This window comes from Lissotriton vulgaris, chromosome 3_1, assembly GCF_964263255.1.
Source record: "Lissotriton vulgaris chromosome 3_1, aLisVul1.2, whole genome shotgun sequence".
In the NCBI taxonomy this organism is placed as follows: Eukaryota; Metazoa; Chordata; class Amphibia; order Caudata; family Salamandridae; genus Lissotriton; species Lissotriton vulgaris.
Genome location: NC_141689.1, coordinates 1,542,462,805 through 1,542,523,752, shown reverse-complemented (window position 1 = coordinate 1,542,523,752; position 60,948 = coordinate 1,542,462,805). Strand labels below are relative to the sequence as shown.

The following is a 60,948-nucleotide window of genomic DNA, read 5'->3' as shown; positions in this document are numbered from 1 at the left end:
ACGTAAATAGAGGTCTTCAATCGCCAGAGTTTTTCGAGGCATCCCTGAAGGGGAATTTTCAAAACAACAATTTATTTTAGCCGATCAGAAAACTGTGCCCATATAGATACGGGGTCCCAGATCACATGCAAGTTTCACTTGACACATAGTGCCTTCGTGGTGCACTGTGGCCCAAGAGACTTTGTCTTTCTCGCATCCACGGCAGGAGCAAAGTAAAGTTTCATACTGTGCCAGCTGATATCATGCTTCACACCGCTTCTCTGCCAACATCCAATCAGAATGCTTGCTCCATAACAGAGACCCCTGTTGTATGTGGTGAGGCGCTGGCATCATACGACAGCCTGCTGGCATCACAGGCCAAAAGATTGGCATCACCTGTCATAGTGATGCTATCAGATGTATGCCAACGTAAGGTGCTGGCATAATACACCAGAATGGTTCCTATAATGCCAGGGTACTTTCATCATATGCCAGTGCGCTGACTTCATATGCCAAGGTGCTGGCGTCATTTATCAGAGTCCTACCATCATACGTGTTCCTACGTGCTGGCATCATATGTTATGGTGGTGCCTTTCATACCTGGGTGCTGCCCTGCTGTTGGGCTCCCCCTGTGATGGAGTGGCTGTAGTGCCAGTCCTGCAGATCATGTGCGAGTCTATGACTGTTTATACTCCATGCTCTACCTGCTGATATGCCAGGCAATGTGCCATGCTGGGGCAACTCATGTTTCAACCTTGAATTGCTAAATGCCAGGCTGAGACTGCTCATGTGCCAGGCTGAAGTCATTCGTTTGCCAGTCTTGGACGGCAGTTTGACAGATTGCACTTGCAAGCTGTGAAAACCCTCAGACCTCTCCTCTGTTATTCCCCCTTCTCTGTCCTCTTCTCCTTCTTGACTCTGTTGCCTTGTGTTCCTCTCTTTTAGCCCTGTCCACTCCCTTCCATGTTCTTATACAATGAAACAACTCGACTAATATTGCTTTCTCCCTTTTTCCAGAATCCACACGCCATCCTCAGGCTGTCCAGGCAGGTGCACACAGCGGCGTTGGAAGGTAAGTGTCTGTGTGCGCTCACTGCTCTTAGTTTGAGGTCCCGCTGTAATTTTTTGTGTGCAGTTAATGGCTCTGGTGTCCCCTCCCCTGGTCTGAGATCGCTCGCTATATCTTGGTTCCAGTTGCTGGTTCTGGAGTCACTCTCCCTGTTCTGATGCCACTCTTGTTGGGCCTGGACCGCTCTGTATCCCATGGGCCCAGTTACTGGTTCTGGTGTCACTCTCCCTGCTCTGATGCCGCTCAGTATACCCTGGGCCCACTTACTGGTTCTGATGCCACTCTTGATGGGCCTGGGCTGCTCTGTATCCCATGGGTCCAGTTACAGGTTCTGGTGTCACTCAACCTGACGTGGATTCCTTATGCCATGGTTCCAGTTACTGGTTTGAGTCTGCTATCAGTGTAGAACTCCAAGAGTCCTGGGTAGTGATTGTCCCATAAAAACAACATCTGGTTTTGGTCTGAATCATCTGGATCTGTGCCTGAAGCCAACCCAGAATGCTTGTAGTTCTGATCCTGTCTCTTCTTTTCCTTCAGTGTTGGAGGGGAGCCCCCTGGAGAAGGCGGTCACTAGCAGCTTTGCTTCCTTCATACATGGAGTCCAGACAGATCACCTGTCCCAAACCGTGCGGCGCCGAAGCAAGCGTATGATCCTGGACAGCATCGGCGTTGGACTGGTGGGAAGCACGACCCATGTGTTCAACATCGCCCTGGGATACTGCCAGGTAAGAGGAGACATTGAACACACTAAGCATTACACTCTGAAAAATACAACAATTAAAAACCCCTTTTAGTCTCAGAGTGTGACTGTATTTTTGCAATCCTTCCATGTAAAAAGTTACAAGCACCACAGCATGGAAAACACCAAAGAACACCAATGTAAAATCCATAAATTAAAGGCCTCTATTCCAGCAATGTCCACCATCTCCCTTTGATCCAGCCTGACACATGGGCCAAAGCAAGCACACCATTCGCCACCCAGGAATTAAAAACCTACTGGGCCATAATGTCCTTGAGACCCTATGAGTTAAAAGCAGACAGGTTCCAAGCTAAAAAGTGGGGGTTGGGGTAATTTTCATAGTCGTGCTATGCAAAGCTCTGTGAACGCTAAAAATCTCAGCGAGCAAGCTGAAATTCAGCGAACACGCGGAATTGCTTGTTTCACCCGTTCGCGATGCTCTTTTCCTGTTTGTGAATGCTGTTTGCATGCTCAGGGGGAAATATCTTGCGAATACGCATTTTGAAAGTGCGAACAAGCAAAAAATTCCACAAAGCAGTGGATCGCAGAATTTTGGCCAGTTTGTCATTCTCAGGGAATGCAAAATTACCCAAATTCCGTGAGCGGAACAGAATTTACCGCCCAGGCCTACCAAAAAAGCACACCAAGGACTACACGTCCATTACAACCCTGTACATCAGCAGAGTGAACCATCACCCAGGAGTCATGCCAGTTAAGATGAGTGTGGTAGCAAAATGAACAGCACATCTTGTAGCACACAAGCATTAAAACACCCTGCAATGACTCAAAAAGTTAGCATGGCCTTGAGCTACTCAAAAAGAAAAGGAAACATTGACTTAAAACATCTCATGATTCAAACCATCCCTTGATCAAAACCCCTTTGAGACATTAGTTGTTCAGTATCACCATGAGATTTTACCATGTTATTATCCAAATCTTGGATCTAACCAAGCAACACACCATGAACCCCTCACCCATTAAATAACTATTTAGAATGACAGAAGGACCATCTACCAAGAAGCATAGGTAAGAAGAGAGACAGACAAAGTCACAAAATCCACCATGATTAACTCATCCACCATGAAAAACTCAGATTTTAGGCAGTTCATATAGTGAGACACTAGCAGGACTGTGAGCATGGACTATGGTACCCAAATAAACCTTGGGACCTCTGATCCCCTGTACAACCGTCCTTCAGAAACACTACATCTACTCACTGAGACTCCGTACCTGCTCCTGCATTTCTTCTAATAGGCACCACCACATAGGTTGAATCATCCTGTGTATAGAGTTGAGTAATCCACATCCCCACAAGCTCTGTTGTTCCTCCACTAGGTGTCTAGGTACACTGTCCATTTCTAACTTTTAATTCTGTCTCTCGCAGGACATGTACTCCTTGTCTGCCATCAGCTCTGTGTATGGAAGGAAAGGATTGAGACTCCCACCTACGCTAACTGCATATGTCAATGGAGTAGCGGTAAGGATTTTGAAAGCTATCACTTTATCCATCAATCACAGACTAAGAGCGATGAGTTTGTGAATAGTTTAGTTAAATGTTGTCTCCGCCAATGTTAAATCTTGTCTGTTTCCTCTTCTGTAAAGAGTCTGTATTGGGCAATGGCACAGTCACTCAACAAAATATTAGAATATGGATCCTACACTTCTGTAAATTGTGTCCATAGGTTGATGACACTATTGCTCTGCTTATCTTCACTTCCTGACACACCCTTCTTTAAGTACCTTCTAATCCTCTACTCCTCCTTTAACAGAGTCACTCCATGGACTTCGATGACACTTGGCACCCTGCCACTCACCCGTCAGGTGCTGTGCTGCCAGCTCTAATGGCTGCCTCCCAGATGTTGCCAGTGGGTTTCCGACCCAGCGGCTCAGACTTCCTTTTGGCATTCAATGTTGGCATCGAGGTGCAAGGAAGACTCATGCGTTTCTCCAATGAAGCCAGCAATATCCCTAAAAGGTTTGTATGATGCCCACAAAAGGCAGAATTATTCTATGGCCAACACACAATACCCATAAATGGCTCCAGTGTTTTCAGAGCATGGCTAAGATGCTGAAAGAGAATAGAAATATTCCATGTGTCATATGTGAGATCCATACAGAGAGAGAATGTTATGTTGTGTGCCTGATGGGGGCAAAGGGCAGAAATATCTGCAAGAGGAATCTAATGCAAACAAAATCATGCATGTGGATAGCACACAATATAATGTAAACATGGTAACAATTATTTTTCCGTTCACTGTAACTAGATTATTTGTTTGTGTCAAATGCTTGATTAGATCCTAGCCTTTTTTTCTACGTTTCCTCGTACTACACGATAGCATTAATGTATGACATGCTTTAAGTATTTTACCATAATTCACACTTATTGATAGCGTTACCCCTCTTTTAATCTATTTTGGTATTATCCTTATTCCATGTCTGACACCGATCTTTTTATTTCCTTCAGGTTCCACCCTCCTTCTGTTGTTGGCACCATGGGCAGTGCTGCTGCTACAGCAAAGCTCCTTTCACTGAATGCAAAACAATGTGCCCATGCTTTGGCGATCGCTGCCTCTCTGGCGGGGGCACCTATGGCCAATGCTGCAACCCTTGCCAAGCCTCTCCATATTGGCAATGCGACCCGCTTTGGGATGGAAGCAGCACTTCTAGCCGCCCGTGGGATGGAAGCCAACCCACTTATCTTGGACGATGTGCCAGGCTGCTCAGGGTTCAGTGCTTTCTATGGTGACTACCAGCCCTCGTCCCTGGCAATGCCAGATCAAGATTACAGTTTTCTCTTGGAGAAGCAAGACATCGCCTTCAAGAGGTTTCCAGCTCACTTGGGCATGCACTGGGTGGCAGACGCTGCCATCTCAGTCAGAAACAGAGTCACCAACATAACGGGCTCCTTTAACCCTGCTTCCATCCGCGCTGTTCTTCTGAGGGTCCCAGTCTCCAAGTATATCAACAGGCCCTTCCCAGAGTCTGAGCACGAGGCGCGACACTCCTTCCAGTTCAACGCCTGCACAGCCCTTCTGGATGGCGAGGTGGGCATTTCTTCCTTCAGTGAGGACAGCCTTAGTAGACCAGATCTCATCAACCTGTTGAGGAAGGTGGTAGTGGAGCACCCTGAAGACAATGTAGCCAACTTTGACAAGATGTACGGGGAAGTGGTGCTGCTCCTGGAGAGTGGAGAGATTGTGACTGGCAGATGTGACACCTTCTATGGACACTGGAGGAAGCCTCTCAGCCAAGAATCATTGCATGAGAAGTTCCTCTCCAATGCTACCCATGTGCTCCACAAGGACCAGGCACAAGAAATTATTGAGGTGGTGAAGGGGATAGAAAGCCTTACAGACTGTTCACAACTGGCATCTTCCCTGCAGTAAACGTGTTAAACCAAAATTGAACCCTCTTAGAAAATGGGAGTAAAACTTTAAATGAACTACAGGTGCAATCATCTTTGCATTAACTAGCTTTACACAAGATTGAAAATCTACTCAAGGAGAGGGACATTATCAATTCATTCTATAAAACGACGAGAGTCAATTATGTCCTCTACTTTCATGATAGGTGATGTTATGTCTCACAGTACAGCGAGGTCCCCTTTTAACCCAATACAAATACAGATGCATCTGGCTGGCCAGAAGCAATATGCTTACGTTTCCTTGTAACTCATCAGTACTTTGTAAGGACTGTAAAATGAAATTTGTATTTATTGTTATTTAATATTTGTTAATTTATTGTTTAAAAAAATGTGACCTCATCTCACTGAAATACCATTTCCTTTTCCAACTATGTGATTCTCCCCTAGTGGCCAAAGATAGGACGAGCTGGAACTTCAATATTGGTCTAGTACTGAATTCTCCCTGTGCAGCGCTCTCTTACATGTACTTTTCTAAAAACACAGGACAAAATAGGTCACTGCAAGGACTTTCTATTTCAATCTCTCATATTCTTCAGTGAAATGTATTTGCGCTTTCTGTGGTTATTTCATTTTGAATAAAGTCTCTAAATTTATTGTACAGTGATTGTAATTTTTGATGTGTAAAGCTGCTGACATTTTAGATGCTACCTTACACGATGGCCACGGCTTGGTGACAGTGAGACTCGATTCTCTCACACACGGACCTTACATATGAAACTCTCCTTTTCAGCTGTTGTTCAACATGTTAAATGTAAATGTATTTATATAGCGCAAATCATTGACCCGGTATCTAAGCGCTTGCTTAGGGAACCCGTCCTGGTATTCCCCTGTGAGATAACCCCAGCAGGGTATCCACAAGGTGAAAGCCAGGCATCCCACCGCGAGGGGCCGTTGTGGAGATTAAGCAAGCTATTGCCCAGAGTCGCAGAGTGTGAACCCATGAATCAAGTAGGCACCGGAGCGAGAATTGTCGATTCCGTGGACATTTTAGGACTCAAGACCCCACCGAGCCGGGAATTGAACTCTGGTCCCGGGCAGACCTCTGCTTCCAGGTCTGCCTCCTCTAACCAGTGAGCCACACTTCTCCACTCCAGGTCTGCCTCCTCTAACCAGTGAGCCACACTTCTCCTGTTGACCCTCCTACTAGTGTTTCACAACCTTCCCTGTTTATAGAAACCTCCCTTGCATGCGCAACTACTCTTATAACAGCCGAAATATATGTATCTGAACAAGTACCAAAGATTGATCCAATCATGGCACACATTTTAAATGTCAAAATTTTACGGCTGTTGCCATACAGTTTGCACCACTGTGGAATTTCTAAATCCCTAGTGCTCACAAACCGGTGCCATGTGTGCTGGAAAGTGGAGCATATTGTTAATCAAACGTGGAAAATACACAGAAAATCAGACATTTTGCCAACCTATTCTGTGAGCCACTCTACTCAATCAAACTTACTGACCAATATTTAGAATTGCATATAGTAAACCTACTGATGATAAAGAGAGGTGGGAAGTGGGGCTTTTTGATCCTCTCCTACATGCATTCGTGATTGGATTGCCCTTTGTGCTGTATGCAATCTCCTATCTCTATTGAGCTTTGTCGGGTAAATATAGACACAGTTTGCATGCTAAACTGAATGTGATTCTAGCCACACAAACATTAGTCTTCATGTATGCAGATGATTTGTTAATTTATTTCTAATAAGTCAGCATCTCTAATACAACTTTACCTTAAGAAGCATAAAATCGTGGGTATTTGATTTACAGTTTGAGAAATTTGGAGATGAGTACTCTTTGGTGTTTCAGTTCATTGTGAATCTACTCACAATTATTGGAGAGCTTCTCAAGTTTTGTAATAAATACTTTAGTTTTAAAATATGTTGATATTTTATATGGACTGATGATGGGACTATATACTTACTGCCTCCTATAACAAAGGTTTGTTGTTTGTATTCTTCAGGCCATATGTTTGCCACTGAATTTCTTTAACTGTCTTTGCCTGTGGTTGTTACAGTTTAAAATTGTAGCTTTAACTTGCCCATGATTGCAGAATGTATCCAATTTTTTTGTTTAAACTTGTGGTTTTTCCTTTGACTGCTTCCATTTAACCTGTTGAATTGTGGGATTTGCAGTCCAAACTCTATAGTTTTTCCCTCTCATTCCCCATGACTATCAGTTTTTCCCTCCAAATTTCTCTTTTGCTCTGCGCTAAGACATGTATGTTAAGCAGAGCACCCCCAGCCCACCATTTTGTGTTAACAAGTCAGTGAAACCAGCCCTCCTCCCCAGCAACAGGGATATTCTATAACAGAGGGTGCTCTAAAACAGCAGTAATCTGCTGTGAGCTGTTTAAGCTGCGTTTTTTGGCCAGGAGAGGGAGTAAAGTTTTATTCAAACATTATTGTTAGAGGACAAGTCTGTTAGGCCCTTACCTGCAGAAGTCCAAAGTGTAGATTGAGACTGTCTCCTAGGAGATTTCTGAATAGAGCAGCAGTTTCCAACTCCCTGGCCAGCAAACCTTTGTCTGAGGTAGCTGGGACCTTTTATAGTCTGCTATTGTTTGATACATGTGTACACTGTTTGGTGTTTCTATTGGATTAGGGTTAGTGGCCTCATTGGTTGGGTATTTGAGGGCTCTGATTGGTTTCTGGGTCTGTGATTCAATCAATGTAGGGCTGGGACTAGGGCTAGGGTTAAGATTTCTATTGGCAGTAGGGACTAGGGCTACCTCTGTTATTGGTTGTTGGGAATAGGGTGGGACTAGGGCTAGGGTTAGGCCTTTAATTGGAAGTAGCGATTAAGGCTTCTGGTGTGAATGGTTGCTGGACTTGGGTTGGGTCTACTGGTAGGGCTAGGGTCTCTATTGGACGTACAGATCAGGGTTTTTGAAACTGATTGGCGCTTGGACTGGGGTAAGATTGGCTTCAATGTCCTGGTCTCCTACTGGTTCTAGATTTTAGGGGAAGTGTTGTGATTGGATGGTGTTAGGGCTAGGGTTCCCATTGGCTGAAGGGGTCACCTGATTACTAGGGCTATAAAAGCCCAGGCTTAGGGTGTCTCAGCTAGGGGTGGGCGGAATTTGCGTAATTGCGCTACGCAAATCTCAGCGAAAGAGTAAAAAATCTCAGCGAACACGCAGAAATTCCGCGAACATGCGGAATTGCTTGTTCGCAATGCTTTTTTCCTGTTCGCAATCACTGTTTGCGTGCTCAAGGGGAAATATCTTGCAACATGCATTTTGAGAAGGCGAACAAGCAAAAAATTGCGCGAAGTCGCAGAACGCAGAATTTTGGGCAATTTTGCGTTCTCCGTGGAATGCGAAATTACCCAAATTCTGCAAATTCCGTGAGTGGAACGGAATTTAACGCCCAGGCCTAGTCTCAGCCCAGGCGTAGATGCTAAGGGCAGAGTGGACCAGGGCAGTTGCCTGTTTGAGCCTGTTCGAGACTCCTTGGGACCAGAGCCAGAAATGCTGCCCATGTTCCCATTCAGTGATACCCACCCCCACACCATCCACATCCACAAACATAGAAATACACTCACACCAAATGTACACCACACACAACCCTATGCACAAATCAATGTACCAGCAAACACTACAAATCAACCAAACGACATCTATACACCCTTCTATGATAACTACCACACATACACACCAGCCTCCCATCATTTGTCCAACTAATACCCTCCTCTTCCCTCTACCATAATAACACTAACGCACAACACATACAATGCACACCACCCCACTTTTCAACTCTTGCAACAAACCAGTCTAAGACAAACACTCTTACCTCTACTTCCTTCCCTCCTACACACAATATACACTCTACTCATAAACACATACCACCCCCTCTACCTTACAGCCTCCTCTCACAAACAATACTATACAACCAAATCTATTGCAACAAATACACCAGCACCCTTTTCACTACTCCTCAAAACAAAACATATTAAGCACACCAGCACAACAAGATCATCAAAGCACAACACTGTACGAATGTGACTTAACACTCTAGTGGTTGGTGGGAGGAGATGGGGGAGGAACAGGAAGGGGAGGAGCCAGGGACGAGATAGAGGGGCAGTTAGAGTAGGGCCGGGGAAAGGAATGGTCACAAATAAAGTATTGCTGCTGACACCACCGAGGCCGGTGTCCTCATTGCCGTGAAGGACACGACAACTGGCGACGAGAGTGGGATGGGAGATTGCGCTAGGCAAGTGCGCTAATCCCCGAAAGCGGTGACTTGGTTCCTGAGGTGGTGCGCGCTTAAAGTTGCAGACCCAACGAGCGTGGACCACCCTGCGCGTGTGCTGGAGAAGAATCGGCGCCGGCAGTGCAGTGTCCCCAAAACGAAGCCCTGTGACCTGGAGGTTGGGCGAAGTGTGCCCTGGCAGCGTGGTTGGGCGCTAAAGTCTGGGTGCCCACCCCAGCTGTGCAAGCATGAAGGCGCCAACGTCGCGTGTGCCCTGAGCCTCACCGGATGCCTGTGGTGCTGCTGAGGGAGAATTGTGGTGAAAACGGGAGGCCACACCGGTTCCTAGTGCAGCGTGGATCCGGGAGCCAGCGCGTTGATCCTCAAAGCCGGTGAGTGCTTGTCTGCTGTCGGGGAGGCCGGGAGAGGAAGACCAAAGACCAAATCTCGAGTAAAACGAGATTTTGAGGTTGGCAGCCATCTTGGAGTCAGGCGCCTGCTTCCATCCCCTATCAGGAACATTAGGCGGCCATTTTAAAGTCAGGCAAGAGATAAAGTCAACAAGCATAAGCAAGTGCGGGAGCCACATTCAACAAGCATAAGCAAATGCAAATTCCAAATGCAATAATCACAGGCAAATGCAAAGTTTAAATACAACAAGCACTAGGAAAGGCAAATCCTGAACGCAACAAGCACGAGCAAATATAAATCGTGAAAGCAATAAGCACGAGTAGAGACAAGACCTGAAAGTAACAAGCATAAGCAAATGCAAGTCTCAAATGCAACAAGCACAAGCAAATTCAATTCTCAAATGCGACAAGCAAATGCAAGTCCCGAGTGTAACAAGCACGAGCAAGTGCAAGTCCCGAAATAAAGTTTAAGCACCAAGTGAAGATAAGTAACTGAAGCTAAAGGGAGAAAGAACATAAATGATCTAAAAAAATGAGTAAACAAGTGTCAGGGAAGCTTTCTCTCATCAACCACAGTGGCTAGTAACCTGCATAAGCCTTGAGAAAAAGAACAAGATGTCGACATCGCCAAGTACCAGTGCTGAGGAAGCATAAATCACCTGCAGCTGAGTGGCGACCATTTTGAACTCAGGCAATCCAAGCCTAACTCACTGAAGCCTACTGAGACCGACATAAAAGCTGGAACATCTTAATAAGGAAAGGTGAAACTGGCGGATAAAACAAAGTGGTCAGCTGTGAGTGAGTTTTCCCAAAATCAAAGGAAAACAACAATACTCAAGATCTCGACAGAAGAGGGCCAGCGAATAATACAGAAAGCAAAGTGAGCAGTCCTGTGACATTATCATACTAGAACTTTCCTCCATCATGTTGGTGGGAAAAGAAACACAAAAATCTAACCCCTGCATTGAAGTGCCACCCCCAGTGACACAGACCGGCATCCAGAGTTTGGGTCCTAAATGGAACCGGTGGCTGGCGTCACTGGATTAATTTCTTGCAACAACCGGTGAGCGAAGAGATGGAAATCGTCTGCTATTACTACTTCAGCTGGTGGATCATGAAGGCCGACGCCTAATCAGAAAATTTTCAGCAGAGGACACAGAGACATATGAAAACCTTAAGGAGACACTACGTGCCCATTTCAACACAAAGGAAGACGTGGATCATGAACGCATCATCTTCAACGCAGCACGGCAGGAACCAGGGAAATCATTCCCAAACTTCATTACAAGGTTGCAAAGTCTGGTACAATGCTGCCATTTCAACACATTCACAAATGAGGAAGCAATTCGACTCCAGGTAATTGAAGGCTGTTCAATACCTGACACAAAGCGCAAGATCCTTCAAAGGCAGTTCTCGCTAAAGGAGATCATCAGGAGGCCCGAAGCTGGAGAGCGGGTCAAAGCAAGAGAATTATCAAGAGAACTGCACCTTAATGCAAGAAAGGAAGATAAAAGATAGGAGATATCTCTCATATCTGTGAATAAAGCCCAATAAACAAACAAAACCAGACAGAGGGAGGGCAAAGGAAGATTAGAGATAAGACAGCAGGAAAGACAAAGTGACATGAAATACTCTGATTCAACCATACAAAAGACAGTGGAGTATGGCAAACAAAAGACCGGGATGATACAGGATTATGACAGCCTCACTGATGTAACCTCAAGGAGTCGTTCAACTTCAAGGAGTCATTCAACAAACGTTACAAACTATTCTAAAGAAGCATCAAGTGGGACAGACCACACAAATGGAACAGATGACAGCCTGCTCAACAAGTGTGAAGGAAAGACAAACTACAGAAGACTGGACCAGTCATGCCAACCCTGGCAACCGGTACATGAACACACCCGAGCAACTCACTGTTCATCAAATTTCGTAGACGAGTCCGAAGAAGCATCAAACAGTAGGATACATCACACCCATGGCACAGAAGTCAGTGCACCCAACAAGCGAGAAGAAGAAACAAACCACATAAGACGGGGTGATTAACTCAGACACCGGAAAGGGGTAGGCAAATACCCTCAAGACACCCGTGACAACAAGGAAATTGAGAGGAGACAATTAACATCATAAGAGAGAGGCAGAGACAAAATGCCCTGGGATCAAACAAAAGAAATAAAGGCGTGGCTATCAAACAATCTCTCCATGGCAATAACACAGAAGACCCTTCGAGATATGCACCCAAAGAAATGTCCCAAAGATAGCTCCGACTCCAAGAGCAGTTTGTTACAGCCTACCAGCTCAAGAAATTTACCAGTCAAGATACACCCAAAAGAACCTTCTCAAAGGAAACCAGTAAAAGACTCCTCCGATTCAGAAGATATCTCTGTACAATCACTCGGGTCAACAGAATCAAGGTCACAAAAACGCCCATGGCATTGATCACCCGAATGCACAAGGAAATCAGAGAACGTTCTCCCCGTCCAGAGCAACATATCTCATGCTGATGACTCAGAATATTCGATCACCCCGCCACGCAACATGTCCTGTCAGTCACAGTTATATGAAAACATAAATAATATACCGTCACCCCTGATGGGGTCAGCGAGGCTGACTCAAAGGGCTTGCAGAAGGAAAACGAATATATGGGACATTACCCATCATGTTAGGAAAGGACTATCTCATCACTCTGCAAGGAAGGCAAAATGTGTTGACAGAGATAGATCAATCCAAAAAAAAGAAAAAGGGGGATGAGAGAGGAACATGCACATGCCCGGATGGTCAAAGAGTTCAACATTCCAAGCATGTGGCAGAAGATCCCGACACGTGCCAGGCCTGACCCTCTCAAGGTCTCCGTCTCCTGGTTCCATTTGATACGTCGCCCTCCATTTACGGGTTGCAGCATATTACTTCCCACAAGTTTTTCCCTTTTCTTCATAAGGTTTCCTCCTAGTAGTACGCGAACTGGGTTATGGTCACTATGTGCGCTCTATGTTATACAGAAGGCCAGGAGGAGGCTCATAATAGCTCTAGAGACTAGGATAAAATCTATGAAACTCCCGACACTTCTACCTTTAAACGTGGGATCCTTTTGTATTGATAAGGGTGGTGCAATGCTCATAGTGAACAGGACATCTTGCTCGTCTAAAATATGGTTCAACTCATTTCCCTGTTTTGTATGTTCGAAATTGTGAGAAGTTGGCCTGATATATGATGTTTCCAGTCTGGAACCACCTTGTATCAGTCCAAACAATCCCTTATGGTGTCTGGTTGTAAGTCAACCTTATAGACAAGCTATCTTAATGGTAGCATAGAGTAAGCAGCCTTAAAGGCTAAACTCAAGAGGTCGTGTTAAGCGAGCTGTTTTACCAATCATAATCCTGTAATGTCAAATGAAAGGACACCACACAAGTATATATTATAAAAATATATGTGTTTATTTCTAGAATAATCCCCAGTACTCTTTATGAGCAAAGGGGCACAAGCGTTAAATCAAAAGCACAGTATAACATACAAAGTTGCACAATTATGGATGAGGGCAGATGGCCACTCAAACCATATATTAAGAAAGTGGTATAAGAGATACCAATCGAACAGTGGTTAGGCCTAGGGCCTAGGGAATTGTTGGGAGCAGTCGGGACAAGCAATGCTGAAGTCGGGAAAAGCCCGCGGGATTCAGGTGCAGTGCTTACAGTGCACGCATGCACCAATGCAAAGTCAATGGTGCGTAAAAGTTACACAAATAGAGTTTAAGGATACTTCCGCTGAACCTAGATGGACAAAACTTTAGACACAGACCCTAGAGGTGTGTACCAGTGTGGGAACACCGTCGTTGCAATGTTACCTCACCCACAGGAAGCGGGTGCATAAGGTCGAAGTGGCGTCGGGTTTCGTCACGCAGGTTCTTGGTGCTTGAAGCTGAAGATGCTGCAGGCGATGTGAAGGAGAAGTGTCCGGTGTGATCCAAGGGTGTATCAGAGTAGAAAAGTACCTGAAAGCAGAGGGGACAGAGTCTGGGTCACTCAGCAGTGACCAGGGTGGAACCAGGACGGAACCAGGCAATGTCGGGCGCAATCAGGTGGTTGTCGAGGAGCTTCTCTCCGCTGCCACGTGGGCTCTGGGGCATCTGCGACGTCCAGGAGCGGGTCACGAGCTGTCCCACGCAGGCTTTCACCGTCGGCGCTGTCGGCTTCAAGATCGGAGCAAACAACACTTGGCAAGAGCAATCCACGCAGGACTGGAAGATTGCTTCTCACTCGGACAGAAGGGTCAGAGCGGGTGCTCCTTTTCAGAGGAGCTGGTGCAAGTCTGGAGCAACCCGAATCGCAAGTCGTATTTAGGTTTTCGCCGGCACAAGGGCCACAAGCCAGCTGGCAAGTGACCGGGCCAACGCGTCGAGCCAAAGAAAGCAGAAGGGCCCCACGAGCACTCGTCGAGTGTAGAGGGGTGAGCTTCGGTGCAAAAGTGGCTCAGGGTTGGGGCTTCTCAAACCCCAGTGTACTGCTTCGAGGGTCACTCGTGGGCTGCACGGTCAGCGTCTCGTTGTCTTTTCAAGATGGCGTGCCCCACGCTTCCAGTCGCCTCCACGGGTCTCAGCTCAGCAGGGACTGTGGATCGGGCTGTAAGAAGGCAGGCAAGTTTGATCTCGTTGATCTCTGTTGCTCGAGTTCTGGCGGGAACTGCAACAAAGCAGACATCGAGGTGCTGGATGGTGCCTGTTTGCACAGGGTGGTCACTCCTTGACCACAAGGGAGATTCTTCAGTCTTCTACATTGAGTAGGATGTCTAAGGGTCCAGAGTTTTGTTTCAAATGTTTCATCAGGATAATCTGAGTGAGTTGGCACTGCTCCCATTCTTATAGCAATCTAGGGGGCTGGATTACCTGCTAGGTCCCCTCCTATGGGTGGGACCCAGGAAGGGGGTGGATACACCCCTTTCCTTTGATCCAGGCCGCGCTGGGACAGGGGCTGGTGTGCCCCAGAACCGGTTTGGCCGGATTATGCAAGGGGCAGCCTTGTGCGCCCCAGGCAGTGTCTGGTTTCTTTCAAACCTCCCTGCTACAATCCACTATCTCCTGTCTGGGGTGGTGTAACACCGCCCTGCGACAGGAAAGCCTTTGTCCAGGCCTCCTCTGCTGAGTTTCGGTCAGCAGCAGGAGGTCAGACTCGTGTCTGTGGCAGAAGCATCCATTTTGTGGATCTGAGGCTCTTTTAAAAATCAACCGCGTTTCAGTAAAGTAACATGTCTTCTCCCTCTAGAGGGGTGGAATGCTATCCCCGTCGACAGAACTGTAGAGGGGATAGTATTCCAAATCGTATGGCACCTCACACGACAGGTTTTGATAAAGCCAAACCAAAGTTGCTATATAACCGCGAGGATTATAATGCACTTAATAGTATATGGTATCGCATTATCCCGGAACAGCTTAGGGAGTTGTTCCCGACAGCTGCAGACAGGCTCAGCTCGTGCTAGAGCTCCATCTCACATTAAACCACGCACTCTGCCTTCAGGATTGATAAGGCCTTCCATATGAGTGGCTCACAGGTTTATATGTGTTCAGATATAGGTTTAGATATAGGTATACTATATCTAAGCAAAGGGTGACTACACCCACTTGCCCCAGCTGAGTGATCAGCCAGTTGTGTCAATTTAAGAACCAGCCAGGGGTGGCAAAAGCTATGCTTCAGCCCCTGGTAGGCCTTGGTGGCACCTATGCCCTGAGCACCTATAGTGCATGGTACAGGGGTTGACAAGGAGTCCATTTTCCAATTGGGTTATGTACCTATAGTACATGTATGTGAATTTAGATAGAGAACAGCAGGCTGGGGGTCTGATTAGCAGGCCCACAACCGCAGTAAGTCGAAAACCAGTGAAGCAAAAAGCAAAAATTGGGGTGACCATAGGATAGCAGACCCTACTCTCCTACAGAAATGTAACCACGTTATCCGCTGGCAACCCATAGTCGCTAAGGTGTTTAGTATTGGGTTGCCGCAAGGGTGTACATTGAAGTCACCTGCTAATAAAAGGTTCCTTCTAATTGGGCCGCGACATTGTGTGATAAAGTTATGCAGTTCTGTGATCCTACAGCCCTTGCCCTGGTTAGTTGCGTTATAGAAATTTATCACGCACAGGCTGTTGTCTTTTTTCCCCAAGATGATGGCCTGGATGTTTCCATTGCCTGAGGAAAAAGCCCTTATACTACATCTTAGTGCCAGGGAGGTAAAGATAACTAATCCTCCCGATGCGCGACCACTATTTGAACTTTTCGCTGGAACAGAGAATGATTTGTAACCCACCAATGACGGGTTACTGTTGGTGATCCATGTCTCTTGAAGACAAATGATGGAGTATGTACTTACAAAGTGCACCCATAAGGGGTCTAGAACCTTTCCCATAAGCCCGGCAATATTCCAGCAAAGAATGTTAAATTCTTGGTTGGCCTCTCCAATCACCCTGACATACTGTCTAGATTGATCAAGTTGGGTTGGTCTGGGGTGGGTTGCCCCACAAGGTCCTTTAGCTGCTGACGGTGCAGTGTTAATGGGGATGCCAGAGGAAAAGTTATTAAAATCGCTCTCAGGGCTAACCAGTGCTGAGGGGTATACAGGGGAGGTATAAGAAGTATCATGAGGGGGTAACTAGAAGGGATGGCAGAGGTAAGGTTATTAAAATCACTCTCTTGGCTGACCGGTGCTGAGGAGTATACAGGGGAGGTATAAGTACCATCATGACGGGGGTAACTAGAAGGGTTTCCCCCTAGTCAGCCGCAATCATTAAGACCCGAAAGGGCATTAAATCTGTTTGTAACCTCTATGTCCGACAGATAACCTGGTCCACCCCTCATCTGGGCTGCATTGAATCTCGAGGGTATTGTTTCCCACCCTTCTGGCCTTCTGGCATAAACCTGGTTGTTAACAGGCATCCTATTTCTGTTGATGTAGTGGCTGGGGGCACCCTGCAGCCCTGATCTATAAAAGAATCCAAGGGGCAATATTTCTATTCCCTGCCCTCCCAGCAAGGGACCGTCCTCTGCCTCCCTGAGTATCATCTCAACTGGTACTGGGCTGTTGAAATTTATTACAATGCAATCTCCTTCTCTGGTTTTCCTGGAGTGTCCCACCCAGGCTACTCGACGAGCCATAATTATGTTATGTGCTGCCCTATTGCCTCCTGCAGTATTTCGAGAGAGCCAGTGTGTGACCTTGTTTTTAATCTGGGAGAGGTCCTCTCTTTCTCCTTGACGGAGAGGGGGAACATTTCTCAGAACAATCACTAAAGGAGTGCTTTGGGGAGGGAGGTCTAGAAACATGCAGTTGCCCACCCCCTGCACTGGCTTGTTGGTCTGTGTGTATCCGTTGGTCGTTGTAGCTGGTTGTTCGCCCTCATACCGGTGTGTTTGAGAAATCCTCACAAGGCTACGGCTTCCCTCCATGCTCTGAGATCTGTCCTTTATGACCGTTGAACTGTTATCATTATTAGTGGAAATTCTTTTTTCTAATGGTGTTGCAGATTTAGTGGGGGGATGTGCGGGGGTTTGTTTGAAATTGGGCCGTTTGTCTGAGTGTATAGCATGTCCTCCCACCTTATTGATGTCTACTAAAGAGTGTAGCAATTGAGTGTTATCGGCTGCAACCTGTTGCAGTTTACCAATACTTGTGCTAATTATTTTCAGTCTCTCAATGAGAGGTAACATTAGGGACTTTACAAGCTGTTCCACCCGTCCAATCACCCCTTCCTCTCCCTGTACTATCGGTGGTAAATATTTCCTTTGTTGAGGTTGGCCATTTTTCTGGAGAAGATCCCGACACGTGCCAGGCCTGACCCTCTCAAGGTCTCCGCCTCCCAAGGAACCCAAGGCATTGACTTCTAGTTAGAACTGTTGTCCGACACCCGCCCCAACTATCTCTCCTATCTCTCTGTTTACCTTTTATCTCAAAGCGCCCTGAGGCAGCGTTAATGGGCTATGTATGGCTGCTCAAAACCATAAATAACTATATTGTCAGTGCTCAGTAATGTGACGTGTTCATGCGTCTATTGACCAGTTGCACCCCTTGTTAGAGTGGGGGGGGGGGGGGTGTTGAGGTACAACAGCCCCTGCTCTGAAGTCTCTGCCATCAATGAACATCCCAGACTGTCTCTTTTTAGACTGAGGTGCTGTCACTTGGAGTTCCAGGTCCTTCTCAGACCTGTGGAACCAACTCTGTGGGAGAGACAGGGAGGAGCTGGTATGATGAAACGTGCCCTAGAGAAGGTCACCCCTAATAGGTGTTTATTGTTTGTAACTTCCGGGATTTCCTAACTTCGGAAACAGAAGCAGGGAGTGGAGCTCCCTGCAGGGCTGGAGGTGGGGGGGGGGGGCTACTTGAAGAGTACGCCAGCCTCCAGCGCCCCCAAAAGTGACGGAACTTCCTGTTCAGATAGATTTGTAAGATTATTATAGGGAATTAAAGTTGAATCTTCATCTCCCAGTCTATTACCCTTCCTTTTCTGAGATATGACATCATAGGTTTCAAATGATAAATTATTTATTTTACTGTTTAAAGTATATTATTAAGAATACATTCCAACCATGGAACGTACAGAGGAAATATCGTTTTTTTAGTTATTTCTTATAAAAAATGATGTATGATACCCTTAAATTATGAGAGCGAAGTATGAGAGAATTATTTAAAGTGGTTTCGAATGCCTGAATGTAACTGTTCTTTTGTAAACAAAAATCGCCGATATATTCTTAGAGAGATGCTTAAAATTGTAGGCACAGAGTCATATAGACAGAGATAAAGAAATGCGTACAAACACATACGCACACACGTAGAGAAATGACAATTGTAAATGAAATTATTAAACGGGTATTCGCGTGAACTATTTACTATGTTGGATTTAAATGTTTGAATGTAAATATTGTATTGTGAATACAAATGGTTGTTTCATAAATACATACATGCGTAGCTGTATAGGCATACAGAGATAGATACAGATTGCCTTGAGACCCTCGCCGGTGAGTTCCCGCGCTTTATGAATCCCTTGATTGATATGCTCGCGCACACGCACTCTTAATATCACTATCACTAGTATGATCTAAATTCATCCTCCATTTTAGGAAGTCAGGTAGGGGCGACACGGACACCGTGGATCAGCCAGGGGTGTCTTCCTTGGATTTCCCACGGGCCCCTCTCTTTTTTGTCTTTTCTACGGTATTTTAGGAATTTCCCAGATTTCTCTGTGGCCTTTCCTAGAGGATGACACCTGGCGCTGGTCACACCTCGCCCGCCCCTTTTAGTGACGTCACTCTCCGCAGGGCTCGATCTCACGCGCCTCTTCAGGGTATATAACCTCTGTCAGGAGAGAGACACATCAGCCAACACCAGAAGCTCACCTGCCCTCAGCACCGGAGAGAGCGAGGCAAAGCGAAGGACTGTCGCAGGACAGAGACAAAAGAGACCCCTCTCAGGTCGACAGAGATAGACTGCGGGGCACAGGAGATCCACCTCGAAAGACAGAGACTGCTCGCAGAGACAGGGAATACTTCTCTCAGGACAGAGGCAGACATCAGTGCAGAGCATGCTTCAATGCGCCTTCCAGGTGAGCCCCGCTACAGGCATCAGGGTTCGGCCCCTCGAATGGCTGGATTTTTACATTTTTGTCTGCTTGGGATGCATAATGTATTTCCCTTCTCCACTTGGGTTGTTTGAAAGCATTTCTCTCGATCTCGCTATTCATCTATTGTTTTTTACAGAGAGATATTTTTTAAAATACAACAGACGGTGCATTAAGTTGTTAGATAATGTATGGGGCTATATTATTGCCTTCATTTGTTTCTTCGTTTTTTTCATCTTGGCTTTCTCATGCTTTTTATGTATTTTTTACATTCTCATATTTTTTAATAAGTATTTGTTTGGTTTCTCAATATATGTTTGTGAATAGGAGAGCCCCTTTTATTCTTACCTTGCCACGTGTTTTAATATCGCCAGTTCTGAGACCATTTGCCATGTGTTCTGTGATGTTCATAATATGGGCGTCTCTGTCTACTGTGAGCATAGCAGAAGCATCCTGGGTAGTTAAGGTCTGTTATAAGATGTTCACCAATAGAGGCTGTTATAATACGGAATAATCCTCAGAAATCCGACAGTAATATTTAAAGCGTCTTGGGGTTTTGCTGCAGTCCTGTTGTTTGTAGCGCTGCTGCTGTTAAGCACAGCCTAGGAAGCATGCACAGCTCATTAAAATGCAGTATTAGCAGCAGCAGATTGCACTAAAAGGAGTTTGGGCCTTTATTGTAAGTATTTGTTTCCCAAAGTAGGTGTGATAATGCACAACGTACACAACGTAAATAGAGTTTAAGCAATCGCCGGAGGTTTTCGAGGCATCCCTGAAGAGGAATTTTCGAAACAACAATTAATTTTAGCCGATCAGAAAATTGTGCCCATATAGATACGGGGTCCCAGATCACATGCATATTTCACCTGATGCATAGTGCCTCGGTGGTGCACTGTGGCCCAAGAGACTTTGTCTTTCTCGCATCCACGGCAGGAGCAAAACAAAGTTTCATACTGTGCCAGCTGATATCATGCTCCACACTGCTTCTCTGCCAACATCCAATCAGAATGCTTGCACCATAACAGAGACCCCTGTTGTATGTGGTGAGGCGCTGGCATCATACGACAGTCTGTTGGCATCACAGGCCAAAAGACCAGCATCATTGGACATGGTGCTGCGATCACGATCAAATGTATGCCAATTTAAGGTGCTGGCATAATACACCAGAATGGTTCCTGTAATGCCAGGGTACTTTCATCATATGTCAGTGCGCTGACTTCATATGCCAAGGTGCTGGCGTCATTTATCAAAGTCCTACCATCATACGTGTTCCCAGGTGCAGGCATCATTTATCAAAGTCCTACCATCATACGTGTTCCTAGGTGCTGGCATCATATGTTATGGTGGTGCCTTTCATACCTGGGTGCTGCCCTGCTGTTGGGCTCCCCCTGTGATGGAGTGGCTGTAGTGCCAGTCCTGCGGCTCATGTGCGAGTCTATGACTGTTTATACTCCATGCTCTACCTGCTGATATGTCAGGATATGTCAAATACTATTTTGTGTTTCATTTCACAAAAGTATTTAGTCCCTTGTGAAATGAAACACAAAATAATGATGAAAGAAATATAAAGAATGAAAAACTCGCTAAAATGAAATGTTTGGAAATGAAAAAAAAATGTGCAAACAGCATTGAAAACACTGAGTAATAATTGAATGAAAGATTAAAGGAGTGCAAGGAAGGAGTGGACCCTGTGTTACAGGAAACACATGTCATAGTATTTGATAAATTTACCCTGACAGCTCAGCAGGATACCTACCTATGCACCAACGACAGTTGTGACAAAATAACAAATTCAAAACAAAAAAACAAATCTAAGAGTGCGTTACCACCACAAACATTTTTTGACGTCAGGATACGTGCCATGCTAGGACAGCGGATGTTTCAACCTTGAATTGCTAAATGCCAGGCTGAGACTGCTCACGTGCCAGATAGCAGTCACTCGTTTGCCAGTCTTGGACTGCAGTTTGGCAGATTGCACTTGCTAGCTGTGAAAACCCTCAGATCTCTCCTCTGTTATTCCCCCTTCTCTGTCCTCTTCCCTTTCTCGACTCTGTTGCCTTGTGTTCCTCTCTTTTAGCCATGTTCTTATACAATGAAACAATTCGACTAATATTGCTTTCTCCCTTTTTCCAGAAACCACACACCATCCTCAGGCTGTCCAGGCAGGTGCACACAGCAGCGGTGGAAGGTAAGTGTCTGTGTGCGCTCACTGCTCTTAGTTTGAGGTCCCGCTGTATTTTTTGTGCGCAGTTAATGGCTCTGGTGTCCCCTCCCCTGGTCTGAGATCGCTCGCTATATCTTGGTCCCAGTTGCTGGTTCTGGAGTCCCTCTCCCTGCTCTGATGCCTCTCAGTATACCCTGGGCCCAGTTGCCTGTTCTGATGCCACTCTTGTTGGGCCTGGACCACTCTTTATCCCATGGGCCCAGTTACTGGTTCTGATGCCACTCTCTCTCCTCTGATGCCGCTCAGTATACCCTGGGCCCACTTACTTGTTCTGATGCCACTCTTGATGGGCCTGGTCCGCTCTGTATCCCATGGGCCCAGTTACAGGTTCTGGTGTCACTCACCCTGACGTGGGTTCCTTATGCCATGGTTCCAGTTACTGGTTTGCATCTGCTATCAGTCTAGAACTCCAAGAGTCCTGGGTAGTGATTGTCCCATAAAAACATCTGGTTCTGGTCCGGATCAGCTGGATTTGTGTCTGATGCCAGCCTAGAATGCTTGTAGTTCTGATCCTGTCTCTTCTCTTCATTCAGTGTTGGAGGGGAGCCCCCTGGAGAAGGCGGTCACTAGCAGCTTTGCTTCATTCATACATGGAGTCCAGACAGATCACCTGTCCCAAACCGTGCAGCACCGAAGCAAGCGTATGATCCTGGACAGCATCGGCGTTGGACTGGTGGGAAGCACGACCCATGTGTTCAACATCGCCCTGGGATACTGCCAGGTGAGAGGAGACATTGAACACACTAAGCATTACACTATGCAAAATACAACAATTAAAAACCCCTTTTAGTCTCAGAGTGTGACTGTATTTTTGCAATCCTTCCATGTAAAAAGTTACAAGCACCACAGCATGGAACACACCAAAGAACACCAATGTAGAATCCATCCATTAAAGGCCTCTATTCCAGCAATGTCCACCATCTCCCTTTGATCCAGCCTGACACATGGGCTAAAGCAAGCACACCATTCGCCACCCAGCAATTAAAAACCTACTAGGCCATAATGTCCTTGAGACCCTACGAGTTAAAAGCAGACAGGTTCCAAGCTAAAAAGTGGGGGTTGGGGGAATTTTCATAGTCGTGCTATGCAAAGCTCTGTGAACGCTAAAAATCTCAGCGAGCAAGCTGAAATTCAGCGAACACGCGGATTTGCTTGTTTCACCCGTTCGCAATGCTTTTTTCCTGTTCGTGAACGCTGTTTGCGTGCTCGGGGGTAAATATCTTGCGAACACGCATTTTGAAAGTGCGAACAAGCAAAAAATTCCACAAAGCAGTGGATCGCAGAATTTTTGGCAATTTGTCATTCTCAGGGAATGCAAAATTACCCAAATTCCGTGAGCGGAACAGAATTTACCGCCCAGGCCTACCAAAAAAGCACACCAAGGACTACACGTCCATTACAACCCTGTACATCAGCAGAGTGAACCATCACCCAGGAGTCATGCCAGTTAAGATGAGTGTGGTAGCAAAATGAACAGAACATCTTGTAGCACACAAGCATTAAAACACCCTGCAATGACTCAAAAAGTTAGCATGACCTTGAGCTACTCAAAGAGAAAAGGAGACATTGACTTAAAACATCTCATGATTCAAACCATCCCTTGATCAAACCCCCTTTGAGACATTAGTTGTTCAGAATCAACATGAGATTTTACCAGGTTATTATCCAAATCTTGGATCTCACCAAGCAACACACCATGAACCCCTCACCCATTAAATACATCTCTAGAATGACAGCAGGACCAACTACCCAGAATCATAGGTAAGAAGAGAGACAAAGTGACTAAATCCACCATGATTTACTCATCTACCATGAAAAACTCATCCACTAATCACACCCCAGGCTACCTTCAGATTTTAAGCAGTTAACTATAGACTATGGTACCTAAATAAACATTGCAATCCACTGTACAACCGTCCTTCAGAAACACTACATCTACTCACTGAGACTCCGTACCTGCTCCTGCATTTCTTCTAATAGGCACCACCACATAGGTTGAATCATCCTGTGTATAGAGTTGAGTGTTCCACATCCCCACAAGCTCTGTTGTTCCTCCACTAGGTGTCTAGGTGCACTGTCCATTTCTAACTTTTAATTCTGTCTCTCACAGGACATGTACTCCTTGTCTGCCATCAGCTCTGTGTATGGAAGGAAAGGTTTGAGACTCCCACCTACGCTAGCTGCATATGTCAATGGAGTAGCGGTAAGGATTTTGAAAGCTATCACTTTATCCATCAATCACAGACTAAGAGCGATGAGTTTGTGAGAAGTTTAGTTAAATGTTGTCTCCGCCAATATTAAATCTTGTCTGTTTCCACTCCTGTAAAGAGTCTGTATTGGGCAATGGCACAGTCACTCAACAAAATATTAGAATATGGATCCTACACTTCTGTAAATTGTGTCCATAGGTTGATAACACTATTGCTCTGCTTATCTTCACTTCCTGACACACCCTTCTTTAAGTACCTTCTAATCCTCTACTCCTCTTTTAACAGAGTCACTCCATGGACTTCGATGACACTTGGCACCCTGCCACTCACCCGTCAGGTGCTGTGCTGCCAGCCCTAATGGCTGCCTCCCAGATGTTGCCAGTGGGCTTCCGACCCAGCGGCTCAGACTTTCTGTTGGCATTTAATGTTGGCATCGAGGTGCAAGGAAGACTCATGTGTTTCTCCAATGAAGCCAGCAATATCCCTAAAAGGTTTGTATGATGCCCACAAAAGGCAGAATTATCCTATGGCCAACACACAATACCTATAAATGGCTCCAGTGTCTCCAGAGCATGGCTAAGATGCTTAAAGAGAATAGAAATATTCGTTGTGTCATATGTGAGATCCATACATAGAGAGAATGTTATGTTGTGTGCCTGATGGGGGCAAAGGGTAGAAATATCTGCAAGAGGAATCTAATGCAAACAAAATCATGCATGTGGATAGCACACAATATAATGTAAACATGGTAACATTTATTTTTCCGTTCACTGTAACTAGATTATTTGTTTGTGTCAAATGCTTGATTAGATCCTAGCCTTTTTTTTATACGTTTCCTCGTACTGCACGATAATGTATGGCATGCTTTAAGCATTTTACCATAATTCACACTTATTGATAGCATTGCCCTCTTCTAAACCTATTTTGGCATGATCACTATTTCATGTCTGACACAGTTCTTTGTTTTTCCTTCAGGTTCCACCCTCCTTCTGTTGTTGGCACCATGGGCAGTGCTGCTGCTACAGCAAAGCTCCTTTCACTGAATGCAAAACAATGTGCCCATGCTTTGGCGATCGCTGCCTCTCTGGCGGGAGCACCTATGGCCAATGCTGCAACTCTTGCCAAGCCTCTCCATATTGGCAATGCGACCCGCTTTGGGATGGAAGCAGCACTTCTAGCCGCCCGTGGGATGGAAGCCAACCCACTTATCTTGGACGATGTGCCAGGCTGCTCAGGGTTCAGTGCTTTCTATGGTGACTACCAGCCCTCGTCCCTGGCAATGCCAGATCAAGATTACAGCTTTCTCTTGGAGAAGCAAGACATCGCCTTCAAGAGGTTTCCAGCTCACTTGGGCATGCACTGGGTGGCAGACGCTGCCATCTCAGTCAGAAACAGAGTCACCAATATAACGGGCTTCTTTAACCCTGCTTCCATCCGCGCTGTTCTTCTGAGGGTCCCAGTTTCCAAGTATATCAACAGGCCCTTCCCAGAGTCTGAGCACGAGGCACGACACTCCTTCCAGTTCAACGCCTGCACTGCCCTTCTGGATGGCGAGGTGGGCATTTCTTCCTTCAGTGAGGACAGCCTTAGTAGACCAGATCTCATCAACCTGTTGAGGAAGGTGGTGGTGGAGCACCCTGAAGACAATGTGGCCAACTTTGACAAGATGTACGGGGAAGTAGTGCTGCAGCTGGAGAGTGGAGAGATTGTGACTGGCAGATGTGACACCTTCTATGGACACTGGAGGAAGCCTCTTAGCCAAGAATCATTGCATGAGAAGTTCCTCTCCAATGCTACCCATGTGCTCCACCAAGACCAGGCACAAGAAATTATTGAGGTGGTGAAGGGGATAGAAAACCTTACAGACTGTTCACAACTGGCATCCTCTCTGCAGTAAACGTGTTAAACCAAAATTGAACCCTCTTAGAAAATGGGAGTAAAACTTTAAATGAACTACAGGTGCAATCATCTTTGCATTAACTAGCTTTACACAAGATTGAAAATCTACTGAAGGAGAGGGACATTACCAATTCATTCTATAAAACAAAGAGAGTCGGGGGAGGAGTCAAGATGGCGGGTTGAACGCCGCCGAGTGGAGACGCTGCATGTGGGGTCTGCTCCTGACAATCGCGTTTACGCTGCCTTAATGCTTGATATCTACATACTGTCACTCTAAAAGGAGAAAGGAGAAAGAAAGTTTAACGTACTCTTTACAAATTGGCACCTATCGAGAGGAACGAGAGGAACGGTTGGAGACCGGAGCTTGGCGGGATCGATGCTTTGGAAATTGCTGCAGCACGGCAGGAGCTTGCTTCGCTCCTGGAGCCGAGCAGCGAGCTTCGCTCGCGCTACGCCGCCCTCTATCTTTTCGGCCGGCTGGGCGTTCCCAGCCTTGACTCGGCAGGGCGTACACCTGAGGGCTTTCCCAGTAACACGGCAAAGGCTGCAAAGGCTGCAGAGGCTGATAGAAGCGGCGGAAACGGCAGAAACGGCGGCGGTGTACGAGTCGATGTCCTCACGCCAGACCAGATCCAGGAAGACCGCTTTAACACTAAAAAAAGCACCCACAGGTACTATGACTGCGGTGGCTGTAGGGGTAACGGTGGTAGGCTCTTTGGGGGATAAGAATGAGGCACAACAAGCATCTTCAAATGGGACTAGTAACTCTGTTAAACTTAAGCACAACTCTGACTGCTCAAAAACTTCGAATGTCCATGGTGCTAATAACGCAGATGGTGATGTCGGTAAGAGTTTGTGCCCGGGGATGCTATTTGATTCTACCACAGCCGCAAAGGGAAACACCAGTGGCGAGCTAAACGCGGATTTAAGATTAACAGAGATGCTGCCTGCCGGCAAACAAAAGAGGAATGAGAATGGCAAAAGTGATAAAAATAGGGATAAAAATGATGAGATACATGTCAGAAATAAAGAACTTGCTGTACCCATAGGGCCCTCAGAATCATGTAACAAATCTGTGGAGGCTCAGGCAGAGAAGATTACTCAGGAAGTTATTAAGGATAATGGGCTTGCTACTGAGTTACGCGGTGGCAAGAAAGGATCGGATAAACTACCCATGGATAAGGGGCCAACAAGCTCAGTAATTAAAGAAACCAGTGAGATGGAACTGGTCAAGATAAGTGAAACTGCAAACAATACAGAGACTGACTTAACTAATAGACCACTACATACGGTACAAGATCAACCGGGAGGCTCTGAGCACCTTAACGTTAACACTAAGACATTTGTAAAGACTGACAAGCTTAAAGAGAAAGAGAAAGAGAAGGAGAAAGAGGGTGTGATTGATTTAGTTCAGAAATCTGGGACTAAATCAGATGAAGACTCAAATGTTGACTATGAGGAAATTTCGGAACCAGAAGAAGAAGGGCTCAATGAGGTTCCCAAAGCAATAACTAATAAAAAACTGGTGCCAAGGAAGGCCAAGAGAAAGGTCAAGACGAAACAAAAAATCCTCCTACTAAAAGCAACAGGTAAAGAAATGGTAGAAAATAAAAGAAGTCGATTAATAGATGACAGCCCTTTGAGAAGGTGAATAGAAGCTAAAGGCGGAGTTAAGAATATGGCCTTAAGACTTTCGGGGGCCAGTCCTGACCTGCTGAATGGGCAGTTGAGTAAAATTCAAGAGGACAATTTAAGTAATGATATAAGCTTAAATTTGGACAAACCTATGGATCCACTAACCGATTCTAGCTTAAACGCACTTCCTTTGAATCAAGAGGCATCTAGTAACACGATCATAGTCTCTGAAGAAGAGAATGGTGACTTAAATGTCGTGACACACTCAGGGACTCCTAGAGTTTCTCCTACTCCTACTGGTACTTCAGATATCTTTCTGTCTCATACCATACAAAATGAGGCTGTGAAATCAAGTGAGGAACAAAATCTTGAACTTTCAAGTCTTAATATTGATGCGACAAACGAAGCCAATGAAACTATATTATCCAGCTTGAGGAAAACTCAGACACAATTAGATCAACTAGATCATAACTCTGATGATAATCCAGGAGAAGCAGTGGAACCCGATTCTTTGGTTGACGTGTCGGCAGATACAAATCCAAATCTGCAAGAAACAGTACCTGTTTTGTCTATAATACAAGCTAGTAATTCCTCTCCGCCAAGTACTTCTGACACTTCAAATCTTACGCCACCGAAAGTTATATCAATGGAGGCAATTATGCAGACCCTGTTAGAACAAAGGGTGGAGATTCAACAACAATACCTCCAATTAAGAGAGGATAATACTAAAATACAAGGGACCATGAGGGATATCTGCCAAAATTTAGGAGGATTAACTAAAGAAATAGAAGATATTAAAACACGAATAGTGGAGGTGGAGGAAGATGTTAACCAAGCCACATCAACTATCAAACAAAATACTTCTAGAGTGTCCCTTTTGGAAGCTAAAGTGGAAGACTTGGAAAACAGGGCCCGAAGACAAAACCTTAGATTATTAGGTATACCGGAAGGTATTGAGGGGTCAGACCCGAGAGCTTTTATGGTTAAACTTTTCCAAAGGGCCTTCTTGGATCTCACGGATTGGGATTGGGACTCCCAACTACAGAGAGTACATAGACGTCCGTTAGTTCAAAGGAACACTAATAGCAAATTTCCAAGACCTTTTTTGATTTATTTTGGCAATTTTCTTTTGCGACAAGCAGTAGCACTAAAAGCAAAACCAAACAATCCGGTAACCGTGGATAATTTCACTTTTTTTGTGAAGTCAGACTTAACTAAGGCAACTATGGATAAACGGTGGGAACTTCGGAAGCTAATCGATGCCTTTAAAAATCTAGGTTGTTTGGCCTATCTTCAAGAGCCTGCTCGCCTAAAGGTCATTCGGGATGGGCAAGTGGCCTTTTTCAGTGATCCCCTATCTGCGGAACAATGTTTGGAAAAATTCTCATGTGATATTGAAAAAAGAAACCAAAAAGAAAAAGAATAAGAAAATTAGTGTTACACTTTTTTTGTTAAAGTATAAAAGGGCAGGTTAGATACAGCCATATGCTTATATCCTATATCTTCTTTCTTTTTCTCTATCCTTTGCTTTGTGTGTTATTTTGAGTTTGAGCTAAATATAGATACAATAAGGCATGAATCAATTATGGTTTGAGCAGCCACTCATGCATGCTTCTTCACAGAGCTGCCACTCCAGCGGCAGCAACGCTGGAGGGGAGCTCCCCCCCAAGAAACGGGTTGCTGCAAGGGAGGGGGTGGGGTTGCCACAAGGGCAAGGGTGGCAACGGGAGTCGTAGGTGGGGGGTGGTGATAAAAGTGAAAAATGTGTTTGCAAGATTTGACGCTTTATTTTTTTTCAAGAAAAGTAGGAATGAAAATTTAATGAAGGTAAAATATATGGAGGAACAGGAGAACAATATGTATAAGACCTATATAAAATAAATGCTTAAGTTAAGAATTTTATGTTGGAATGTAGATGGCCTAAACAATAAAAGTAAAAGAAACCTAGTACAAGAAGAGATTAAAATGTATAACCCTAACTTAGTGCTGCTGACAGAAACTCATATAAAATATCAAGATAGAAAGTTGCTAACTCAACTAGGCTACGAATTGGTTACTTGTACCTCTTTTAATGAGACTATAAGGGGGGTTGCTATTTTGAAACAAAGAACACTTCAATTAGAGATAATGAAAACTGCCACGGATAATAGAGGTAGATGGGCAATAGCACAGATTCAAGGTGCTAAGGCTAAACTAGTATTCTGTGTGGTATACGGCCCAAATATTGATAAGCCTAAAATCTATGAAGATCTAAGTTTAGAACTACTAGATTGGGAAGGGGAAACTATTATTGCTGGAGACTTTAATTGTGTTATGAATTATAAAATAGATTCTACGGGGCCAATGAACTCTAAAAGAATGTACAAAGTAAGAGCTGCAATTTTAGAACTTGCAAGACTAAACAATATTAGAGATTTATGGCGGTCCAAACATCCAAAGGTGCCAGGCTTTACTTATTACTCTGCCCCGCATAGATCATGTTCTAGGATTGATATGGTATGGGCCTCTGAACGAATCCTAGAAAACTGCGTGATTGAAATTTGTCCCAAAGTTACATCGGATCATAATCCTCTTCTTTTGGAAATTAATATTGAAAATCAAAATGTAAAATTACGAAAGTTTACTTTTCCTAGACACTTATTAGTTGACCCAACATTTATTTCATTAATTAAAAAACATATACAGGAATTTATTGTACTAAATGTTAACTCAGCTAGCATCAATACGGTATGGGACACTTGCAAGTGTAGCATTAGAGGGTGTGTCCAACAGTATGTATATAGGCTTAATGCAGAAAACCGCAATAAGAACAAGGATATGACATCTAAATTATCAGATCTGGAAACACAACTGGCTGAAGCAACATTACAATCAAAAAATAATATTGATTTGCTTAGAACACAATTGGCGGAACTACAAGCTGGACTTAGGAAAACGCTAAGAGAAAGATATGCAGTTAAATTACATAAATACAAATTAGATCAATACGAAGGTGGCGACTGCATCGGAAAAATATTGGCCTTTAAAACTGCAGATAGAAAAGCGAAAACTAGAATAAAGGAAATAATTGGATCAGATTCAGTGATATATGGGCAAGAGGATCAAATTTTAAATCAATTCGTTAAATTTTACCAACATTTATATACTCCAGAGGAGTTGCCGAGTAAAACAGAGATTGAAAAATATCTTGATCAATATCTAGGCCCATCGCGAGCACTAAACCATGAAGTAATTCAACAACTAAATTCTAATATTACCACTGAGGAGATTAAACTGGCTATCGACCATCTACCATTAGGTAAGGCGGTCGGTGAAGATTGTATACCAGGAGAATTTTATAAACTTTGCTATCAAGAGTTGGCTCCATTACTACAAAAAGTTATTAATTCAATTATTGTTTCTAAACAAGCACCTTCCTCATGGAAACTCGCTAAAATCATATTTTTTCTGAAAAAGGGAAAACCAGAAAAAGAGTGTGGTTCGTATCGGCCCATATCTCTACTGAACACCGATGTGAACATTTTTGCTAAAATCTTAGCTAATCGGCTAGCGCCCCATATGCCGGACATCGTTAATCCCCAACAGCATGGCTTTGTGATGGGTAGAGATACCACTCTGCATGTTAATACCTCAATAACCGCTTTGGATGTAGCAGAAACTACTAACACCCCACTCGGTATGATAATGTTAGATGCTGAAAAAGCATTTGACCGAGTGGGGTGGGATTATCTGTGGACAGTATTAAGTAAAATGGGTATAAATGGCTCTTACCTAGATTGGGTTAAGTCAATTTATGATGAACCACGGGCCGTGATCAGCTATGGAGGTACAGATTCTAATAATTTTAAGATTGCAAGAGGTACAAGACAGGGATGCCCCCTTTCCCCATTATTATTTGCTTTATCTTTAGAACCCTTTTTAAATGCCTTAAACGACCAAACCAATATAATACCAGCTCAACATGGGGACATAACCCTTAAATTAACTGCCTTCGCGGATGATATTGCAATATATACATCGGATGTTTGTAAAGCTATGCCTGCAATTATAGAGGAAGCACATAAGTATGGGAAAATCTCTGGGTATAAATTAAATGTTAATAAAACCCAAATTATACTCAACTATACTCCGGCTACATGTACTTATAAAACCTGCAAAGAAGCCGTATATTTAGGTATAAAGCTCACGGCTAAAGTGGAGAAAATTGTTGAAATAAATTATGGGTCATTTCTCAAAGAAACCACGGCGAGCTTTAAAAAATGGCATAAGATACCTCTGAGTTTGCTAGGGAGATTAAATCTGATTAAGATGAAAATCTTACCTAAGCTACTTTATTTGTGTAGAGCTATACCACTACAACCCAATAAGCTTTTTTTAAAGAAATTGGATGGCATCTGTAGCAGCTTTATCTGGGGGTATAAAAAGGCACGAAGGGCGGTAAAATTTCTGACATTACCTATCTCTAAAGGGGGACTTACCTTTCCGGATTTTAATCTTTACTTTTTAGCTACTTTTTTTTTGCGCATTAGGAGCTTATTAAAAAACACTCCATCTTTATTTTTTCATCAATACATGCTGGGGGCTGATGCTAACCAATTTCTATCACGCGTCCATGATCCTAATTACTTTAAAAGAGTAAAATTTAAGACTGCTAAGCATGCTATAAGAATTTGGGACAAAATTCTGCACATTAGTAATAGCTCATTTTTCAACGCTGAGCTTAGATTATGGAACAACCCTGGCCTTCCTGGTATTTTTTCGGATGGTTTGGGTAATCGGTGGATAAGACAGGATATAAACACACTAGGAGACCTGTATGGTACTAATGGTTTGATGGATTTTGAGAATTTAAAAATCACAAACGGGCTCACGGATGATATGCACTTTAAATATAGACAACTTAGAGATTTTTTTTGTAATAAATTGAAAATAATGGAAGTCAAACAATCTGATATTCTTGAGGGTATTTACTCAGAAAAAACTAAATCATTAATTAAATGGGGATATCAATGGCTCATTAAGGAGAAGGGAGAAAACACAACTCAAATCGCAGCCAAATGGTCTCGTAGATTAAATCAAAATATTAATTCAGTCCACATTGGTAATGCCCTAACCCATTTAAATGATATAGTTCACTCTTCCAATCTGAAAATGCAACTATATAGGACAATCACGGAACTGTATTATACGCCACAAAGAATATCCAGCTGGGCACAAGGTAATTCTTTGACAGATAAATCTAGGTGTGCTAAATGTAATACTGCCGCGGCTGGAATTGAACATATGTTATTCTCCTGTCCCGCACTTTCCAACTTTTGGAGTCGCATATCTTACCATCTTCAATTTAATCAAATAAGTTCAACGGATCTTACGGCACAAATGGTTTTGTTAGATATTCAAGATAGGAACTGTCCCAACAAAGATCTTTTAACGATTTTGCTAGCATGTGCTAGATTAATTGTAGCTAGGGTCTGGATATCTAAAGAACCCCCTAAGGTTGCAGATTGGCTATCATTGGTGTATGAAATTAGAACTATGGAGTTTTCTTTAGCTAAGCTTAGAGGTCCTAAAGCTTTTCGGAGAAAAGAAAAGATATGGAAGAACTTTTTTGATGGCCAAGAGATGTGATTAGGCCTAGTCTGTTTTTTCTGTTTTAGTAGTTTATTACGTTAATAGTAGAGTCAATGTGAGGTTTGATTTACGGATTGCTTTATATTGTTTCCATTCCTCAATTTTATTTGTTGTTCGTATCAATTGTATTGGTATGTTAAGTATGGAATTGAATTGTCATGAACCTTGTCACTTCTTGCAAACAATAAAAATGTTTAAAAAAAAAAAAAAAAAAACAAACAGAGTCAATTATGTCCTCTACTTTCATGAAAGGTGATGTTATGCTCACAGTACAGTGAGGTCCCCTTTTAACCCAATTCAAATACAGATGCATCTGGCTGGCCAGAAGCAATATGCTTACGTTTCCTTGTAACTCATCAGTACTTTCTAAGGACTTTAAAATGCAATTTGTATTTATTGTTATTTATTATTTGTTAATTTATTGTTTAAAAAAATGTGACCTCATCTCACTGAAATACCGGTTCCTTTTCCAACTAAGTGATTCTCCCCTAGTGGCCAAAGATAGGACGAGCTGGAACTTCAATATTGGTCTAGTACTGAATTCTCCCTGTGCAGCGCTCTCTTACATGTACTTTTCTAAAAACACAGGACAAAATAGGTCTTTCTATTTCAATCTCTCATATTCGTCAGTGAAACGTATTTGCGCTTTCTGTGGTTATTTCATTTTGAATAAAGTCTCTGAATTTATTGTACAGTGATTGTAATTTTTGATGTGTAAAGCTGCTGACATTTTAGATGCTACCTTACAGGATGGCCATGGCTTGGTGACAGTGAGACTCGATTCTCTCACACACGGACCTTACATATGAAACTCTCCTCTTCAGCTGTTGCTCAACATGTTGACCCTCCTACTAGTGTTTCACAACCTTCCCTGTTCATAGAACCCTCCCTTGCATGCGCAACTACTCATATAACAGCCAGAATATATGTATCTGAACAAGTACCAAAGATTGATCCAATCATGGCACACATTTTAAATGTCAACATTTTACGGCTGTTGCCATACAGTTTGCACCACTGTGGAATTTCTAAATCCCAAGTGCTCACAAACTGGTGCCATGTGTGCTGGAAAGTGGAGCATATTGTTAATCAAACGTGGAAAATACACAGAAAATCAGACATTTTGCCAACCTATTCTGTGAGCCACTCTACTCAATCAAACTTACTGACCAATATTTAGAATTGCATATAGTAAACCTACTGATGATAAAGAGAGGTGGGAAGTGGGGCTTTTTGATCCTCTCCTACATGCATTCGTGATTGGATTGCCCTTTGTACTGTATGCAATCTCCTATCTCTATTGAGCTTTGTCGGGATAATATAGACACAGTTTGCATGCTAAACTGAATGTGATTCTAGTCAGACAAACATTAGTCCTCATGTATGCAGATGATTTGTTAATTTATTTCTAATAAGTCAGCATCTCTAATACAACTTTACCTTAAGAAGCATATCATCCTGGGTATTTGATTTACAGGTTGAGAAATTTGGAGATGAGTACTCTTTGGTGTTTCAGTTCATTGTGAATCTACTCACAATTATTGGGGAGCTTCTCAAATGTTGTATCAAATACTTTAGTTTTAAAATATGTTAATATTTGATATGGACTGATGATGGGACTAAATACTTACTGCCTCCTATAACAAAGGTTTGTTGTTTGTATTCTTCATGCCATGTGTGTGCCACTGAATTTTTTTAACTGTCTTTGCCTGTGGTTGTTACAGTTTAAAATTGTAGCTTTAACCTGCCCATGATTGCAGAATTTATCCCATTTTTTTGTTTAAATTTGTGGTTTTTCCTGCCCGTGACTGCTTCCATTTAACCTTTTGAATTGTGGGATTTGCAGTCCAAACTCTGGAGTTTTTCCCTCTCACTCCCCATGACTATCAGTTTTTCCCTCCAAATTTCTCCTTTGCTCTGCACTAAGACATGTATGTTAAGCAGAGCACCCCCAGCCCACCATTTTGTGTTAACAAGTGAGTGAAACCAGCCCTACTCCCCAGCAACAGGGATATTCTATAACAGAGGGTGCTCTAAAACAGCAGTAATCTGCTGTGAGCTGTTTAACACCTTGGCTGCTAGGCGTTTCCCCCCCCTGTGCTGGAAATTCCTCTTAGGCTATATTCATGACGAGCTCAGCTCGTCATCAGCACAGCTCAACTGTGCATCATGACGAGCTGAGCTCGTCATCAGCATCGAAAGGGTTAAGCTGCGTTTTTTGGCCAGGAGAGGGAGTAAAGTTGTATTCAAACATTATTGTTAGAGGACAAGTTTGTTAGGCCCTTACCTGCATACGTCCAAAGTGTAGATTGAGACTGTCTCCTAGGAGATTTCTGAATAGAGCAGCAGTTTCCAATTCCCTGGCCAGCAAACCTTTGTCTGAGGTAGCTGGGAACTTTTATAGTCTGCTATTGTTTGGTACATGTGTACACTGTTTGGTGTTTCTATTGGATTAGGGTTAGTGTCCTCATTGGTTGGGTATTTGAGGGCTCTGATTGGTTTCTGGGTCTGTGATTCAATCAATGTAGGGCTGGGACTAGGGCTAGGGTAAGGATTTCTATTGGCAGTAGGGACTAGGGCTACCTCTGTTATTGGTTGTTGGGACTAGGGTGGGACTAGGGCTAGGGTTAGGCCTTTAATTGGAAGTAGCGATTAAGGCTTCTGGTGTGATTGGTTGCTGGACTTGGGTTGGGTCTACTGGTAGGGCTAGGACCTCTATTGGACGTACAGATCAATGGCGCTTGGACTGGGGTAAGATTGGCTTCAAGGTCCTGGTCTCCTACTGATTCTAGATTTTAGGGGAAGTGTTGCGATTAGATGGTGTTAGGGCTAGAGTTACCATTGGCTGAAGGGGTCACCTGATTACTAGGGATATAAAAGCACAGGCTCAGGGTGTCTCAGCTAGGGGTGGGCGGAATTTGCGTAATTGCGTTTCGCAAATCTCAGTGAAACAGTAAAAAATCCCCGCGAACACGCAGAAATTCCGCGAACATGCGGAATTGCTTGTTCGCAATGCTTTTTTCCTGTTTGCAATCGCTGTGTGCGTGCTTAAGGGGAAATATCTTGAAAACACGCATTTTGAGAACACAAACAAGCAAAAAATTGCGCGAAGTCGCAGAAGGCAGAATATAGGGCAATTTGGTGTTCTCCGTGGAACGCAAAATTACCCAAATTCTGCAAATTCCGTGAGCAGAACGGAATTTAACGCCCAGGCCTAGTCTCAGCCCAGGCGTAGATGCTAAGGGCAGAGTGGACAAGTGCAGTTGCCTGTTTGACCCTGTTCCAGACTGCTTGGGACCAGAGCCAGAAATGCTGCCCATGTTCCCATTCAGTGATACCCACCCCACACCATCCACATCCACAAACATAGAAATACACTCACACCAAATGTACACCACACACAACCCTATGCACAAATTAATATACCAGCATATACTACAAACCAACATAACGACATCTATACACCCTTCTATGATAACTACCACACATACCCACCAGCCTCCCATCATTTGTCCAACTAATACCCTCCTCTTCCCTTTACCATAATAACACTAACGCACAACACATACAATGCACACCACCACACTTTTCAACTCTTGCAACAAACCAGTCTAGGACAAACACTCTTACCTCTACTTCCTTCCCTCCTACACACAATATACACTTTACTCATAAACACATACCACCCCATCTACCTTACAGCCTCCTCTCTCAAACAATACTATACAACCAAATCTATTGCAACAAATACACCAGCACCCTTTTCACTACTCCTCAAAACAAAACATATTAAGCACACCAGCACAACAAGATCATCAAAGCGCAACACTGTAAGAATGTGACTCAGCACTCTAGTGGTTGGTGGGAGGAGATGGGGGAGGAACAGGAAGAGGAGGAGCCAGGGACGAGATAGAGGGGCATTAGAGTAAGGCCGGGGAAAGGAATGGTCATGAATAAAGTATTAATGCTGACACCACCGTGTCCTGTGTCCTCAACGCCTTGAAGGACAAGACAAATGGCGACGAGAGTGGGATGGGAGATTGCGCTAGGCAAGTGCGCTAATCCCCGAAAGCAGTGACCTGGTTCCTGAGGTGGTGCGCGCTTAAAGTTGCAGGTGCAACGAGCGTGGCCCCCCTGCACGTGTGCTGGAGAAGAATCGGCGCCGGCAGTGCAGTGTACCTAGAACGAAGCACTGTGACCTGGAGGTCGGGCGAAGCGTGCCCTGGCAGCGCGGTTGGGCTCTAAAGTCTGGGTGCCCACCCCAGCTGTGCAAGCGTGAAGATGCCAACGTCGAGTGTGCCCTGAGCCTCACTGGATGCCTGTGGTGCTGCTGAGGGAGAATAGTGGCGAAAACGGGAGGCCACACCGGTCCCTAGTGCAGCCTGGATCCGGGAGCCAGCGCGGTGATCCTCACGCCAGTGAGTGCTTGTCTGCTGTCGGAGAGGCCGGGAGAAGAAGACCGGAGACCAAATCTCGAAAAAAACGAGATTTTGAGGTCGGCGGCGGCCATCTTGGAGTCAGGCGCCTGCTCCCATCCCCTATCAGGAACATTAGGCGGCCATTTTAAAGTCAGGCAAGAGATAAAGTCAACAAGCAAGTGCAGGAGCCAAATTCAACAAGCATAAGCAAATGCAAATTCTGAATGCAATAATCACAGGCAAATGCAAAGTTTAAATACAGCAAGCACTAGGAAAGGCAAATCCTGAAGGCAACAAGCACGAGCCAATATAAATCGTGAAAGCAATAAGCATAAGTAGAGACAAGACCTGAAGGCAACAAGCACAAGCAAATGCAAGTCTCAAATGCAACAAGCACAAGCAAATACAAGTCTCAAAAGCGACAAGCACAAGCAAATGCAAGTCCCGAGTGTAACAAGCATGAGCAAGTGCAAGTCCCAAAATAAATTTTCAGCACCAAGTGAAGATAAGTAACTGAAACTAAAGGGAGAAAGAACATAAATGATCTAGAAACACGAGTAAACAAGTGTCAGGGAAGCTATCTCTCATCAACCACAGTGGCTAGTAACCTTGAGAAAAAGAACAAGATGTCGACATCGCCAAACACCAGTGCTGAGGAAGCATAAATCACCTGCAGCTGAGTGGCGACCATTTTGAACTCCGGCAATCCAAGCCTAACTCACTGAAGCCTACTGAGACCAACATAAAAGCTGGAACATCTTTATAAGGAAAGGTGAAACTGGTGGATAAAACACAGTGGTCACCTGTGAGTGAGTTTTCCCAAAATCAAAGGAAAACAACGATACGCAAGATCTCGGCAGAAGAGGGCCAGCGAATAATACAGAAAGCAAAGTGAGCAGTCCTGTGACATTATCATACTAGAACTTTCCTCCATCATGTTGGTGGGAAAAGAAACACAAAAATCTAACCCCTGCATTGAAGGGCCACCCCCAGTGACACAGACCGGCATCCAGAGTTTGGGTCCCAAATGGAACCGGTGGCTGGCGTCACTGGATTAATTTCTTGCAACAACCGGTGAGCGAAGAGATGGAAATCGTCTGCAATTACTACTTCAGCTGGTGGGTCATGAAGGCCGATGCCTAATCAGAACATTTTCAGCAAAGGACACAGAGACATATGAAAACCTGAAGGAGACACTATGTGCCCATTTCAACACAAAGGAAGACTTGGATCATGAACGCATCATCTTCAAAGCAGCACAGCAGGAACCAGGGGAATCATTAGCAAACTTCATTAGAAGGTTGCAAAGTCTGGTACAAGGCTGCCATTTCAACACATTCACAAATGAGGAAGCAATTTGACTCCGGGTAATTGAAGGCTGTTCAATACCTGACACAAAGCACAAGATCCTTCAAAGGCAGTTCTCGCTAAAGGAGATCATCAGGAGGGCCGAAGCTGGAGAGCGGGTCAAAGCAAGAGAATTATCAAGAGAACTGCACCTTAATGCAAGAAAGGAAGATAAAAGAAAGGAGATATCTCTCATATCTGTGAATAAAGCCCAAGAAACAACAAAACTAGACATAGGGAGGGCAAAGGCAGATTAGAGATAAGACAGCAGGAGAGACAAAGTGACATGAAATACTCTGATTCAACCATACAAAAGACAGTGGAGTATGGCAAACAAAAGACCGGGATGATACAGGATTATGACAGCCTCACTGATGTAACCTCAAGGAGTCGTTCAACTTCAAGGAGTCATTCAACAAACGTTACAAACTATTCTAAAGAAGCATCAAGTGGGACAGACCACACAAATGGAACAGATGACAGCCTGCTCAACAAGTGTGAAGGAAAGACAAACTACAGAAGACTGGACCAGTCATGCCAACCCTGGCAACCGGTACATGAACACACCCGAGCAACTCACTGTTCATCACATTTCGTAGACGAGTCTGAAGAAGCATCAAACAGTGGGATACATCACACCCATGGCACAGGCGTCAGTGCACCCAACAAGCGAGAAGAAGAAACAAACCACATAAGACGGGGTGATTAACTCAGACACCGGAAAGGGGTAGGCAAATACCCTCAAGACACCCGTGACAACAAGGAAATTGAGAGGAGACAATTAACATCATACAAGAGAGGCAGAGACAAAATGCCCTGGGATCAAACAAAAGAAATAAACGCGTGGCTATCAAACAATCTCTCCATGGCAATAACACAGAAGACCCTTCGAGAGATGCACCCAAAGAAATGTCCCAAAGATAGCTCCTACTCCAAGAGCAGTTCGTCGCAGCCTACCAGCTCAAGAAATTTACCAGTCAAGACACACCCAAAAGAACGTTCTCAAAGGAAACCAGTAAAAGACTCCTCCGATTCAGAAGGCATCTCTGTACAATCACTCGGTCCACAGAATCAAGGTCACGAAAACACCCATGGCATCGATCACCTGAATGCACAAGGAAAACAGAGAACGTTCTACCCGTCCAGAGCAACATATCTCATGCCGATGACTCCGAATATTCGATCACCCCGCCACGCAACATGTCCTGTCAGTCACAGTTATATCAAGACATAAATAATATACCGTCACCCCTGATGGGGTCAGTGAGGCTGACTCAAAGGGCTTGCAGAAGGAAAACGAATATATGGGACATTACCCATCATGTTAGGAAAGGACTATCTCATCACTCTGCAAGGAAGGCAAAATGTGTTGACAGAGATAGATCATTCTAAAAAAAAAGGGGGATGAGAGAGGAACATGCACATGCCCGGATGGTCAAAGAGTTCAACATTCCCAAACGCGAGTGGGAGTGGGTGAGACAAACAGAGCCAGCAAATGAGTCCCAGAACCGAATCAGGATACCCACTTTAGATAATGACTCTCAATCTGAGATGCATGACTTTGAACATGAGAACCTTGCTGCCCCTGACCGGAGAAGACAAAATGAAATAAAATCACATGCGGATGCTCGGAAGAGAGCTAGAACACCACCCACTCATGAAGGAGACCAGGTGTCAGTCAAACCAGAGCCACAAATGAAGACAGACTGCCGCTATCGAGCTGGGCCATTGATAATCAACCAACAAGAGAGAACTATGATCGCGTCAGAGTCTGAAATGAGTGGATCGCGATAAATGTGTCACATTTCTAAAAATCGCCCATCTGCAGTCAAAGACGCCTTTGCCAATCCGGTGAGGACCCTAGTTAGTGAGAGTGACATGGCTGGTAATGTTCGGCCAAGACCCAATAATCTCGTTGAGTCTGGAGGCAAGAACTCAGAAGCTTATTGGAAACTGCAACAAACCATTTGAAAATATGCACGGTCGATTGAAGAACTGTAAATATGTTCACACCCTCACTGAGGTAGCAAGCTGTCGCCAGCATGATTGACTTTGCATTTGTTCAAGAAAAGGGGAGATGTAAGAATGTTACTTAGCACTCTAGTGGTTGGTGGGAGGAGATGGGGAGGAACAGGAAGGGGAGGAGCCAGGGACGAGATAGAGGGACAGTTAGAGTAGGGCTGGGGAAAGGAATGGTCACGAATAAAGTATTGCTGCTGACACCACAGAGTCCTGTGTCCTCATTGCCGTGAAGGACACAACAAACCCCTCATAATACTTACCATCACAAAATACAAACATACACCCATCTTTCAAACCACACAAAGGAACAAACTCCAATGCCAAGCGTTCTCCCTTCCACCACACTTATCACAGATAGAGCAACGCAGCAGCTCTCTTCTAACCACCTTTCATCCATTGGACAATTTAGAGCCTTCCTACATGACTCACATGCTGCACCACCACCCTTAACTCATACACCTTCTGCCTTAAACACACGCAAAGTAAACATAATTAAGCAATGTGGCACACCTCACAACCTCACTTCCTTATGTCTACTGCACAACAATGTTACACCACGAGAACAACACAGCACACCAAATCACTCTCAAACACCATCTCCAACACATGCATACATTTAACATCTATGTTACTCCGCTGGTTTTTCTGGCCGAATCATTGGGAGAGCTTGTTTTCTTGGGGTAGAGACGATATATCAGTCGGCGCAACACTGTCTTGCCTCTGTTTTCCATTGGCTGGCCCAGGCTCAGCTGCAGTGTAACGAAGGGAAGTCTGAGCTTCTCATGTATGGGACCTCTCCGGTCGATTTTAGAGCTAAGTTGTGGCCCCCAGGCTTCCCCCTGCCTAGTGCAGGGAACAATATTGCTAAAAATCTGGGGATTTGGTACTCTGAGAATCTGAATTTCTCCACACATGTTAAGAAACTTGTCGAGACAAGTTTCGGCACTTTAAAAGCCCTGAGATGGTTTCTCCCCTTTCTTCCAGGACCTGCTAAAGAAACAGTGGTCCGCGCTTTAATTCTATCCTGCCTGGACTACGCTAATGCCCTGTATGTTGACATCCTGCGTTACCTCTTAGGTAAATTGCAGGTTGTGCAAAACTCTGCTGCCAGACTCCTGCTAGGCTTGTCCAAAAGGTGCAGTGTGCGGGCGTACTAGACCTGACACCATTGGCGTGGGTCTTCCTTCCATTTTTCGCTGTTGTTTCCTCTGTTTTTGCTGTTATTAGATGCTCTGGGCGCTGTGCCACTGCCATTCAGTGCCACAGCCAAATGCTTCCTGTGTAAATATGACTGTGAATTGGTATATCCCTGATTGGCTTATTTGGTTTACCTGTTAGTCCCTAGTAGTGTGGCCTGTGTGTGCCCAGGGCTGGTAACCCAAATGCTGCTGGTGGGCCTGCAGCGCTGGTTTGCGCCACCCACAGAAGTAGCTTGTAAAGTGTACCTCAAACCTGCCACTCCTGGATGTCAAGAGGAACCTCTGTCCGTGTTGCTGAAGGAATCTGCAGGAGAGGACTGTCCTTGTGTGCTGTTTCTTGAATTTGCCTTCAGTAATTCCCCTTGGACTGGGAAGAAGAGGGAAAAGGACTTTTGAGAGACTTTTATTTTTGCTAAGCAATCACCCAAGGGCTAGAAGAGAGCTAGACTCCTGCTGGAGTCACAGGCAAATCTGACTCTCCCACCAGCCTCCTGATTCCTCCCAGCGAGGATTTCTATCTGCTGGTGAGGCCCCTGTGAGTTCCAGGGCCTCTAGTTCTACTACAGAGAAGAGAAAGCTGAAAATCGTCGCTAACGCCGTTTGTGAGCCGCCGCAGCGGAAGAGCGTAAGAAGAATCCATGCGCTGCTGCCGCCAATCGCTCGGAAACCAAAGATCATTGCATCGCACGCTTGCGGGCCCCAGAGTGCTCGCTAACCCCAGAGATCATTGCATCACACATTTGCAGGCTTTTTGAAGGCTCGCTGACCACGGAACATCGCATCGAGATCATCGCAGCGCGGACGTAGGGCACCTGCCATTTTCCTCGCTTCGTACCCGGATGGTCGCTCCCTCGCGGGGCGCCATTTTCTTTCATCGCAACAAGATCGCACACACAACAGGATCAGCGCATCATCCTCCCTCGCGGCAAGGATACAACGCATCGCTGGCCTAGCATGAGGAAATCTGTAGCTTTGTCCCGCACGCACCAGCAACCTGGCACATCATCCTCCCTTGCGGCAAGGATTCAACGCATCGCCGGCCTAGCGTGGGGAAAATCATCAATACAGCTCCTTTGCGACATTTTGATGGTTTTGCCAAGAATCCAAGTACTTTGTAAGTAAGAGGGTCGCAGAGACCACTGCTTTGAACTGAATCCCTATTTGAACCCTTTGAACTCTTTTTCCAGCTTTTCAAGAGTATCCCCATTTTCCAGTATTGTGGCATTTTACCGTTATTGGTCTTGTGTTAACTTTATTTTTTATAACTACTTGTGTGGTGTCCCTTTGTAGTGTCCTTCACTGTGTTACTGTGTATGATCATAAATGCTTTACACACTGCCTCTGAGATAAGCCTAGCTGCTCGTGCTACGTTACCACAGGGTTAAGCAGGGGTTATCAAAGGGTGTAGCCCCCTTATTTGGACTTAGGAAGAAGGGTCCCTACTTGGACTGTGGCCAGCCACTGCCAACTAGAGACCCCCATTTCTAACATTGGTCATCAGCGGTGAGGATCTGGACTTGCATTTGTGATCGCATACAGTAATTATAGTGTACACTACTAGTGAGTGCAGACCATAATGCAACCACATACATTTTTGAGATTTTTTGATTCTATTTTTGATTGATATCACTAGTTATTTCTACAATGGGCAAGCCCAGATCCAATGACTCGGAGGATCTCTCCTGGGAAGAAGAGAGAATAGATACCTACAATGCCAAGCAGCTCAAGTTCTTTTGTAAAAAGTTCACAGTCCCTATCACAGGCCTCACTAAGAGAGAGGAGTTTTACAAAGCCCTGAAGGCCTGGCTAGAAGCCAGGGATGCTCCCAAGAATGTGGAAGGGCCTGGGGAGGAGGGAGAGACTGTGGGAGAGCAGCAAATAGAAGTAGTAGGTTTGGTTGGTGAAAAAGCGCTGTCTAGCCCGGGCACGAGTGTGTCCTCAAGGGGTCTATCTCTAGAGGAGATGAAGGACAGGGAGAGAGATAGGCGGCATAATATGGAGATGGCTAGGCTCAAGATGGAAGGTCAGAGGGACCTAGAGAACAAGAAGTTAGAATTTGAGATGATGAAGATGAAATTTGAACATGAGAGAGTATTGAGGGAGTTGGAGATCAAGGCCAAGAGTGTAGAGATCTCCCCTTCTGGTGGCAGTATACCTGCTGATATGTCACGCAATGTGCCATGCTGGGGCAACTCATGTTTCAACCTTGAATTGATAAATGCCAGGCAGAGCCTGCTCATGTGCCAGGCTGAAGTCACTCGTTTGCCAGTCTTGGACTGCAGTTTGACAGATTGCACTTGCAAGCTGTGAAAACCCTCAGATCTCTCCTCTGTTATTCCCCCTTCTCTGTCCTCTTCTCGTTCTTGACTCTGTTGCCTTGTGTTCCTCTCTTTTAGCCCTGTCCAGTCCCTTCCATGTTCTTATACAATGAAACAACTCGACTAATATTGCTTTCTCCCTTCTTCCAGAAACCACACGCCATCCTCAGGCTGTCCAGGCAGGTGCACACAGTGGCGGTGGAAGGTAAGTGTCTGTGTGTGCTCACTGCCAATGGTCTGAGGTCACGCTGTATTTTTTGTACGCAGTTAATGGCTCTGGTGTCCCCTCCCCTGGTCTGAGATCGCTCGCTATATCTTGGTCCCAGTTGCTGGTTCTGGAGTCACTCTCCCTGCTCTGATGCCTCTCAGTATACCCTGGGCCCAGTTACTTGTTCTGATGCCACTCTTGATGGGCCTGGACCACTCTTTATCCCATGGGCCCAGTTACTTGTTCTGATGCCACCCTTCCTGCTCTGATGCCGCTCAGTATACCCTGGGCCCACTTACTGGTTCTGATGCCACTCACCCTGACGTGGGTTCCTTATGCCATGGTTCCAGTTACTGGTTTGAGTCTGCTATCAGTCTAGAACTCCAAGAGTCCTGGGTAGTGATTGTCCCATAAAAACAACATCTGGTTCTCGTCTGAATCATCTGGATTTGTGCCTGATGCCAGCCCAGAGCGCTTGTAGTTCTGATCCTGTCTCTTCTCTTCATTCAGTGTTGGAGGGGAGCCCCCTGGAGAAGGCGGTCACTAGCAGCTTTGCTTCATTCATACATGGAGTCCAGACAGATCACCTTTCCCAAACCGTGCGGCACCGAAGCAAACGTATGATCCTGGACAGCATCGGCGTTGGACTGGTGGGAAGCGCAACCCATGTGTTCAACATCGCCCTGGGATAATGCCAGGTAAGAGGAGACATTGAACACACAAAGCATTACACTCTGCAAAATACAACAATTAAAAACCCCTTTTTGTCTCTGTATTTTTGCAATCCTTCCATGTAAAAAGTTACAAGCACCACAACATGGAACACACCAAAGAACACCAATGTAAAATCCATCCATTAAAGGCCTCTATTCCAGCAATGTCCATCATCTCCCTTTGATCCAGCCTGACACATGGGCCAAAGCAAGCACACCATTCGCCACCCAGCAATTAAAAACCTACTAGGCCATAATGTCCTTGAGACCCTATGAGTTAAAAGCAGACAGGTTCCAAGCTAAAAAGTAGGGGTGGGGGGAATTTGCATAGTCGTGCTATGCAAAGCTCTGTGAACGCTAAAAATCTCAGCGAGCAAGCTGAAATTCTTGTTTCACTCGTTCGCGATGCTTTTTTCCTGTTCGTGAACGCTGTTTGCATACTCGGGGGGAAATATCTTGTGAACACGCATTTTGAAAGTGCGAACAAGCAAAAAATTCCACAAAGCAGTGGATCGCCGAATTTTGGGCATGCAAAATTACCTGAATTCCGTGAGCGGAACAGAATTTACCGCCCAGGCCTATCAAAAACGCACACCAAGGACTACACTTCCATAACCACCCTGTACATAAGCAGAGGGCACCATCACCCAGGAGTCATGCCAGTTAAGGTGAGTGTGGTAGCAAAATGAACAGCACATCTTGTAGCACACAAGCATTAAAACACCCTGCAATGACTCAAAATGTTAGCATGGCCTTGAACTACTCAAAGAGAAAAGGAGACATTGACTTAAAACAACATCTCATGGTTCAAACCATCCCTTGATGAAACCCCCTTTGAGACATTAGTTGTTCAGTATCACCATGAGATTTTACCGTTATTATCCAAATCTTGGATCTAACCAAGCAACACACCATGAACCCCTCACCCATTAAATAACTCTCTAGAATGACAGCAGGACCATCAACCCATAAGCATAGGTAAGAAGAGAGACAGACAAAGTCACAAAATTCACCATGATTTACTTCTGTCATGTTCATGTTTAATTCTGTCTCTCACAGGACATGTTCTCCTTGTCTGCCATCAGCTCTGTGTACGGAAGGAAAGGATTGAGACTCCCACCTACGCTAGCTGCATATGTCAATGGAGTAGCGGTAAGGATTTTGAAAGCTATCATTTTATCCATCAATCACAGACTAAGAGCGATGAGTTTGTGAGAAGTTTAGTTAAATGTTGTCTTCGCCAATGTTAAACCTTGTCTGTTTCCACTCCTGTAAAGAGTATGTATTGGGCAATGGCACAGTCACTCAACAAAATATTAGAATATGGATCCTACACTTATTTAAATTGTGTCCATAGGTTGATGACACTATTGTTCTGCTTATCTTCACTTCCTGACACACCCATCTTTAAGTACCTTCTAATTAAGCATGAGCGAATTTTGCGGATCTCGCGTTCGCGAATTTTGCGGATTTGCGGATTCGCAATCCGCAAAATCCGCGAATTCCCGCGAATTTGCGGATTTTTTTTTTTTTGTGTTCGCCCGTGTTTCTGCCAGTTCGCGAGGGTTTTGTACACTTTCGCAAATTGCGAACTTACCTGTCGGGTCGCAAGTTTCGCGAACTTGTTGTTTCTACGTGTCCAGCCTGTTTGGGACACTCTTCTTCATCACTGCCACTCTCTGTCACCACTGCCACTCTCTGACTACTCATGCCACCCTCTGGCCCACCCATGCCACCCTCTGTTTCATCACCACACCCTCTGGTTGTCCAGTGTACATTATTTTCGGCAAAGCAAAGCACACCTTCCCTGCCTCAAGTGACCTGAATTAATTTGGGGCTGATTAATGTGTCACAGAATATTTTTTTAGCTGGCACCTGCTTCCTTAGTGCGCCCTGATTAGTGATCTTTTGCACTTGCTAAGTGCTTTCATTGTTGCAAAATTAGTTACAACACCTGCCCTGCCCCAACTGACAATAATGAATTAGGGGCTGATTAATGGATTTTAACTTCCAGCCTGGCTCCTGCTTGTCTCCCTTAGCTGTAATTCAGGACCGTTGTGGCATATGTGTAACTATTCTGAGGTTCAGAGCAGGGTCACATAATAGTTTCAACTGGCAACTGAACTCTGGAGGGGCCCCTCAGGAAGCACTACAGGAAATGGCTACTAATGATGAGCCTGAACTTTTGAACCTGGTAAGTAGTTACTTTCAGTTTTGCTAAGATCGTATTTCTGCAATTTTGCACTTATTCGCGGGGCGCGAACTCACGCGAACTCACGCGAACAGTGCGAGCAGTGCGAGCAAAATCCGCTGCTCGCGGATTTGCGGATTTTGCGGGAGATTCGCAAATCTCGCGGATTGCGGATTTCCCGAAAATCCGCAAAATCCGCGAGCGAAACGGATTTTCCGCCCATGCTTACTTCTAATCCTCTACTCCTCTTTTAACAGAGTCACTCCATGGACTTCGATGACACTTGGCACCCTGCCACTCACCCGTCAGGTGCTGTGCTGCCAGCTCTAATGGCTGCCTCCCAGATGTTGCCACTGGGCTTCCGACCCAGCGGCTCAGACTTTCTGTTAGCATTTAATGTTGGCATCGAGGTGCAAGGAAGGCTCATGCGTTTCTCCAATGAAGCCAGCAATATCCCTAAAAGGTTTGTACGATGCCCACAAAAGGCAGAAATATCCTATGGCCAACACACAATACCCATAAGTGGCTCTAGTGGCTCCAGAGCAAGGCTAAGATGCTGAAAGAGAATAGAAATATTCGTTGTGTCATATGTGAGATCCATACAGAGAGAGCATGTTATGTTGTGTGCTTGATGGGGGCAAAGGGCATAAATATCCGGAAGAGGAATCTAATGCAAACAAAATCATGTATGTGGATAGCACACAATATAATGTAAACATGGTAACATTTATTTTTCCGCTCACTGTAACTAGATTATTTGTTTGTGTCAAATGCTTGATTATATCCTAGCCTTTTTTTCTACCTTTCCTCGTACTGCACGATAATGTCTGACATGCTTTAAGTATTTTACCATAATTCACACTTATTGATAGCATTGCCCCTCTTCTAAACTTTTTTTGGTGTGATCACTATTCCATGTCTGACACAGTTCTTTGTATCTCCTTCAGGTTCCACCCTCCTTCTGTTGTTGGCACCATGGGCAGTGCTGCTGCTACAGCAAAGCTCCTTTCACTGAATGCAAAACAATGTGCTCATGCTTTGGCGATCGCTGCCTCTCTGGCGGGGGCACCTATGGCCAATGCTGCAACTCTTGCCAAGCCTCTCCATATTGGCAATGCGACCCGCTTTGGGATGGAAGCAGCACTCCTAGCTGCTCGTGGGATGGAAGCCAACCCACTTATCTTGGACGATGTGCCAGGCTGCTCGGGGTTCAGTGCTTTCTATGGTGACTACCAGCCCTCGTCCCTGGCAATGCCAGATCAAGATTACAGCTTTCTCTTGGAGAAGCAAGACATCGCCTTCAAGAGGTTTCCAGCTCACTTGGGCATGCACTGGGTGGCAGACGCTGCCATCTCAGTCAGAAACAGAGTCACCAATATAACGGGCTCCTTTAACCCTGCTGACATCCGCGCTGTTCTTCTGAGGGTCCCAGTCTACAAGTATATCAACAGGCCCTTCCCAGAGTCCGAGCACGAGGCACGACACTCCTTCCAGTTCAACGCCTGCACTGCCCTTCTGGATGGCAAGGTGGGCATTTCTTCTTTCAGTGAGGACAGCCTTAGAAGACCAGATATCATTAACCTGTTGAGGAAGGTGGTGGTGGAGCACCCTGAAGACAATGTGGCCAACTTTGACAAGATGTACGGGGAAGTAGTGCTGCTGCTGGAGAGTGGAGAGATTGTGACTGGCAGATGTGACACCTTCTATGGACACTGGAGGAAGCCCCTCAGCCAAGAATCCCTCCATGAGAAGTTTCTCTCCAATGCTACCCATGTGCTCCACCAAGACCAGGCGCAAACAATTATTGAGGTGGTGAAGGAGATAGAAAGCCTTACAGACTGTTCACAACTGGCATCCTCTCTGCAGTAAACATGTTAAATCAAAAGTAATTCCTCTCACAATGTGGGACTGAGTAAAACTTTAAATGAACTACCAGGTGCAATCATCTTTGCATTAACTAGCTTTACACAAGATTGAAAATCTACTCAAGGAGAGGGACGTTACCAATTCATTCTATAAAACGACGAGAGTCAATTATGTCCTCTCCTTTCATGAAAGGTGATGTTATGTCTCACAGTACAGTGAGGTCCCCTTTTAACCCAATACAAATACAGATGCATCTGGCTGGCCAGAAGCAATATGCTTACGTTTCCTTGTAACTCATCAGTACTTTGTAAGGACTGTAAAATGAAATTTGTATTTATTGTTATTTAATATTTGTTAATTTATTGTTTAAAAAAATGTGACCTCATCTCACTGAAATACCATTTCCTTTTCCAACTAACAGCCTGATTCATGTACGGGCCGTTTTGCGTGGCCCTAATAGCGAATCATAGCGACTCGCTATTGAGGACACGCAAAACGGCATTCATGTAGGAATTGCTAAATAAATAGCGATTCCTACATGTTCTCTATTTGCGAGTAGCAATTTGCTACTCGCAAAAAAAGGAATAACTCCCCATTCATTCCTATGGGCCAAAAGGCCCATAGGAATGAATGGGGAGTATCCCTTATTTGCGAGTAGCAATTTGCTACTCGCAAATCAGATAGCGATTTTAAGGGTGCCAGGGGTGTCCAAAGGACACCCTGTAGCACCCCTTAAATGCAAATTGTAACAGTTGATGCGCACACACATGTCCAAAGGACATGTGTGTGTGTAACATGCAACTCAGAAAAATGCATTTAAATGCATTTTTCTGAGTTTTCGCAATTTACCGCGAGGTCTGACCTCGCGGTAAATTGCGCCTAGAAATAGCGAAATCGCAAATTGAAATAGGATGTTGAATAGCATTTAAGGAATCTCAAATAGAGATTCCTTAAATGTCATTTCCTCGCACATTTGCGACATCGCAATTAGCGATTTTTGCTTTTGGGATGCTGAATCCCAAAAGCAAAAATCGCACTCGCAAAGGGCCGGATTCTCAGAATCCGGCCCTTTGCGAGCCGATTTAGCCTTCATGAATAAGGCTGTAAGTGATTCTCCCCTAGTGGCCAAAGACAGGACGAGCTGGAACTTCAATATTGGTCTAGTACTGAATTCTCCCTGTGCAGCGCTCTCTTACATGTACTTTTCTAAAAACACAGGTCAAAATAGGTCTTTCTATTTCAATCTCTCATATTCGTCAGTGAAACGTATTTGCGCTTTCTGTGGTTATTTCATTTTGAATAAAGTCTCTGAATTTATTGTACAGTGATTGTAATTTTTGATGTGTAAAGCTGCTGACATTTTAGATGCTACCTTACAGGATGGCCTCGGCTTGGTGACAGTGAGACTCGATACTCACACACACAGACCTTACATATGAAACTCTCCTCTTCAGCTGTTGCTCAACATGTTGACCCTCCTACTAGTGTTTCACAACCTTCCTTGTTTATAGAAACTTCCCTTGCATGCGCAACTACTCATATAACAGCCAGAATATATGTGAGAGAGCGCAATTTGAATAAAAAATATGTATGTACCATATTCACAAGCATATCGTATAAACGTAGAATCTATAATGTGAAGTTAACACTTGTAGCGTAAAGTTAGCCGATGTAACCAATGTAATAGGAAATGTAACTATTCTATAAAGTGTATTAGAGTTGAGAAGCCCGTATACATAGTGGGCTAATGTAGAAATGAATAGAAATGCTTAAGAATAGTAGAACGTGCAAAACTGAATATACGTGTGTAATCATGAAACGGAGAAAACGGCGAAACATAAAGTGACGAAATGTGCAGAGTATGTATAGCACTATGTAAGCACGAGAATATAAATGTTGCGTTATATGTAGAATGTATTCACTTATAATCATTGCTTTGCTAAATTCGATTATATATAAATGTGTGTTAAAGGTTATACTGTGTAGAAGGGAGTTTGTAGGAATGTTAGAAAGGGTTTGGTCATGTGTGATTTTAACCTAACTGACCAAGAGTTCGCAGGAGTGTAGTCCGTTGTATGTAATTTAGTAGGCTCACAGGAGTCGTGAATAGCCTTGATCTGAACGTGCGAGACAAGAGTCAAAGGTCTTGCTAGATTTAAGGTGACAACGTTGGACGAAGTTTATGGCCTAAACGTGATAAGAGACGCTTGGAATTTGAGTCTTGTTTAGAAATGACCGTTCACAGGACCAAATGAGGTTAAGAATATAGTCGTAAAGAATAAAGGTCTGTTGAGGTGATAGACTTTGCTCCGAAAGTGTCAATTGGAATGTCAATGAAGTCACCAGCAAGAAGACGAAGATGGCGTCTAAGGAGAAGGGTCAACTTAACGGACGACGCGAAGAGATGAAGCCATGGAAAGAGCTAGAAATGACATCATGGGGAAAGTACGTGGTGGGCATCAAAGGGGCGTTCCACCCATACTGTGATTGTGTATTTAGGGACAGCACCCTGGGGAGGAGAAGTTAGCGAAGAGCTCAGAGCGCAGAGAAAAAGCAGAGCGCGAGAGAGCAGTAGGCCGAGGACCCTTAGAGAGCGGATGGGTAGGCAGAGAGGGTACTGCTTCTCGACATAAGTTACCATTAGAGGCTAAGAGAGTTTGAACTTCTTTGGAAGTCAAACTGCTGACACCTTTTTTAGGTAAGGAATTTGCGAAGTAGGGATGTCACCTAGTACAGAGTAGGGACAGAATTAACTTGTTTATTCTTTTTGTAGATGACGCAACGGAACCACTTTGTGTCTATGCTTTTTTAATCTGCTGATTTTGGAATTGACTTTAATTGTATTCTTTTGTAGACTGAGGTTCTTTAGGGAATTTATGTTCCTTCTAGATCAGTTAAGGCGAGCGTCTGACCGTGAGAGGAAAGACGTCTCGTCAGTTGAGGTGACAATTACAGTTAGACTGTGGCCGTACAGTCAGAGAAAAGTGATCGCTTGGACGGAAGTAGTCATTTTTCGGCGTATGAATGAAAACGCATGCAAGACCGTGAGACGAGTTGAGAAAGGAGGGGAACTGCTGCAGAGGGGACGAGTGACGTCAGCGTAGAGCCGCGCTGAGATTGGTCGGTCAGCGTAGAGCCGCGCTGAGATTGGTCGGTCAGTGTAGAGTCGCGCTGGGATAGGCTGATTAGCGAGAGTCGCGTAGGGATTGGTTGGTTTGTCATCGGGACGTAAATAAGGAAGAGAATAGAGGAAAATCGTAGATTCTTGAAAATGAAGTGTTTTAAACGTTTAAGGGCGATCTTCAAGAGGGATAGAGGAAACTTGTATGCCGGAGAAGAAGCTCCACCAGAAGGCACACCAGCTTACCATATGGCAGTGAATGTAGGCTTACACTCGATATTATGGATCTCCGAGTGGAATAAGCTAACAGAAGGGAATAAGGAACTGACGTTTCCGAGATACGGAACGTTTAAGCTAGAAGTATTGAACCAACTGAAAGCAGTAATGCTTGCAACGAGACCTCTACCGAGGCCAACACAGTTCGAAGCCCTTAGTGCATGGTTTAGAGCAGCACACGAAAAGAGCGTGAGTAGACGCCAAGAAAGAGTGAGACGATCGGTAAAAGCAGTGCAGGATGCTAAATGGGACGATGAAGCTAAAAAGTGGAGGGTGCAAAAGATAGAAGCAGACAAACTGTTCACAATGCTAGAGGCTACGGGAGAAAAGAAACCTCTAGAAGAAGATGAGGATAGCGAGCCGGATGAGGATCTGATAGAGAGACTATTAACAGATAGACCACCCCCGTACAACAGAGAAGCCGAAAGTCCCGAACTACAGCAAGGGGACGGAGCTAGATGGGGGGAATATAAACCGCTCCCAGTAACAGAGTGGGATTCCAAGAAAGGTGAGGAAGTACCTCAATCTAGTCCCGAACAGAGAGTAGTAGGAAGATTCGTGGTCCAGAAGGTGCCAGAAACGCAGCATGCAAGGTCGTATCAAATGCCAGATGCTCTACAAGTACCTGTTACCATAGGTCCTATAGTGTCAATCTACAACCCAGAGGGAGTCCAGCAGGAGGAACAGGCACGATGGGACAGAGAAAGGGCAGAGATGGAGAGTAGGAATAATACGATCAATTCCCAAAGACAGTTGCTAGGACCAAGGAGTCGGAGTACCCCATTAGATTCAGCAACGGGTCCCTGGACAGAACAGAGGGAGAGAAGCCAGATGGATCTGAGGGGACCGAAACCGAAATCCTATAAGGAATTAAGGGAATATTTGAGAGAATGGGATGCTGCCGAAGAGACTCAGAATAAAAGATTAGAAACAGGAGCAGAATGGAGAGACCAGGATAACAGGATTCTCTCTCATTGTGGAGCTGGCGAAAGCAGCCCGGAGTGGGAGAGAGGGAGTCAAGGAAGCAGAGGAGATACTTGCCATACTGCCAGTGGCAATAGGCAAGTGTGCGACGACAGGAGTGCAGGGTGTGGGGGAGTGCCTCGCGTCATCCTTAGTGAGGGAGAACGTAAGACACAGGAGTACCGAAATAGTTTCAGGTGCACTCACCATGCCCCGGACGAAAATGTGCGACATTGGAATCACGGGAACATGGAGAGTCGCGAAGGGTCTCGCCATGCATCCGATGATCATGGACGAAGTCACGAAAATATAGAGAGTCGCGAAAGGTCTCGCCATACATCCAGTGAGCACGGACGGGATCGCGGGAACATGGAGGACCGTGAAGGACCTTTCCATTTATTAAGTGACACCAGACAGCAAGGAAGTTGCAGTGATGTGGAACAGAACGGAAGATCCTATCTCGCATCGAGAGAGACCGAGCCGAAAAGACAGAATGTAGTGATGGGGAATAGATCATTGTTCCACCATACCCCAAGAGAGGATGGAAAAGCTTGGGATCTAGAGAGGTGGGAACAAAGAGAAACAAGAAGGACGCCTCATAACTCACCTGCACCGAGACGTAGGGCTCGTAGTGGGGGTGAGAGGGATGTAAGCGAACCACCTAGGACAGAGGTACTGAAAGCTGAGATAAAGGCAAAACGGCTTGATGTAATGAGTTTAAAATCGGACTTGGATGAAATCATAGACGCACATTGCCAATGGAGAGGATAGAGCTGTATGATCATGATGAAATACTGTTTATGTCTAAGGACGTTACTCGAAAAGCAAGGTCAGTTCATGAAAAATTATCTGAGTTGGCGGACAGGTATATGATAGACATGTCACGAACTAAAGCGTTACAGGGTAACCATAGGCTAAATTGCACGGATCAAGATTTAGATGATCGTAGGACGATTGGGCTGAAAGTACACATAAAGGAACTGATCCTGAGTATCAGAGTATGGAGGGATTTGGATAAATGGGAAGAAAGATGGTCTAAGAGGGGATCCGTCAGAAGGAGTACACTTGCGAGGTCCCAAGATGGAGAGCTAATGCGAATGGAAGCTTTCCCTTTGCGAGAAATCGCGAACGGAAGCTACGTGCATGTACCCTGGAGTAGGGGGGATTTAGCGGCATTTACCAATTCCTTTCCAAAACTCAGAGAGAACCCCGTCGAGTGGTACAAGCAGGTAGAGAGGTTTGTGAAGATCTCTAAGGTACTGTGGATCGATTTGAACACCCTGTTTGATATCGTAGTACCCGGAGATTTGTGGACGGCATGCAAGCTTAGTGTCGAATGGCCCGCTTGTGAGCCTCCGAGAGATGCCAGGACGAATGGTCCATCAGATAGAGTCATGGAAAAGTACGAGAGAGTAATAGCATGGTTAAAGGAGAAAGTGCCAGTGCAAGACATAGACGGGTTAAGATAGATCGAACAACTCAGGAGCCTAAAGAGACTGTTCACGAGTTCTATGAGAGATTGCTGAAAGCATTCAAACAGTATAGTGGGTTGGATGTGATGGACCCCAAAGACATAGGACAGTTTGTGTCGAAGTTTGTCCTAGGATTGAGGCCAGACATAAGTCTAATGATTCAACAGCATTTGATTTGTTGGCAGAACAAACCTTTAGATGAGATTCTGAGGTATGCAAGGTACTGTAGCGATGAAATAGACTCAAAAGCAAAGAAACTTAAGGAAAAGCTGATGTTGGTGCAGATGCAATCAGCTGGAAAGGGTGGACAGCGGCAACAGAGAACAGGAACCCCAGTAAAGAAACAGAATAATCAAAGCAGAGATGAGGAAGAAAGACCGAGACCGAGGGTAGACATCGCAACACTGAAAAAGACAACGAGGTGCCATCAGTGTAACGAGGTGGGACACTGGAGACGCGAGTGTCCCTATAATGTCGAGACGGGGGAATTAGAACAGGAGGAGGATGAGGTTCAAACCAGCATGGTTAAGGGAGCAGCAGTCCCGAAGGGAAAGTTTATCAAAGGGGGGACTCAGACTCCTCGAGCCCCGTTCCCTCAACCGCCTCGCATTACAAATGGAGGAAAAACCTATAGACAACTGCCACTGTTCGTAGGAGGAGAAGAATGCTACTACGTTGATCCTCTTACAGGGCAACGAGTGAATAGGGAAGAAGACTGTACTCTAGGAGCAGCCCTGGAGGTAGACCAGAGAGGACCATACGTAGAGGCTGAGGTAGCTGGATGTCCTACGACCTTTTTGGTAGACACGGGGGCAACTCGATCCACTTTGAGATCAGCGGTAGTCCCAGGTTTGCCAATGTCGGGAGAGACGATTCAGGTGGTAGGAGTCGCAAACAGGAGAATGACAAATCCTCTAACTGAACCAGTGTCAGTAAAGATAGGGAATTACAGTGATGAACATCAGTTTGTGATTTGTGATTCTAGCCCTGTGTGTCTGTTAGGAAGAGATCTGTTGTGTAAACTAAATTGCACCATATATTGCACACCTGAAGGAGTAGAAGTGCAGACTAACGATGATGATGCTGATTTTAAGGTTGTAAACTCGCAGGAATGCGTGGAACTATATCCTACCCTAACGGTGGAGGAGCTTCCACAGGACTTGAAGGAGACAGTGACGGCTGAGGTGTGGGATTTTACCGGAGAAGAAATAGGATTGATTAAAGGGGTAGAACCGATAAAGATCATGGTAAAACCCAATGCTGAGTATCCAAGAACACCACAATATAAGTTGACACCGGAGACGATTGCAGGAATAAAGCCTGTGATCGAATCCATGATTAAACAGGGAATACTGAAGGAGATCGTGGGAAGTCCATGTAACTCCCCGATTATGGGTTTGCAGAAGCCTAGTGGAAAATACAGGATAGTGCAGGATCTTCGAAAGATTAATAATATCGTTGTTTCATGTTGTCCAGTGGTACCGAATCCATCAGTAATATTGTTTCAGATACCGTTCCAAGCTGAATGGTTCACAGTGATAGATTTGTGTCAGGCTTTCTTTTCGATTCCTTTAGATGAGGAGAGCCAGTATTTGTTCGCTTTTAAGCTGGAAAATCGCGTTTTAACATGGTGTCGTATTCCCCAGGGGTATACAGAAAGCCCATCGATTTTTAACCAGCTGCTGAAGAAAAATCTTGAAAGTCTAGTACTGCCCAAGAACTCGGTTCTAGTCCAGTACATAGACGACCTCCTAGTGGCGTCAGAAACTGAGGAAGCTTGCAAGGTAGACACCATCACCTTACTAAATCACTTGGCCGAGAACGGACACAAGGTGTCTCCAAGTAAATTGCAGTATTGTCTGACCGAAGTGCAATACTTGGGCCACAGGATTGAAAAGGGAAAACGGAAGGTGTCTCCAGACAGAATAGAGGCGATCATGAAAATGAATGCGCCTAAAACCCAAAGAGAAGTCAGGATGTTTCTAGGCATGGTCGGTTATTGTCGGCAGTGGATAGCCAACTTTTCACTGAAGGCAAAACCTTTACTACAACTGACGCACAAAGGAGTAAGTGATCCGGTACCATGGGACAAAGATTGTTTGATGGCATTTTTGCAGCTGAGGGAGGACTTATGTCGTGCCCCGGCTTTGGGAATGCCTGATTACGAAAAGCCATTCTTGCTTTACTGCTGCGAAAGAGAAGGTTGCGCTTTAGCAGTTTTGGCCCAGATACACGGCAATGCGCGTAGGCCAGTTGCTTATTTTTCGGCTACATTAGACCCAGTAGCCGCAGCGTTGCCCGGATGTCTCAAATCCGTAGCTGCAACGGGTGTCAGCATTGAAAGATGTGAAAGTGTGGTAATGGGACATCAGTTAGTGGTGTACGTACCGCATTCTGTGGAATTGTTAATGACCAGGACTAAGACTCAGCATCTGACGAATAGCAGGCTCACACGCTACGAGCAAGTCATATTGGCTGCCGAGAATGTGACCCTAAAAAGATGTTCCGTCTTGAATCCTGCTACTTTGATGCCACTTCCAAATGAGATTGATGATGAAATTTGTACAGATCATGACTGCCTTGATGTGACTGAACTATGCACCAAACCGAGACCAGATATCGTAGATGAGCCATTGACTGACACCGATGAAATATTCTTTGTTGATGGTTCATGCGCAAGAGACGATATTGGTCAGCTGAGAGCAGCATATGCAGTTTGTACAATTACCAGAGTTGTGGAAGCCGCCTGCCTGGAAGGAGTACATTCCGCTCAGGTAGCTGAAATTATTGCTTTGACCCGTGCCTGTTTAGCAGGTAACAAAATTCGAGTCACCATATACACCGATAGCCAGTATGGTTTCGGGGTAGTTCACGACTATGGGCAGTTATGGTCTCAAAGAGGTTACATGACCTCCTCGGGTTCTCCTATTAGGAATGGAGAATTCGTGAGATTATTGTTAGAGGCATTACAAGGTCCGACAGCCATTGCGGTTGTCAAATGCGCCGCGCACACGAAGAATGTAGACTTTGTGTCGCAAGGCAACCGTTATGCCGATGAGGTAGCACGTTACTGTGCAGAACAAGGTTATTCTCACACCAATGTAGAAGTGGGGGGAATACAGGAAAGAACTGAGTTGACTATGTTGTTAGACACTGTAGATACGTGGGACGAGTTAAAATGTGTTCAGGAAAATGCTCCAGATGATGAGAAAAAGAGCTGGGAAACAGCTGGATGTACTAAAAGTGAAATGAACTTTTGGATTTCTGCAGATGGGAGAGCAGTTTTACCAAACGAACTTGTTAGTCCAATGGCAAGAAATTTGCATGGATCAGCACACATAGGTAGAGATGCTATGGTGAGAGTATTCAGACAAACGTGGTTTAATCCGAAGTTTAGAGTAGCGGCAGAAGCAGTATGTCAGCGTTGTGCGATCTGTCAGCAACTAAACGTAGGAAAGAGAACACCAGTCACGTTGAGTCACATAGGAAGATCTGGGGGGCCTTTCAATAGAATGCAGCTGGATTTCATTGAAATGCCCAAATGCAATAGACTCAGATATGTGTTAGTGATTGTCTGTATATTTTCTAGATGGGTTGAAGCTTACCCGACACGTAGGTGCGATACACTTACAGTAGCAAAATTGTTGCTTAGAGAGTTGATACCGAGGTTCGGGGTGCCATCCTCTTTGGAATCGGACAGAGGAACTCATTTCAATAGCGAAATAGTGAAGATGCTATGTTCCGCTTTGAGTATCGATCAGAAGCTCCATTGCAGTTATCGACCAGAAGCTTCAGGGATCGTAGAGCAAATTAACAGTACGATAAAATCCAGACTTGCCAAAGTTTGCTCATCGACATCTCTGAGTTGGCCTGATGCACTTCCATTGGTTCTTATGAGCATACGTAGCACACCAGATAGGAAAACAGGTCTCTCTCCACACGAGGTGCTAATGGGAAGAGCTATGAGATTGCCATCGGTTCCGACTGCAGCGTTGTTGAACATCACAGACGATTTGATCTTGGACTACTGCAAGGGACTATCTGATGCCATTAATTCTGTGTCCCTCCAGGTCCAGGCTGCAGAGGTTCCATCAGCACAAGACTTGTGCCATGACCTGTGTCCGGGGGACTGGGTCCTGGTGAAGAAGCACGTCAGGAAGAACTGTCTAGACGTGCGCTGGCGAGGACCGTTCCAAGTCATACTAGTTACGAACACTGCAGTAAAGTGTGGAGGCTTGCCCAACTGGATTCACGCCTCACACACCCGAAGACTGCCAACTCCTCTGGAAGAAACAGCTCCTCTCTCGGATGAGAATCCAGCGGAAAGCGGAGAAGCCACAGAGGGGGAAAGCCAAGCTGTAGAGGTGATCGAAGAGGCTGAGCCTGTGTCGGAGCAGGCCGACGACGGTCAGGACACCAGTGAGACCGAAGTCGTCTCAGAAGAAGAGAGTACCTGGGAGTTCGAATCAGATAACGAACAAGCTGTGAGTGATCAAGAGACAAGTCCAAGAACAAGGAGCAGGAGGACAAGGAGTGATGAAGCTAGTTGGCCGGAGAGAAGGAGAAGGCCAAACTTAAAAGCAAATCAAGAGAGAACCCTTGTCCCGATTTCTGAAGAGTCGGATCAAGAAGAAGAAACTACAGATTCAGGATCTGAGAGTCCGAGAAGATCAAGAAGGGTACGTGTGCCCTGCAGAAGGTACGCCACCCCAGAGTGGACTTATCTAGCAGATGTCTTGGGGACAGAAATCTGGGAGAGTGAAAGACGTGAAGGTGATCAATCTCGATCCATTTGTGGCAGTGGAGATATGGATGTTGACGCCTGGACTCGAGACTGAGGGGTTACTGACTTTCACACTTCCCATACCCCCTTACCTGAGTCTGATCAAAGATCTAGTGCTAAATCGATTACAGTTTCCGACTTTTGGTCATCAAATACCAGAACAAGAAGAAAAAGTCATTCGTTTGGAATTATTGGAACATGTTATTAAAGCTGCAGGTACGAGATTAATTGTAGATGCATAAAGACTTTTGTGTTTAAGCTATAAAGAAGAAGATAACCTAGCGCCGAGTGGAAAGAAGAATAAAATTAGGGATTACATTTAGAGGACGGAGAAGGGTTAGGGTTGTCTATTGCTGAAGAGAAAAAGACATTGTTGTGAAAAGAGACTTTTGTTGATTAAGTGCACTTTACAGACTGAGAAAGCAAATAAAGCAAACTAAAGACTTGAAAGGAAAACTTTTCTTCGTAAAGGAAAGAGCTACGCTGTTTGATAACATGGAGAATGGCAACCCAAACCGAAAAGCAAAATGCATAATAGGTACATTAATAGCGGTAGTAATTTTTCTTATTATTACAGTAGTTACCACATCATACATGGTAGGACATGCAAGTGAAAAAGAGACAATAGATGTAAAGCCTGTAACGACTTTGAAACCTGCTCTTGTTGGGAAGAAGGAGGAGAGCAATGTCATCCGTGAAAAGACGTTACTGGCAAATGAAGCTCGTAGGTTACACGTAGACGAGTCACAGGGAAATTTTAGGTCGAATGCATATGCCAAGCTATTGTACGAGTATATTGATGCCATGGAGGCCAAAGAATGTTATGTATGTATGCAATTGCCGGCTTCCGTAGATGAAGGCATCAGATATCATCATCTCCCACTGACTTATGGGATAACATGTAGTTTACTGCTCAGTATATTTTATGGTAGAGAAGGGTTTGAGTACTACTTTTCAAATTATGATTCGGTACTGCCTGAAGTCCCGAATTATAAACAAATGAATAAGTGGGACTATTATAAAAAGGAAGACAGATTGACAAAGT

At 44.9% G+C, this 60,948-nt stretch overlaps 2 protein-coding genes and 1 pseudogene across 2 annotated transcripts; all 3 read left to right on the top strand.

Annotated features, from left to right (window-relative positions):
* The first annotated feature begins 242 nt into the window (after window positions 1–242).
* LOC147728165 (cis-aconitate decarboxylase-like) lies at window positions 243–5,173 on the top strand. Its single transcript, XM_086963744.1, has 6 exons — window positions 243–398; window positions 925–1,051; window positions 1,586–1,773; window positions 3,172–3,264; window positions 3,557–3,762; window positions 4,252–5,173. The coding sequence occupies exons 1-6, from the start codon at window positions 243–245 to the stop codon at window positions 5,171–5,173; spliced, it is 1,692 nt and encodes a 563-aa protein (XP_086819870.1).
* A 6,788-nt stretch (window positions 5,174–11,961) lies between these two features.
* LOC147728164 (cis-aconitate decarboxylase-like) lies at window positions 11,962–25,738 on the top strand. Its single transcript, XM_086963743.1, has 6 exons — window positions 11,962–12,198; window positions 21,541–21,595; window positions 22,165–22,352; window positions 23,742–23,834; window positions 24,127–24,332; window positions 24,817–25,738. Exons 1-6 carry the CDS (start codon window positions 11,962–11,964, stop codon window positions 25,736–25,738), a joined length of 1,701 nt encoding a protein of 566 aa, XP_086819869.1.
* A 15,075-nt stretch (window positions 25,739–40,813) lies between these two features.
* On the top strand, window positions 40,814–49,291 carry LOC147728163 (cis-aconitate decarboxylase-like; annotated as a pseudogene).
* The last annotated feature ends 11,657 nt before the right edge of the window (window positions 49,292–60,948 follow it).

What these genes read in the sequence shown, in the direction of transcription:
- LOC147728165 (XM_086963744.1), top strand. Translation starts at nt 243, where the DNA reads ATGCTTCACACCGCTTCTCTGCCAACATCCAATCAGAATGCTTGCTCC. An exon ending in GCACACAGCGGCGTTGGAAG is followed by an intron (nt 1,052 to 1,585) that starts GTAAGTGTCTGT and finishes CTTTTCCTTCAG; the next exon opens with TGTTGGAGGGGAGCCCCCTG. An exon ending in TCGCCCTGGGATACTGCCAG is followed by an intron (nt 1,774 to 3,171) that starts GTAAGAGGAGAC and finishes TGTCTCTCGCAG; the next exon opens with GACATGTACTCCTTGTCTGC.
- LOC147728164 (XM_086963743.1), top strand. Translation starts at nt 11,962, where the DNA reads ATGCCCTGGGATCAAACAAAAGAAATAAAGGCGTGGCTATCAAACAAT. An exon ending in TCGCCCTGGGATACTGCCAG is followed by an intron (nt 22,353 to 23,741) that starts GTGAGAGGAGAC and finishes TGTCTCTCACAG; the next exon opens with GACATGTACTCCTTGTCTGC. An exon ending in GCCAGCAATATCCCTAAAAG is followed by an intron (nt 24,333 to 24,816) that starts GTTTGTATGATG and finishes TTTTTCCTTCAG; the next exon opens with GTTCCACCCTCCTTCTGTTG.